The following is a 53,284-nucleotide window of genomic DNA, read 5'->3' as shown; positions in this document are numbered from 1 at the left end:
TGCAGTGTTTTTGTGTGGTGAGGAGGGGGTGGGGGGGGGGGGGGGGGGGAGGAAGAGAAGCAGACCCAGCACCCGGCCAATGGCCCAGCCAGTTGTTCCTGCACTCCTCCTGTTTGTGCGTGCCTGTGTAGATCTGTCTGTGAGTGTGACTGTATTTGTGCTTTGCAGCATGCCTCGGGTTTTCAGCCTCCTGTTTTCTGTGTGTCTGGTCCCATCCTCTATCTCTGATTGTGTGTGTATCCACTGGCTTTTTTGTGATAACTTGGGTTGGTCCCCCCCCCTGCCTCCACGCTGCTGACAGCTGTTTATTTGTCAGGGGGGGTTCTGTTCTGGAAAGTGTTGCCTCAGCAAACTTGGCTTGGAGGCTAAAGATGGTGGGTTTTGTCCCCTGCGGGAATCAATCCTTGTCTGGTGAGGAAACAGAAGACAGTAGCTGTGTTCACCGGAGCAAAGCAATCGTCTTCTGAGGAAAGTTTTGGCAGGTGCCGCTTCTGTGGGCAGGACTCAGGCAACGCAGCCAGTGGATAGGGACAGTTTCTGTGTGACACATCATGGAGCCAACTGATATAGGGGTATGTGCAGGGCTATTTTTGGGCAGGAACGCACAGGAACGGAGTTCCGGCTGGCTTCAGAGTTGGCCACGCCCACTACAGCCAAAACCTCTGCGTGCGTGGCTACAGAGGGAAGGCCTGAAGAGCGACACACACACACACACGCAACTCTGAGGCAGGTGGGCTGGGGGGGGGCTGGAAGGATTGGGGAGGCATTTAAATGCCTCCCCGTGCCTTCCCATGCCTGTCTAAGGGCCAGCTTGCCCGAGCACCCCGCAACTGCGGGGCGCCCCGGCAAACCAAGGGAAGGCATGGGGTGTGGCCTAATATGCTAATGTGTTTTGGCTGTTGGGTGTGGCCTATTATGCTAATGAGTTCCTGCTGGGCTTTTTCTACCAAAAAAGCCCTGGGTATGTGGAATGTTCAGAAAGTGCCACCCCACTACTCAATTATATATAAGGAAAGATAGTGCACCATTTAGTGGGATTCAATCTAATCAATACATTCAATAAACTATGCAACAGAATTCGGGTTCCAGGACTGACCGGAAATCTGAAAAGCAGTGTTGAAGGAAAGCAGAAATGTTAACATGACCCACAAAATGCTGCAAAATGGCCTTGTAGGATCCAACTTCCAGCAAACTAAGCACGATAACTTAGACCACGTGCCCTAATGATTTATCCAAGTAACTTTGTGAGGCCCTGTGTCCAGCTCTACCCTGTTGCTTGTTTAGAAAAGCCCTCTTGAACAATTCAGTGTTGCCTAGTTCGCGGAAAGCCAGGAGTGTGGGCACCTTCCTGACCCCCTGAGGCAGACTATTCCTGGGGGCCCTTACCGAGGAGGCCAGGCCAGCCAGTGGAGGGACCCCAGAAGGGCGGTAATATGCCTGCTCCATCTGGAGTCCTGGTGTTCTGCACTAGCTGGAGTTTCTGAGTTGGTTTTGTGGGGAGACCGAAGAACAGTTCTTTGATCTAGTCTAGTCTGGATGTCACCGTGGCATGAATCCTGGTGACCAGATCAGCTATATCAAGGGAAGGGACCATTTTTCAAGCTAGGCTGAGCTGGGGCTTCCGGTCTAGCTAAGATGGAGGACTGAAGCGTTTCGCAATCGTGCGAAGCGAGCGACGGCCACTTTTGACAGTTTGGGCAATATACAGCCCAACGCATCACTCCCCAGCGAGGGGGGGGGACAAGCAGGCAGCAGCGCCCTAGAGGGAGTGTGAGGTTGGCGTAATCCAGCTTCGGAAGAAGCTGAATTGGGCTTTGACCTCCTCCCACGAAGAAGGCAAGTGCCAAGCAACTCTATAGTGGCCGATCGAGCCGGGCTACCGGCATAAATTCTTCGTCAGCAGACTTCTTTGAAGAAGGACAACAACTGTGAGTTAAAAGAAACAATGCGAAACCCGTTTTGAACGTGCTAGATAACAAAAACGTGCCGCTTACCTGAACTGAGTTTGGAGTCAATTTGAATTAAGCGGTTGAGCGGAAAATGAATAGTAAATCCCAGAAATCCGATTCCGGAGAGAAAAAAGTTGATTGAAGCCTTTAAAAACTGTAAAAACGCTTATTGTTTAACATTCCTGTGGTGAAGATGGAGCCGTGTGCGCAACTGTAAAATCGAAACTCACGAACAATAGCGTGGGAAGAGCAGGCTGGTGTCACAAAGAAAGAGGTCCGTGTGAAACATCCAGGAAGTTGAATTCCTAGACGGGCATTAGCGAAAGGAAGACAGTGGAACTTTTAAAGGTGCCGGACCGGAAGTGAGTTGTATGCGGAAGGAAGGGCCTGCAAAGTATCAATTTGACCTACTCTACATGAAATTACCATAGAGAAGTTGCGCCCGACATTTTGAGGAGGACTTCAACTAAATTTGCTTTTTTAATATATTTCTAAGGGTCTTTGGAAAGCGTAAACAGAGAGGCATGGAGGACTAAATCTTATCATCTAGAAGAGTGCTTTATCTTGCGAATCTGTGAATTGAAAAGAAATCGCCAAGACGGAGACCAGGAGAGGCAAGAAAAGAGCCGACTCAGACCCAGAACTTAAACCGGTTGTGAGACCTAGGATTGGATCTACTTCAACCCCCAAAATGTCAAGCGAAAGAGAGAAAAAAGAGATGCAGGCCTCCATGGAAGCAATGGAGAAGAGAATGACAGAGGCAATACAAGCCATGGGGGAGCAGATAGAAAAAACATTGGGGGACCAACTGGAGAAGCAAACTCAGATTCATCTGAAACATCTAGAAGAAGTCCAAGAGAAGAACATAACAGCATTGAAGGAATTGGTTACTACAGAAATAACTTCAATCAAGCAAGAAATGGAAGGAGTTAAGAAGGATGTTCAAGCAAATGCAACCAAGACTACAGAGACAGAGGAGAAGATACAAAAAATAGAAGAGAAACAAGATTCTTTGACTCAACAAATTACAAGATCAGAGACAATGATGGAGTTCAGAAGGATGCAGACTCATCTGAGATTCAGAGGCATTAAGGAAACAGAGAATGAGAACTTAAAAGAAAAAATGATGGAAGTGATAACGGCTTTTCTGGGCGAGGAGGAAGGGTCAATGGACTCAGACTTTGATTTGATTTATAGAGTGAACTCCAGAATTGCAGAAAAGAAGAATTTACCAAGGGATGTAATTGTACAATTTGTAACAAGATCAATAACAGAGGAGATATTCAAGAAGCAATTCAACGTCCCTTTTGTAATAGAGGGAAACAAAATTATGGTGATGAGAGAACTCCCAAGAACAATACTGCAAGACAGGAAAAGGTATAAATCCTTGGCGGACAAACTCAGAGCTTTGAGCATCAGATATAGATGGGAGATTCCACAAGGTTTATCCTTTACGTATCAAGGTGGGAGGATTCAGATCAGATCGATGATGGACTTTTATAAATTTAAGGCGGACAATGCGGACGTCTTTGGAGAACTTTAAAATAAAACGCATAATGGAGTACAAATTGTTGTCATGGAATGTTAATGGATTAAATTCACCAAACAAGAGGAAAAGAATCAATCATTGGATACAGAAACAGAAATGCAACGTGATATGCTTGCAAGAAACACATATTAGAAAACAGGATATAAAATATTTAAAGAATGCTTTATTTGGAATTGAATTTTGTTCTGCGGCCTCAAACAAGAAAAAAGGAGTTGTGACATATGTGAAGAAGGAGTTACAACCTACAGAAATTTTTAAGGACATAGATGGCAGATACGTGGGTGTGGAATTAATGATTCAGCAGAAAAAAACATTGTTGATCAACGTGTACGCACCCAATGGAGCAAAGGAAAAATTTTTTAAGGATATAACTGACCAATTACAACAATTGACTTATGAGCAAGTTATTATGGCCGGAGACTTTAATGGGACAATAGATCGTCTAGACAGAAAACCACAAAAGGACAACGAATTCAGCGGAAAATTGCCAAAGAATTTTTTTGAATTAGTTAAGCAAGAAAAATTAGAAGATGTTTGGAGGAAATGGAACCCGATGCAGAAAGACTTTACTTTTTATTCCAATAGACATTGCTCTTTTTCCAGAATTGATATGATTTGGATGTCTGAAGAATTATCAATGAAAACACATAAGACTGAAATTTTGCCAAGATGTAATTCAGATCACAATCCGGTGGTATGGAGTTCCACAGAAAGGAAAAAACCCTTTCTGTGGAGGATTAATGAAGACTTGTTGGATAAGAAAACGGTAATTGAGATGTTAAAGGAAGAAACGAAACAATTCTTTCAACAAAATTTAAATAAAGAAACACCGATACAGATTGTATGGGATGCTTATAAAGCGGTGATGAGAGGAATTCTCATCTCGCAAAACGTGAAGCAAAAAAAGGAAAAACTTCAAAAACAAACAGAAGTGTTAGAAAAAATTGCTCAGAAAGAAAAGGAATTAAAAAAGAAGCCTGGAAAAAAGCAAATTATTAAAGAATTAAAGTTGCTGAAGGAACAACTGAATGAGACTTGGAATCAGGAAATGTATTGGAATTTAAAGAAGTTACAACAGAAATCTTTTGAAGGGGCGAACAAACCGGGAAAATACTTAGCTTGGCAACTTAAGGCTAGAAGAGAGAGAAGAATGATAACCAAAATAATAGAAGATGGAAAAGAGTTCGTTGATCCTAATGGAATAAAGAGATGTTTCTTCAAGTATTATGCTAAACTATTCCAAACAACTAGAGTTGATCTTGAGAAGATTAAAACATATTTAAAGGAGATTCCACTACCAAAAATAAGTAAGGAATACAAAGATTTATTAAATGGTCCAATTCAAAAAGAAGAAGTGATGAAGGCAATAGAAGAGACAAAGTTGGGGAAGGCGCCTGGGCCGGACGGATTTACAGCGAAATTCTACAAAAAGATGAAAGAAGAAATTTCCCCGGTCCTGGAAGCTTTAACCAACGAAATAAGAGAAAACAAAAAGGTGCCGGACTCATGGAAAGAAGCAATTATTTCTTTGATTCCAAAGGAAGGACAAGATTCAACAAATGTAAAGAACTACAGGCCAATATCTCTTTTGAACAACGATTATAAAATCTTTGCAAAAATTATTGCAGAAAGGGTGAAAAACTATTTACAAACGGTAATTTCTGAAGATCAAGCGGGCTTTTTACCCAAAAGGCAGATTAGAGACAATGTAAGAATAGTAATGGACGCAATTGAATATTATGAAAAGCACCCAGAAAAAGAAGTAGCTTTTCTGTTTGTTGATGCAGAAAAAGCTTTTGACAATCTTAATTGGAATTTTATGCACCAGATGATGGAAAAGATTGAAGCGGGACAACATTTTAGAAATTGTATTGAAGCTATCTATTCTGAACAAAGAGCTAAAATAAATGTGAATAAAGAACTGACAGATAACTTCAAAGTACAGAAAGGAACAAGGCAAGGTTGTCCGTTATCACCGTTATTATTTATCTGGGTATTGGAAATACTTTTACAAAAAATACAGTACGATCAAGAAATAAAGGGCTTGACACATAAAGGACACCAATACAAATATCGAGCATTTGCAGACGATGTAATGTTTATGGTGGAAAACCCAACAGAAAAATTGACATTGCTTTTTCAAAAAATAAAGGAGTTTGGAGAATTGGCCGGCTTTTACGTAAATAAGAATAAAACAAAACTTATATGTAAAAACATGATCAAACAAAAACAAGTGGAACTACAAGAACTGGTACAATGTGAAGTAGTTAAAAAAACAAAATACCTTGGAATTGAATTAACGGCAAAAAATATAGACCTATATAAGAATAATTATGAGAAATTATGGACTAAGCTGACTCAAGATTTTAAGAAATGGGATAAAATGAACTTATCACTGATGGGAAGAATATCAGTTATAAAAATGAATGTCCTACCACGTTTGATGTTCCTGTTCCAAACAATACCAATTCTGCATAAAACGGATTTGTTGGCCAAGTGGCAACAAGAGTTGTCAAAATTTGTTTGGGCAGGCAAGAAACCAAGGATCAAAATGAAAATACTTTGTGATGCCAAAGAAAGAGGAGGTCTACAAATGCCAAATCTTAGACTATATTATGAAGCGGTTTGTCTAACATGGATGGATCAATGGGTGAAGCTTGAAAATGACAGATTGTTGGGGTTGGAAGGGCATGATTGTAGATTTGGCTGGCATGCATATTTATGGTATGACAAGATAAAAATGGACAGTTTTTTTAAACTTCACTTGGTGAGAAAAGCTTTGTATATGGTATGGACAAGATATAAGAAGTACCAGAGTGACTTAAGACCATTGTGGATTGTACCAGTAGAAGTGTTGATATCTTACTCAAGACAGCGAGGTAGAGACTGGTTGCCATATAGAGATTTAATTAAAAAAGAGGGAACAGAGTGGGTAATGAAAAAGCAGAATGAAATTGAATATGAATATGAGTGGTTGAAATATATGCAGATTTATGATCTTTTTAGATCTGACAAAAAAAACTATGGTTTTAGAGAGGAAAAAAATGAAATTGAAAAGGTTTGGGAGAGTGGAGGAGGAAAAAATATTTCTAAAATGTATAAGGTGTTGTTAAAATGGTATACTGAAGATGAAACTGTTAAAGAACAAATGTTAAAATGGGCTATTAATATGAATAAGGAAGTGGATATGGAAACTTGGGAATATTTGTGGAAAAACTCTATTAAGATCTCGACATGTACTAATGTTAAAGAAAACTGTTATAAGATGATGTATAGGTGGTACATGACACCTAAGAAGATTGCAAATATGAATCAAAATATGTCAAACAAATGCTGGAAATGTAAGAGGCATGAGGGCTCATTTTATCATATGTGGTGGACTTGTGAGAAAGCTGTAGACTTTTGGACAAAAGTCCACAATGAAATGCAAAAAATATTGAAATGTTCTTTTAAAAAAGCACCGGAAATTCTGCTTTTGGGACTTAAAATGGAAGAAGTCAATACGACTAAAAAGACTTTACTCTGGTACCTGATAGTGACAGCGAGAATGATTTATGCTCAGTTTTGGAAGACAGAAAAGGTACCAGAGGTTGAAGAATGGATACAAAAAGTTCTGTTCATGGCACAAATGGATAAGATTACAAAAAAACTGAATAACAAAGAAGACGATGAGTTTTTTGGAGAATGGAATGACTTTAAAATTTATCTGGAAAAGAACTGGGATGTGAAACAAAACTTAATATGTTTAGATCAATATTAAGTCAAACGATGTTATCTTTAGATTGTAATGATGAGAAACTGATATTGTTGATGATATGAAGTAATTTGGAGCAGGGGTGGAAGCATTGTGGGAAGCCATTGGAGGGAGGGGAGGAACTGGGAATGGGGTAGACAATTGATAGAATGAAAAGTTTTATATGTTGTATTCCTGAGAAAATAAAAAATTTGTTTACCAAAAAAAAAAAAGCTAGGCTGAGCTGGGAGAAATCCTTTTTTGCAACTGCATTACCTTGCTTCTCTAGCAATAATGATCGGTCCAGAATAACGTGAAGCCAGTTTGGTGTAGTGGTTAAGAATGGCAGACTCTAATCTGGAGAACTGGGTTTGATTCCCCATTACTTCACATGCAGCCAGCAGGGTGACCTTGGGTCAGTCACAAGTTTTCTCAAAGCTGTTCTCTCAAGGGCAATTCTCTCAGAGCTCTCTCAGCTCCACCTACCATACAGGGTGTCAGTTATGGGGAGAGGAAGGGAAGGCGATTGTAAGCTGCTCTGAGACTTCTTTAGGTAGTAAAAAGCAGGGTATGAAAAGCAACTCTCCTCCTTCTCCTTCAGGGTTAGCAGAATCCCATCGAAAACAAATGAACATAATGTCCTTCCAGACTTCTGCTTTCTCAGCCTGTACTGCTTCTGTCTCTCCAGGGTTCATTTTCAATTGGTTCACTCTTAGCCATTTAACCACATCAGCCAGGAAGCAGGTGTGGGCCTCTGCCTCCTCCTGCTCACCCAGCATCCCTGTTGCCTTGACCTGGAGTGGATGGAGGCCCCTCTGCCCCTTCCCCGCTGCTGGCTGCTTGGGCAGAGCTATTGGCCAGCCCTTCCGGCCTATGGAGGAGCTGCCTGCAGTGGTGAAGCCCTTAGACCAGCCGCTTTGTCCCGGGCTCTACTTTACCTTAAGATACACCCACTACACAGACTGGCCCCCAGAAATCAGAGGCCAAGCACATAACATCCACAGCAGATCTTGGCTGAGGGCACTATGACCCCAGATGCATGCAGGCGATGCTTCCGGCAGTTCTGTTACCACGAGGCTGATGGGCCTCGAGAGTTTTGCAGCCAGCTCCACGAACTTTGCACGCATTGGCTGAAGCCGGAGAAGAACACCAAGAAGGAGATCCTGGACCTGGTGATCCTGGAGAAGTTCCTGGCTGCCTGTCACCAGGAAATGCAATGCTGGGTCAGAGGATGCGAGCCAGAGACCACTTCCCAGGCGGTGGCGCTGGCTGAAGGTTTCCTCCTGAGTCAGGCACAAGAGAAGAGGCAGGCGGAGCAAGTGAGGGTCAGGATCTATGTCCTCAGCTGGTTCCAGTCCTTCTCTTGCCTGTGTCTCTTGCTGTTGTTTCAGATGTGGGGATAATCTGTGAAGGTGGAAGTGTTCAAGCACTGACCTCATCCTAAGGCTTCCTGCTGGAAATTTCTGTATGTGTGCATGTCAGCCATCATCAAGTTGCATCTGACTTATGGTGACCCTATGAATGAATGTTGTCCAAAACTTCCTTAGGTTTTACAAACGGAGGGCCATGGCTTCCTTGATTGAGTCAATCCATCCCATGTTTGGTCTTCTTCTTTTCCTGCTGCCTTGTCAACTTTTCCTAGCATGGTTGTCTTTTCTAGTGACTCTTGTCTTCTTGTAATGTCACCAAAGTACGATAGCCTCATTTTAGTCATTTTAACTTCTAGGGAGAGGTCAGGTTTGATTTTGATCTAGAACACACTAATTTGACTTTTTGGCGGTCGACAGGATCTGTAAAAACTCTCCTCCAACACCACATTTCAAAAGAATCAACCTTCTCCATGCCAGCTTTCGTCACTGCTGTCCAACTTTCACACCGACACATAGTAATGGGGAATACTATGGCCTGAATTAACTGGATCTTGGTCACCAGTGACACATTCTAGCTCCCTTCTTGGCTCTCCTTCCCAGCCTCAGTCTCCTTCTAATTTCTTCTTTGCAGTTTCCCTTTTGATTAACAATGGAGGCAAGGAACAGAAGACCCTGAACAATCTCAAGTTCTTCATCATAAACCCTAAATTTGTGTAGTTCCACACTATTCATTACGTTTGTTCTCTTGATGTTCAGTCATAATCCCTCTTTCGCCCTTCCTCCTTTAACCTTCATGAGTAGTTTTTTCAAGCCTTCACTATTTCCTGCCAGTAATGTGGTGTCATCTGCATTTCTCAAATTGTTACTGTTCCTTCCACCAGTATTCACTCCACCTTCACCTAAATCTAATCCAGCTTTCCTGATTATATGTTCTGTGTATAGATTGGAGAGATAGGGAGATAAAATATGTTGTGGTTTGACCCCTTTGTCAATTTGGAAACCATTCTGTTTCTCCATGTTCTATCTGAACAGTGGCCTCTTGTCCAGAGTACAGGTTGCACATCAAAGTAATCAGACATTGTGGCACGTGCATTTCTTTTAAAACCAACCATAGCTTTTTATGATCCACACTGTCAAAAGCTCTATGAAACACAAGCTGATTTTCTTCTAAAATTATCTCGCATGCTCCCCTAACCAACCTAAATTTATAATGTGATCTCAAGTATGTTTTCCTTTTCTGAATCCGGCTTGAATATCTGGCATTTCTTGTTCCACATGTGGTAACAGTCTTCATTGTAGGGTTTTGTGCTTCACTTTATTCCCATGAGAAATTAATGTGAAGGTCCAGTAGTTGCTGCAGTCTTTGATGTCTCCTTTATTCGGAATTGGAATGTATATGTTTCCAGTCTGTGGGCCATTGTTTTATTGGCCATATTTGTTAGCATATTCTTGTTAAGATTTTCAGGAACTCCTTTTTCTGTGCCTTAGAATAGTTCTTTTGATATCCCGTCTACTCCTGGTGATTTGTTTCTCCCAGTTGCTATCAGTGCAGCTTTCCCTTCACTTTCTAAAACTGTTGGTTCTTCTTCTTGAAAGGAATCTGTGATCCTTTCATCTCTTTTGTATAATTCCTCAGTGTATTGTTCCCATCTTTTCTTAGATACTTCTACCTCTTTATGTTTCTCTAGGCTGGGAAGAAAACCCGACCCTGTGGCTGAAGCAGCTCTGATGGTGGATGCAGGGATGAGGAGACTGGGAGTAGACCTCAGGATCTGTTTCCTCAGCTCGTTCCATTCCTTCTCTTAACTGTGTCCCGTGCTGTTGTTTCAGATGTGGGGACGATCCATGAAGATGGAAGCGAAGTTCTCTGAGGCAGAAGGATCTCCGTCAGAGGAAAGTCAGAGGGTGCATGCCCAGGAGCATGCCCAAGATGCCCCGTCAAGTGGTAAGGATGCCTCCTGCCCAGAAGGGATCAGGGTACCTAGTCAGGCTGTTGGGCATAAGGTCCAGGACAGGAGTGAAGGGGAATACTTTTGCAGATGACATAGAATTGAGTTCTGGGACATAGCACCATAGGATGTAGTGATGGCCACTCCACTTTAAGGGGGAGTAGACAGTATCATGGAAGGCCATTCAGTTCTTATTTACATTAAGTAAAATATGCATATCTCACCTTCCATTGGGTCTCAAGGTGGCTCAAAAAAGGAAAGGAAGAGAAATCCGGGTACAGCTGTTAGCCATGGTGAATAAATGGAACATCCACATTCTCCAGACCTGGATGGCTGAGGGTAAGCAGGGTCAGCCCGGTTTAATTCTTGCATGGGAGACCACCAAAGAAGTCCAGGGTTGCCATGCAGAGGCAGGCAATGGGACATCACCATCTGGCGAACCACAGTGAGAAAGAGGATATTGGACTAGGGATGCTGGAGTAAGAATGAGGGTGGAGAATGGGGTACACGTCATGTGTTCTCAGTGTCTTGTGTTGCCTAATACCTGGCTGTGAAGAGCTCAGGGTGTTCATTCATACACTGTGACTGTGATCTGTATAGGATCCATCCCCCTTATAGTGGTCAGGATTCTGGGCTTTGATCTTGACCATGTTTCCGTCCTTTCAGAAGAATTTTTCCTCTTGGATTTCTTTCCTTCCTCATATAGGAATGTTTCTCTCTCTCTCTCTCTCTTTCTCTCTCTCTCTCTCTCTCTCTCTCTCTCTCTCTCACACTCACACTCACACTCACACTCACACACACCACACTCACACACCCTGCTGTTTCTGGTTATCATCTGTTTGGGTTCAACGCGGGTGGGGGTGGAAAACAACATAGGTAATATCGGAACTGGAGATTGATGTGCCCTAAACTGTGAGAATCCTGTCAGACACCATCCATCTCCTTTCCAGCTTGTCACTCTTTTGATCTGGCCATGCTGAAGACATGCATATCTGCACCCTTGCTGTGTATTCACAGCATATTGCAGGTGTTGGGGGGGATGGGATAGGACACTCTTCTGGGGTCTTATCTGGACTTTTTGACACTGCGTGTTCCTCTGGGATGGGCTTCCAGAGGGCCTTACTTTCCTGTAAAAAGTTAATGACCGTGAGGCTCAATCATCAGTCTTCTGGCTCTCTCTTGCTGACAATAAGACACCCTTCTTTCCAGAGAGATAGGCTGACTCTGTGCTGTTAGGAAAGGCAGAAATGCCTGCCTGGATGATCCAGTCACGGCTGCGCATTAGACAATAGACAGGCCTGGCTGAGATGCAGAGATCAGCTCAGAAATAGCAAGAAAATGGCTCTGACCTTGAGAGAGGTAGCCCTACACTGCAGGGTTGGTTTTGTCATTGGTCATTACATGCCCTCTAAGAACTGTCACCTTTTTGAAAAACCATGGGTGTCCCCTTTGAACTATGGGGTTCACTTGGTGAGCTCCTGGCTACTCCCCCTCCCCCGGAAAAATGTATTTTGGGGAGACTGGAAACCACCACCTCCTGGCTCTGTTCACAACTGGAAGAAAACTCAGTGCAGTTGAAGGAGCGGACATCTTAACAGCTTCTTGTATTTAATCATCAAGTGCAGACAATCAAAAGAGCTGTACAACAAGTCAAATGGAAACAGTGGGGTAAGGATCCTTTGCCACCTTTTCCCTTGAACTACATCTGGGGAGTCGGGGGAGAGGAGGGAGAGGCAGAATATAAAAACAGCTGTACGGGGAGGCCTGACAGGGATCAGATGCGACCAGCGTCTCAGTCTGGGAGGAAAGAAGATCTGACACAAGAACTGCACACCTCTTCATGAGCCTGTGCCTGACTGGTGCTGTGGCTTCTTGCGTGGGGGCTGATTGAAACTCTTCCTTGATTCCAGCAGCAGATGTAGAGGAGACAGTTGGGGAATTCCAGGGGTTCTCTTTGGAAAAAGTCAAGAATGAAGATGCCGAAGGACACTGTGGAGACGGACCACAGAGGCAGGAGGGAAGCCAAGCAGGTAAGAGGAGGGATAAGCCCAGTCCTTGCCACGAAGGGGATTTCCGTGAAATCCCAGACCAAGAGGAGAGGTTAGTCAAAAAGAGAAGGGACAAAGGTCTCCATCCTAACCAGAGAATCCACTCCAGGGAAAAAGAAAGTGTGGCCTTTGCGCAGACCTTCAGTCAGAGAATGAACGTCATTTTGCAGACACAAATTCCCGTAGGAGAGAAACTGTATAATTGCTTGCAGGGCAGAAAGCGCTTCTGTCAGAAAAGAGCCCTTACTTCACATCAAAAATGTCACACATGTGAGGAGCCATGTAAATGGTCAGAGTCCAAACCAAGTGTCTCTCGTGCAGGAGTCTTCATGTATTTATTTATTTATTTATTGGACTTTTACCCCGCCCTCCCGCCAAGGCGGCTCAGGGCGGCTTACAGCAGTTAAAAACCAGTATACAATTAATACCAATTATCACGTCTAAAACAATACAATACAATATCATAAATACAGCTTATTAAAATTAGAATGTGGCGGCCATCTGTTATAAAGTGCTAGTGCTTATGTGGAACGGTCAGTGTGGTCAGAACTGTTAAAACGCTTGTCGGAACAGCTCGGTCTTTACCGCTCTATGGAATTGTTGAAGATCCCGCAGAGCTCGAATTTCGTTTGGGAGCTGGTTCCATAGCGTCGATGCAGCTAAGGAAAACGCCCTGGTTCTTGTTGCTGTTAGCTTAGCGTCCCTAGGGCCAGGGGGGACCAAGCGATTTTGTGTCTCGGATCTCAGTGTCCTCAAGGGAACATACGGGGAAAGGCGGTCCCTCAGGTAGACAGGCCCCAGACCATTAAGGGCTTTAAAGGTCAAAACCAGCACCTTGAAGCGTATCTGGAACGCTATTGGCAGCCAGTGCAGCGACCTCAGCATAGGCTGGATGTGTTCCCTCATGAGGAGGCCCATCAACAACCTGGCCGCGGCATTCTGCACCAGCTGCAACTTCCGGAGTTGCCCCAAGGGCAGCCCCAGGTAGAGAGCATTGCAGTAATCCAGCCTCGAGGTGACCATAGCATGGATCACTGATGGCAGATCGTTGCGTTCAAGGAAGGGGAGCAACTGCCTAATCAGCCGCAGGTGGTAAAAGGCTGCCTTGGCAATGGCTGCTACCTGGGCCTCCATTGTCAAGGAAGCATCCAGGAGCACTCCCAAACTCCTGACCCTCTGAGCTGGTACCAATGGCGCCCCCCCGAAGGCCGGAAGAGGGACCCCTACCCCCGTACCACTCCGATTCAGTCATAGAACCTCCGTCTTCGTCGGATTCAGTTTCAGTCGACTCAGCCTAAGCCAGCCCGCTACGTCCTGCACCGCTCTGTCCAGATCTTCCAGGGTAGAGCCAGACTGACCGCCCAACAGCAGACAGAGCTGGGTGTCATCCGCATATTGATGGCACCCTAGCCCATGTCTCCGGGCAATCTGGGCAAGGGGGCGCATATAGATGTTAAATAACATTGGGGAGAGAACTGCCCCTTGAGGCAGCCCACAGACTAGTGGGTGTCTTCGGGACAGCTCCTCCCCGAGCGCCACCCTTTGTCCTCGACCTTAAAGAAAGGAGACAAGCCATTGCAAGGCAAGCCCCCGAATCCCCACGTCGGTGAGGCGGTGGGCAAGCAACTGGTGATCGACCATATCGAACGCCACCGACAGGTCCAACAACAGGTCCACTGTAATATCAAGGAATGTTGCCAAATTTCTCTTTATTGCATTTACAAAGCGTAAGCACCTCCTCAATGTTCCTTATGATGTCTCTTCTCTGTAATGCTTTTTGCTTTTGATTCTGTATGCTGTTTAATGGGTCTCTGACCGTAATAATAAAATGAATGAATGAGGTCCAACAACAGGAGCACCGCCATCCCGCCCCGATCCAGGTGCCTTCGGAGATCATCCTTGAGGGCGACCAGTGCTGTCTCAGTCCCATGGCCTGGGCGGAAGCCGGACTGGAACGGATCTAGCGTAGAAGTGTCATCCAGGAAGGCCTGCAACTGTATCGCCACCGCCCTCTCTATTAATTTGCCCAAATAGGGCAAATTGGAAACCGTACATTGGACTCTTCAGTGTACAGCAGGAAGAAGCCACTGAAATATTTAGAGTGCAGATGGAAATTCAGTTGCAGATCAGACCCCTTTCTGTGAGTTCTAACGAAATATCTTTCTTTATTCCAGCAGGTGTTGATCAGAGGAATGAGGATGAGGAGGAACTGCACCCACAATTGCCACGTGAAGTCAAGAATGAAGACTTGAGAAGAAACTTCAGAAATCAAGTAGGGCCTAAGAGGGAGAAAAGAAGCTACGTTGTCAAGAAGAGGGGTAAATCCGTTCCTTGCCAAGGGGGGGATTTCCTAGAAGTAATTCACATGGTGAAGGAAACATACAAGTGCTTAGTGTGTGGAATGAACTTCTCAGATCAATCCCAGTATAAGGTCCATTTACGAATGCACAGTAGAAAGAAGACCCATCAAGGGCTGGAGTCTGGAAAGACCATGATTCACAGAGCAGAGCTCCTTAGATATCAAAGAACTGATACGGGAGAGAAACCTTATAGCTGCTCAGATTGTGGCAAGAAATTCTCAGAGAAATCAGACGTTGTTCGACACCAAAGGCTTTGCTCAGGAGAGAAGCTGTTTATTTGCTTAGAGACTGGCATGACGTTCTCTGAAGGAGGAAAAGGTAATATACATTTTCCAAAGCACAGTTTAGTAAATGACTATAAATGCTTTTGGTGCAGTAAGTACTTCAGATACAGATCACAACTCATTGGGCACCAAAGAATCCACAGAGGGGAGAAGCCTGTTGAATGCTCAGAGTGTGGGAAGAAATTCAATCACATTAGAGGTCTTCAACAGCATCTAAGAACCCATACAGAGGAGAGGCCATTTGAATGCTCAGAATGTGGGAAGAGGTTCAGTTACAATGGCGATCTTCAAAAACATTTAAGAATCCACACAGGAGAGAAACCTTTTGAGTGCTCCAAGTGTGGGAAGAGATTCATTCGGAGTGGCCACCTTCAACAGCATCTAAGAACCCACACAGGGGAGAAGCCTTTTGAATGCTTAGAGTGTGGGAAGGGATTTAGTCATTGTGGCACTCTTCAGAATCATCTAAGAACCCACACAGGGGAGAAGCCTTTTGAATGCACAGAATGTGGGAAGAGATTCAGTCGGAGTGACCACCTTCAGCGGCATCTAAGAATCCACACAGGGGAGAAGCCTTTTGTATGCTTAGAGTGTGGGAAGGGATTCAGTTGCAGTGACGATCTTCAAAAACATCTAAGAACCCACACAGGGGAGAAGCCTTTTGACTGCTCACAGTGTGGGAAGAGATTCAGTCGGAGTGATGATCTTAAAAAACATTTGAGAATCCACACAGGAGAGAAGCCTTTTGAGTGCTCCGAGTGTGGGAAGAGATTCAGTCGGAGTGACACTCTTCAGAATCATCTAAGAACCCACCTGGGAGAAGACTTTTGAATACTCTGAGTGTGGGAAGGGATTCAATGGTGCTCTTCAAAATCAACTAAGAACCCACACAGGGGAGAAGCCTTTTGACTGCATGGGAGACCACCAAAGAAGTCCAGGGCACTCTTCAAAAGTATCTAAGAAGCACAAATAGAGAAACCATGTAACTGCTTCGCTCAGAGGTGTCGAATTCATTTGTTATGAGGGCCAGATGTGACATTGTCGTCTGGGCCATATGTGCCATACAATGTAATGCCTGGTCCTGGAGATAATAAACTTCAGAAAGGACACAGGCAACCCCAATTGACAATGTAATTTCCCCCTCAAAATATAAACATGCTTAAAACATCTGGAGTCAGTGTCTGAGCTGCAGCAATCTTGAGTATGCTGTTGAGGTGTGTATCTGTAAGCTGAGAATGTACTTTTTTAATAATCTTTTTATTAATTTTCAAAGTAGACATAACAAAATAATCACATATTTTAACACATCCATAATAATTAGCATACTGTCGATATTATATCATTCATTTTATCCCTCTATTAATTTAACATCACGTATTTCCTATATTTCCACATAGCTCCCACAAAATAAATTATTCTATTAACTTTATTAAGTTGTCAACTGTCTTCCTATGGAGCTATATTTAAAATACAAAGTACCTAGACATTTATAAGCCATTTCATTGAAAATAGATTGACAGATTAAAACCAGACTAGATCTAACTATTCTCACCTGGTCTATATCTCCTTGTCAGTATTGACATGATCTCATTTGTTATCAAATCTATTCATATTCCGCAATCCCTTCAAGAGACAAAGAAGACCCTTATTTACTCCCTCTTTTATGTTTCCAATTTTTAGTCTTTCTTGATCGTTTCCATCCTCCATTTAGCAGAAAAAAAGAATAAAGCAGACAAGACACACAAATAAATTCATATCCAACATCAAGATAAAAAGAAGAAAAAAAGTATATCATGAGAAATCTCTTCAAGTATTTAATTATATTCGTCCCATATTGATATTCATTATCTTATTTTTGAATTATTTTAGCATACTTTTAAGAGCCAATATCTTTACACTTTCTTCTTCTAAGACCAATTTAAGAGGGAGGGGGGAAATATCCTATTTCTATTTAATTTATTGCCCAACACAAAACCCATTATTTCATTCAAACACACCCTTTATCTTCATAATTATCAAACTCTCTAGCACCATATAATAGTGAAACCTTATTACCAATCCACCCATTGTATCTAAACAAATTACAAATCTTCAACCTCCTCTTTCAGCCTTCCACCACAGACTAAGTTTATACATAATTTCTCATTGTTACCCATTCCTATCTCAAAAAAACATCATTTATCAGCTTGGAGAAATTTTATATTACACTATATACGGTATTGTTCTTGTCTCAAATTTTTTCCCCATCTTTCTATTATCTCTTCCTTTATTACAATCTTTTCACGATGTCTATAATTTTTGTATTCCTGGAGTCTTGATTTCAGTCGTAGCCTTCTCTTCTCCCATATGGCATTTGTCAGTCTTTTTGGACATTCAAAATTTTTTCCATCATCTCTTCCTTTCCTCTTGTTGGTTACTTTTTTTCTCTTTTGTAGAAAGATGCTTAAAGATTGTCCTTTCTTTGCTCTTTTTTTAAATTTCCGTTTTATTTGATCATTCTTCAAGTATTTTCTGTAAACATCTGAATCATGAGCCTTCTTTTGCAAATTCACTTCTTTCTTATTTACTGGCTCCCTCTCCTGGCCATATTCCTGCAGTTCAGGTGAAACTAGCCTAGATATACTGGGTTCTCTAATATTTTCTATGCCTACTAATTCTCCTTGAGGCTGTTCCAATAAGTTCTTACACGCTGTTTCAAATGCTTGCTTAACTGTTTGTGACAAAAATCTTTTAAGTTGTTCATATGAGAGCTCTTCCACTAACATATTTAAGTCCCAGTCTTGCTCTTCCTCAGAAGTCGCCATTTTTCCCCTTCACGATAGTACTGTTTTTAGCTTGTAATTTTTTTTTACATATTGTTCGTTAAGTATTTAGCACCCTTAAAGTATACCATTCAAGTTATCCTGTTACCGATACTCCATTGAAACAGCTTAATTTTTCAGTTCTTACACCCTCTTCTTCCAAATGTTTTATTTTCCCCCAGTCCTTCCGTAGCCGCTCTCTCCGGCGGTTTTTGGGGTAATTGCAGGGGGTTTATTCCAGGTTCCATAAAGGTCTTACTTTACTTGAAGTACGTGAGTAAATCCTCAGCTTTTCTTCTTGTGATGTGTTACTTGTAATCCTGCTGGAAGATCCGGTGTGGCGTGCGAGCGGACGTGTCTCGGCTTGCTCCGAGCCCTCCGATTCCCTCGGCGTTCTTTAGGAGCCCCTCAGGGATGAGGGTGCTCCGCCTCGTCTTCTGGAGGGAGACGGGGTTGCAGGGGGCTTCTTTCCCACCCCCGGTGATGGCAAATCGCAGGTGTGTTGGCTTTGTGCCCCGACGCGAGAGCGTTGAAGCGGAGGAAACATGGCTGCAACCATGATTTCCCTAGCAGAGACCAGCCGATTTTAAGCTGAGAATGTACTTTTGATTTATGGGCTTTTATCACAAAAAAGAGCTGTTCACAGACATACATTGACACAAACATAGACAGAATTTTAGAATCAAAAGCCTTAAGTTGGGGGTAGTTCAGATCCCAAAACTGGTAAAATTTCGTAATGCCAACTAAAGAAGGATTATCCTTCAACACAGCATCACATTGCTCCCACACCTACCTGCGATTTATGGCATCCTTTCATTGATAGGTGGGGGAGACAAAAGAAAAGGGCTGTTCAGCAAAGAAGACGATGAAGGAAATCTTGAGGGTGGGTGAAATTGTCATAGCACATCATAGACTTTTTCCCATGGGGCACCTGTATTAAGTAGAAACTTAAATTTCTCTTTAAAACGATGGGTATGGACTTCACCTGCACACTGTCTGACTCCCCAACAGGAACTCAGAGTGGCTTATGACATTTTATAAGGCTTGAAAGAATGAAATGGGCTCAAGGTCACAAGGAAGTTTCCCGGCAGAATGGCATTTGAACTTGGGACTCCCAGATCCCAGCCTAACGTGGTAAGTGCTGTCGGTACAAATGGTGTCATATAAGAATGACTCCAGAGACAGTCTGAACCCAGTTGGAAAAAAGTTCAGGTTTATCACTGATACTGAAAAACAGAAGCTCCAAACAATTCCTGATGGATCACAAGGCTCTCTTCCATTTGCATCATCTGTAGGAACTGCAGCGCTTTCTGCTTCTTAACCCTTTACTAGCTGCTGTACAGAGAAGGAAATAAAATAACTTATTTTAATGACTATTTTTTCAAACTAAGGAAGAGATTACATGTGCCTTTTAACTGCCAGTTCCAGGAATATAAAGCCTCCCTGTGGTTGCTCAGTGGGACTGGCAAGGCACTCATTTCATGCTCAGATGCACTGTCAGCAAATGGAAAGCTAGGCAGAAAACAATAAAGAGTGAAAAATTAGCCCAGTAGAGTCAGGGAATGTTTCCCAATGCTTAGAAAAGAAGTTGTCCAGAAAATAATGGAACATTTGGTAACTAAGGCACGGATGTCTTGGCAACCCCAAAATAGCAGCCAACATCTTACCTGAACAATATTCATTATAGTTTGGAAACTGCCACACTGACAATATTGTATTGGCAATGGCACCCATTCACTGTTAATTTTAGGAAACAAGAAATCTTTGGAAATGCTTTGCAGAAAAAGAAAGTACTGGAAATTTTTCCCACCCCACATCTCTGTCATCCTTCTTTAACAGAACAGTCCAAAGGAAAGTTTACTTTGAAAGGCTTAGGAAAAGTATGGCTCCACTCAGCCATGCTTGCTAACTAGAGGGGTAATGATCTTGGGCTTGGTTCTGAGTGGGTCTCAAGACTTGGTGAGAGATGTAGAGGTGGTTGCATTGGTTGGGAACAGTGGCCACAATGCTATTAAGTTCAGCATTCATGTCAGTGGAAAGTTGCCCCTAAAGTCCAAAACAGTAACATATCAAAAGAGGGAGCTTTACAAAACTGAAGGGAATACATAAAAGGAAGCTAAAAGGAAAACAGCAGAGGGTCAGATCCCTAGAGGATGCTTTGAAACTATTTAAACGCACACTAAGAAGCCCAGATCAAATGCATTCCACAGTTTAGGAAAGGCACTGCTAAATCTAAAAGAAGGCCTGCGTGGTTAACAATGTAAGTCAAAGAAGGTATAAAATGTAATGAGGTTTCTTTAAAAAGTAGGTCTGCCCAAATGAAATGAACAGAAGGGACCACAGGCTCTGGCAAAAGTAATGTAAGTCTATAATCAGACATGCAAGGAGAGATTCTGAGGAGCAGGTTGCTAAAAGCATCAAGACAAACGTTACATGTGTATTTAAATCTGGAGCAGGGAATTAGCCAGATAAGCAGTTGTGCCTTTGGATGGAATAAAAGGATTGCTAAAGGAAGATGGGACGGTGGCAGAGAAGTTCAATGAATCTTTTGCCTCTGAAGTTAATTGTGGAAAGTGTGGTATCTAAAGAACTTGAGTCTAAAGAGATGAGCCAAATTGAGGCAATGAGAAATGAAGGTCTAGAGCTATTGGGGGAAATTAAAAACAGATAAGTCTCCAGGTCCTGATGTTATATACCCAGGAGTTCTTATGGACCTCAAAGGTGAGATACTTGGAACTACTAACCCTTATATGTAATTTATCTTCAGCCACTCTACCAGAACACTGGAGAGTAGTAAATATTACACCAATTTTTAAAAAGTGGCCCAGAGAAAAACCAGGAAGTTACAGGCCAGTCAGCCTAATATCTGTCCCAGGCAAATTAACAGAATCTGTAATCAAAGCTAGAGGAACACATAGAAGAATGAAGCCTGCTGAGGAAAAGGGAAGTCCTGCCTCATCAACTTTATGGAGCTTTTTGAGAAAGTGAACAAGTATGCAGATAATGGTGACCTGACAGACATTATATACCGGGACTTTCAAAACCTTCGAACAAGGTACCTCACTAGAGACTCCTGAGTAAACTTAGCAGTCATGGGGAAATTGGACCAGTTCACTTATGAATTAAAATGACAGGAAACGTAGAGTAGGAATAAATCGACAGCTCTCACAATGGAGGGAAGTAACTAGTGGAGTTTACACAAGGATCAGTATTGAGGCAGGTACTATTTAATTTGTTCATACATTGATCTACTGGGGTGAGTAGTGTAATGGCCAAGTTTGCAGATGACACAACATTATTCAGGGTGGTGAAAGCCAGGGCTGACTGGAAACCTCCAAGATGATCTCCACAAACTGAGTGAGTAGGTGACAATGTGGCAAATGAAGTTCAGTGTTGGTGAGTGTATGGTGATGCACAGTGAGTATGAGAAGGAAAAAGATCTTGGGGTTGTAGTGGATAGCTCAATGGAAGTGTCAACCCAGTGTGCTACAGTGGTGAAAAAGGTAAACTCTGTGTTAGGGATTATTAGGAATGGGACTAAAAATAGAGCGGCTGATATTATAATGCCCCTATATAGATCTATGGTGTGGCCTCATTTGGAATACGGTGTACATTTCCAGTCACCATATCTTTAAAAGGACAGTGCAGACCTGGATAAAGTACAACAAAGGGCAACCAAGATGATGAGAGGATCAGAACACCTTCCCTATGAGGAAAGGCTGAGGAGTTTGGGACTTTTCAATTTAGAAGAGAGACAAGGGGGGGACGACGACATGATAGTGGTTTATACAATTATGCATGGGGTATAGAGAGTTGACAAAAAGAATATTTCCCCCTCTCCCAAAATACTACAACTTGAGGGTATGCTAGGAAGCTGATGGGCAGTAGATACAGGGCAAACAAAAGAAGATACTTCTTTACATAGAGAGTGATTAAAATGTGGAATTCACTGTGGGAAGTTGTAGCTATGGCCACAGGAATAGGCAGCTTTAAAAGGGGATTAGACATTCATGGAGGATAGGTTTCTCAATGGCTCCTAGCCACTGTGACTGAAGAAAACCTCCACATTCAAATGCGTCCCAATGCCAGAGGGCTGCAGCAGCAGATGGTCTCAGCCTCTATGCCCTGTTGTTGGCCATCCAGAGGGACTGATTAGCCACTGGGTGAGACAGGATGCTGGACTAGATGGACCACAATCTGTCTGCATAACTGGTGTATCTACTTGGTTATGTATTTTATATTATTATATGTTTCCTGTGTGTAACTCTGCCATAGGATAAATACGCATCTCAGTGTGTAAAGTGGAGCCGGGGACAAAGTGACTGGTAATGCCCTAACAACTGGTTTTATTTTATTTCTATCCCGCCCTCTCCACGAGCGGGCTCAGGCTGGATGGGTTTGCCAATAGCTCTGTCTGAGCAGCCAGCAGCATGGAAGAAGGGGTGTCTGTCTCTCCAGGTCAGGGCAGAGGGGCTGCCTGGGTGGACGGGAGCAGGGGGAGGTAGTGAATCCCCATGGAAACGGCAGATAGAGATCCCTCTCTTTTGCTGGTTGCAGTACTGCTATTTGTAAACCTTTGCGGGGGGGGGGGGATTACTGATAAGTGGCGTAAAAGAGCGTTTCAATCAATGCAAAGTCTCTGAAATACTGGCAGGAAGACGGGGCAATGCCAAATTCCTTCACTAACAGCAGGCACCGGTTCCTCTGGCTGTCTCGGGGAAGGAGCTTGTTTAACACAGCTGAAGAAGTATGCGTGCATGTGAAAGCTTCTACCCAGAATTAAACTGGACTCAAAATTTTGTTCCATAGCTGTGGCTAGGATATTAAAGAGCCAAAGGTACACATGATGCAAGAGGACATGTTTGTCCTTGGTTATCCCAAATGCTGACCATTTCTTCTGGCTGGAATCAGGATTGGTTGCTTTTAGGATGAGCCTTGCAAAAAGATACCTGGAAACCTTGTTTCACATTTTGACAAATGTTGGCAATGATTTCCTCAGAGTCTGATCAAGCTACTTCTTCCCCTTGGCCTTTTGGGATCTCTTCTCTGGGTATGAATGGGAGGTGGGGGGCTTTTAGCTGGCCCCTTTTTTATTTACTGGGGTGAACTGAAGCCCTAGACAAGCATAGGGGTGCTGGTGTAACAAGATGCCTTGGAGGGCTAATAAAGACTGCATAAAGGCCAAGGTTTTCCCTGCTGTTTCTTCCTAGGACTGATACTCAGAGGTTTACTGCCTCTGAATTTGGAGGGGATGTTATATAGGAAATGGGTACAGCAGCATAAGAGATCCCAGCCGGCTTTTATGCATAAAAGGCTCCATTCTCTTAAGTAGATTTAAGATGGTGGGACTGGAAAGGATTCCCACCAGAGACGAGAGGGCAGCTGCGGCTTGCTTTATTTTATTTTTTAAAAAACACTAAAGAATTTGAGGGGTTTAAACCTGCCAGGACACTGTCAACTAACAATCCCGAGCAACCAGGAGATGTGTCAATCAAAATGATCGCTCTCCCAAGGGAACTTCATACACCACTAACGTTGTACTTAGTCCTGAAGAAACGACCGCTCTCCAGTACCGCCACTTAGCCCGAGAAAATTATTCTTTCTTATCTTAAATAGCGCGCGCGGGGGGGGCGCGGGGGGTAGGTAAAAACTAAGCTAGAAGTATTTTATCCTCGCCCACTCAATTTTTTCCCTTTAAAAAGGGGAGGGCAGGACTCGTGGAGAAAGCTGCAGGTTTCCCACCAATTCCCCCGCAGGACTGGGCGGAACACCTTCCCCCCTACAAGGTGCTTCAATTTGCTTCTCTTTTTTTCCTCCTAATTTTTAAAAAGCGTTTGCTGGGATGCCCGCCCAGCCTGGGATTCTGCGGGAGCGCAACCCTGTGCGGAGTGACTCTAGAGCAATCCCAGTGGGCTGCATAGGGCAGCCCTGACGGCAGCCCGGCTCAAGTCCCGCCCGGCGGGGGGTCTGGGCGCCGCTCTCTGTGGCAAGGGCAGGGAGCTTCTTCCATTCCTCTGCAGCTCTGAGAAGGTTAAAACAGCCGAGCGCTGTGGGGGGGGGGGTGGAGGGGAACAGTCCAGAGAAGCCTTGCAACGGACGGATCCTGGGAAGGTTTACTCTCAAGTAAGTCATTACAGTCTTGGAAAACAGACATTTGGCTGTGATGTGTCTTGGGGAGGTGTTCAATCGTTTAAAAACATACTTATCTGATGTATGTTTTCATTTGTTCTTCCACGTGGTGCCCTTGGCAGGGGCTGAAAGGCGGGATCTGAATTTTTTAGATCGAAATAAATTCTCAGCCAGGGAGGGAAGAGGGAGGCCCAGGAAGAAGGGCCCGGTATGGTCACAGGGGAGGAATCCTTCATGCCGAGTGGATGCCCAAATACCACGCCTTTTGGCCAGTGCTCCCCCCATCTGTAGTTTCCCGGGGTGGGTGGGTGTTATTTACGTTATTTTATTCTTTTATAGTAATTATAGTGCGTCATTTAGTGGGACTCAATCCAATCAATACATTCTATAAACTATGCAACAGAATTTGGATTCTAGGACAAACCAGAAATTTGAAAAACAGTGTTGAAGGAAAGCAAAAATATTAACATGACCCACGAAATGCTGCAAAATGTCACAGTAGGATCCAACAGTTCATTGATGTAGTCTAGTGTGTATGTCACTGTGGCATGATCCGGCTCCGTGGCCAGATCAGCTATATCAAGGGAAGGGCCATTTTTCAAGGTAGGCTGAGCTGGGTGAAAGCCTTTTTTGCAACTGCATTACCTTGCTTCTACAGCAATAATGTTGAGTCCAGTATAACATTGAGCCAGTTTGGTGTAGTGGTTAAGAGTGGCGGACTCTAATCTGGAGAACCGGATTTAACATAAGAACATAAGAGATGCCAATGTTGGATCAGGCCAAAGGCCAAAGGCCCAACACTTTGTGTCACACAGTGGCCAGAAATACCAGGTGCCATCAGGAGGTCCACCATTGGGCCAGGACATTAGAAGCCCTCCCACTGTTGACCCACCCCCCCAAGCACCAAGATGACAGAGCATCACTTGCCCCAGAGTCCCTATCTGTACCTTGTGGCTAATAGCCACTGATGGACCTCTGCTCCATATGCTTATCTAATTCCCTTTTGATTCCCCACTGCTTCACATGCAGCCAGCGGGGTGACCTTGGGTCATTCACTAGTACTTTCAAAGCTGTTCTCTCAAGGGCACTTCTCTCAGAGCTCTCTCAACTCCACCTACCTCACAGTGTGTCAGTTGTGGGGAAAGGAATGGAAAGAGGTTGTAAGCTGCTCTGAGACTCCTTTGGGTAGTAAAAAGCAGGGTATAAAAACCAACTCCTCTTCATCTTCTTCTTAATTGGGTTGGCGAGGGTTAGCAGAATCCCATCGAAAACAAATGAACATAATGTCCTTCCAGACTGCTGCTTTCTCAGCCTGTACTGCATCTGTCTCTCCAGGGCTCAGTTCCAGTTCGTTCACTCTTAGCCATTTAACCATAGCAACCAGGAAGCAGATGAGGGCCTTTGCTTCCTCCTGCTCACCCCAGCAGCCCCTGTTGCCTTGACCTGGAGAGGATGGAGGCCCCTCTGCTGGCTGCTTGGCCGGAGCTATCGGCCAGCCCTTCCGGCCTATGGAGGAGCTGCCTGCAGTGGTGAAGCCCTTAGACCAGCCGCTTTGTCCCGGGCTCCACTTTACCTTGAGGTGCGCCCACTAGACAGACTGGCCCCCAAAAACCAGAGACCAAGCTCATAACATCCACAGCAGGTTTTTAAAGAGCCAAATAGGAATGTTTTTCTTTCCTGAAGAACCAAACAAGCATATCTTTAAAAGCGTGATACTTAATATAGCACAATGTTGTAGTCTGTGGTCATCCTGATCCACAGACTACAACATGGACGCTCCTTCTGATCCACTTAGATGTCACTTGACCAGGGTCAGTGATATATAACTCCATTCTCTTTTGGTTTCTTTCTGCCTTTTGGTATCTTTCCCTCTCCCTCTTCACAGGCAAGAGAAGAAGAGTCCGTTTCCACAGTCAGGGGCACCCCAAGAGAAAGAGGAAGGAGATGGAAGAGAAGGACCCAGAAGGCCCTGGAACTGGCAAGAGATCAAGGAAAGGTCTCAATCCCATCCAAGCAGGGAGTGGCGTTGAATTCTGGGAGAGAGCTGTGCCAGAGATCCTGGCTGAGGTCACTATGACCCCAGATGCACGTAGCCGATGCTTCCGGCAGTTCTGTTACCACGAGGCCGATGGGCCCCGAGAATTTTGCAGTCAGCTCCATGGACTTTGCAACCACTGGCTGAAGCCGGAGAGGAACACCAAGAAGGAGATCCTGGACCTGGTGATCCTGGAGCAGTTCCTGGCCGCCTTGCCCCAGGAAGTGCAACGCTGGGTCAGAGGATGCGATCCAGAGACCAGTTCCCAGGCGGTGGCCCTGGCCGAAGGTTTCCTCCTGAGTCAGGCAGAAGAGAAGAGGCAGGCGGAGCAGGTGAGGGTCAGTATCCACGTCCTCAGCTGGTTCCATTCCTTCTCTTACCTGTGTCCTTTTGCTGTTTTTTTCAGATGTGGGGATAATCCGTGCAAGATGGAAGTGTTCATGCATTGGCCTTAGCCTTAGGCTTCCTGTTGGATATTTCTGTGTGTGTGTGTGTGTGTGCATGTCAACCATCATCAAGTTGCTTCTGACTTATGGCGGGCGACCCTTTAAATTAATGTCCTCCAAAACGTCCTTCCTTAGGTTTTACAAACTGAGGGCCACAGCTTCCTTGGTTCAGTCAATCCATCCCATGTTTGGTCTTCTTTTCCTGCTGCCTTCAACTTTTCCTAGCATTATTGTATTTCCAGTTTGGTGTAGTGCGCGGACTCTAATCTGGGAGAACCAGGTTTGATTCCCCACTCCTCCACTTGCACCTGGCTGGATGACCTTGGGCAAGCCGTAGCTCTGATAAGAGCTGTTCTTGAAAAAGAGCAGTTTCCGTCAAGAGCTCTCTCAGCCCCACCCACCTCACAGGGTGTCTGTTGAGGGGAGGGGAAGGGAAAGGAGATTGTAAGCTGCTCTGAGACACCTTTGGGTAGTGAAGGGCGGGGTATCAATCCAATCTCCTCCTCCTCCTCCTCCTCCTCCTCTTCCTCCTCCTCTTCTTCTGTCTTCTCGTAATGTCACCAAAGTACAATAGCCTCATTTTAGTAATTTTAGTTTCTGGGGAGAGTTCAGGTTTGATTTTGGACTAGCCCCCACTGATTTGACTTTTTGGCGGTCCATGGGATCTGTAAAAACTCTCCTCCAACACCACATTTCAAAAGCATCAACTTTCTCCATGCCAGCTTTCTTCACTGTCCAACTTTCACACCCACACATAGTAATGGGGAATACTATGGCCTGAATGAACTTGATCTTGGTCACCAGTGACACATTCTAGCTCCTTCTTGGCTCTCCTTCCCAGCCTCAGTCTCCTTCTGATTCCTTGTTTGCAGTCTCCCTTTTGCTTGAAAATGGACTCAAAGAACAGAAAATCTTAACAATTTTAAGTTCCTCATGACGAACCCTTAATTTTTGTCGTTTCACACTAGTCATTACTTTTGTGTCTTCTTGATGTTCAGCTGTAATCCTGCTTTCGCACTTCCTGCTTTAACTTTCATTAGTGGTTTTTCAAATCTTCACTATTTTCTGCCAGTAATGTGGTGTCAGCTTCATATCTCAAATTATTACAATTCCTTCCACCAATTTTCATTCCACCTTCGTCTAACTGCAATCCAGCTTTCCTTATGATATGTTCTGCATAGAGATTGGAGAAACAGGGAGATAAAATATGTCGTGGTCTGACACCTTTGTCAGTTTGGAAACCATTCTGTTTCTCCATACTCTGTACAAACAGTGGCTCCAGAGTATCGGTTGTGCACCAAAGCAATCAGACGTTGTGGCACACCCATGATCCACACAGTCAAAAGCTTTGGTGTAATGTAATCTACGAAACACAAGCTGATTTTCTTCTGAAATTCACTCATATGCTCCGATAACCGACCTAAATTTGCAGTATAATCTCAAGTAACGTGTCCTTTTCTGAATCCAGCTTGAACATCTGGCATTTCTCGTTCCATCTCTCTCTCTCTTTTGTATAATTCTTCAGCGTATTGTTGCCATCTTTTCTTAGACTTTTCTGCCACTAAATGTTTCACTAGGCTGGGAAAAACCCCAATCCTGATTCTTGCCCGTGTGGCTGAAGCAGCTCTGATGGTGGAGGCAGGGATGAGGAGACTGGGGGTCAGGATCCATCTCCTCAGCCGGTTCAATTACTTCTCTTACCCGTGTCCCTTGCTGTTGTTTCAGATGGGGGGACAATCCCTGAAGATGGAAGCAAAGTCCTCTGAGGCAGAAGGATCTCCGTCGGAGGAAAGTCAGAGGGCACAGGCCCAGGAGCATGCCCAAGATGCCCTGTCAAGTGGTAAGGGTGCCTCATGCCCAGAAGGGATCGGGGTACCTACTCAGGTTGTTGGGTGGAAGGTTCGGGACAGGAGAAAAGGGGAATACTTTTGCAGACGACATAGCATTGAGTTCTGGGACATAGCGCCATAGGATGTAGTGATGGCCACACCACTTTAAGGGGGAGTAAACGGAATGATGGAAGGCCATTCCATTCTTATTTACATGAATAAAAATATGCACATCTCAGCTTCCTTCCATTAGAGGGTTTCAAGTTGGCTCAAAAAAGGAAAGGAGGAGAAATATGGGTGTCGCTGTTAGCCATGGTGAATAACTGGAACGTCCACGTTCCCCAGACCTGGATGGCCGAGGCTGGCCCAGTCTCATCAGATCTCAGAAACTAAGCAGGGGCAGCCCGGTTAGTTCTTGCATGGGAGACCGACAAAGAAATCCAGGGTTGCTATGCAGAGGCAGGCAGTGACATGCCACCTTTGAATGTTTCTTGCCTTAAATAACTCTGCGTTCACTATAAGTCAGCTGTGACTTAACACCACTTTACAAACAGATGCACACCCTATTCTGTGGCAGCATACCTCTGAAACCCCATTGCTGGGGGCCAATGATTTGGGTTCTGTGCCCCTGCTTAAAGGCTTTCCATTGGGCATCTCGTGAGCCACAGTGAGAAAGAGGATACTCGACTAAGGATGCTAGAATACAGGTGAGGGTGGAGCATGGGGTGGACATCATGTCATGTCAGTGTTTCATCTGGCCTAATACCAGATGCTCTGGAAACACATTGATAGTACTCTAAAACCTGCAGAACCTTGGCTGATGCACTAAAATCACATCTGGGTTTTGGATGTGATTGCAACGTGTCGTGCAACATGATTTCCAGTCCCCTCTGTTTCTCCTGCCAGCCCAGACTCCAGGACAGGTGGGAAGGCCCGGCAGGCAGGAGAATGGCATGCCTGGGCCTTTGGTCTCATCCAGCAAGGATGCTGCAACCTTTGGAGCTCCAGGGTTCACAGGGGACATTTCAAACCTCACAGAAGCATGGGCAATATTTATAACACCCCGAGGGTCATGGGTAACTGATGCTTCTCTCCCACACTTTACTAAAAGTCATTACAAATTTTCTTGAATGTAAAGACAACAAGGTTTCACAACCCTGGGAACAGGGATGCGTGAAGCAGAATTCAGAGAAGCAAATAAAATAGGAACTTGAGGTGAACATTCATCCTTCCAGTTTTCTCTCCCTTGCAGGCAGTGAAGAGATGTTGTCAAGCCTTCGTCTTTGCAGAGGAGTGGAAACAGCTGCTCCACGTCTGGTCCAGGTAGGGGGGGAAGGATGGGGGATAGTCGGGTCCCTCCTTTTTTTGTCAAGGAGGCTTTTGGTCCTGCTGACCGAGGAGAGGGAGGCTGTGAACCCCACTGCCTTTACACACAGCAAACTCTACCTCCTGTGCCCTCTCAGAATGCCCCCGTAGAGAGTGTGGTCTCTGCCTGGAGTGATCTCTGACGGGGGAACCTGCCTTTTCTTTCAGGCACCATTTTCCTTTGAGGAGGTGGCCGTGTATTTCACCGAGGCGGAGTGGGCCCTGCTGGCTCCTGGCCAAAGAGCTCTCTACAGGGACGTCATGCAGGAGACCTATGGGAGTGTGGCCTCTCTGGGTAAGGAGCTTTCAGAGGTGCCAGAGGCCATTGGGGTGATGCATGAATCAAAATATTGAAGAGCAACGTGTGGTTGTGAGGACTGCCCAGCTACCTCCCCCCTGCTGGGGGCCTCAAGGAGGTGGGGTGGGAAAGGAATCAATGGTTCCGCTTGGCCAGTGTCGTGACCGTCACCCAAGCCAGAGAGTGTGCCCTGGCGTGAGGCCAAGGTGGGGCTGAGAGGCCCTTGGAAAGCAGTTCCTGAGGCTCTGGCAGGGTAGAATTCCAAGTGTTGCCAGGATTTGGGCTCATTTGGCGCTCTTGCCCTGTTAACTAACAACACCTGTCAGAAGGCTTGTATTGCATGGAGGGTGGGCTTGGGAGATGGCTGTCTAAGGTTTTTTCTTCTTTTCTTGATGTCCTGTGCACTGGGTGTTAATTAGCTTTTTAGCCCTTAATTGGGCTGGGAGAAAAGGAGAAATAGAAAAACACACAGCAGCTTTACTTATCGACTGGAAGTGTGCTTAAGACGATGAATTGTGTCTCCAGGTGCTTGGATACTGCTGCAGGCCATGCCGTCCCAGTGGAAGGACTTAGATGATTTCTTGGATGGGCAAGAGGCACCCAAGGGAAGCTGTCTGAGGGTATTACGAGGCAGTAAGATTGATAGTTTTAGCCAGAAGATCCTGAGTCTTCTCACATTCATAGACATGCCCTTCCCTGAGATGGGATTATGACCTTCAGCTCTGACTGTGATCCGTATAGGATCCATCCTCCTTGTAGTCGTCAGGATTCTGGGCGTTGATTTTGACCATGTTTCCATCCTTCCAGAAGAATTTTTCCTCTTTTCCCCATTTTTCCCCATATAGGAATAATCTCTCTCTCTCTCTGTGTCTCTCTCTGCCTCTCTCTTTCTGCCCAAGAAGGCAGGAATGTAAGAGAGTCTATGGTGGAGACAGACAATGGCCTTGTGTCTGAGAATGGCTGGAGGGTTTCTCAGGAAGATCTCAAGAGACTATTTCCTTCCCAAAAGAACTGGCTGCAAGTGAGTGTCCTCCACAGTTATGTCAAGGGAACAGGCAAGGAATACTCATGGGAACTTTCCGCTTCTAAGCAACTCTTGGTTTGGTAGAATGATCAAGCCTGCTGGGTACGGAGGGAGGGAGGCCTTCTGGGTCCTCGAATCTGGAGGCTCGGAAGCTCCTTCTGGGACTGAGCTCAGCTGCAGCTCTTGAGGGGTTGCACTGTCCTCAAATACTGGATATGCCAGGAAAGGGGGGGGGGTTACCTAAGAACAGTCCTGCTGGACGAGGCCAAAGGCACATCAAAACATTCCTACAGCAGTCCCCTGGATGCCTTCAGGCCTTTCTGGTAGGTGGAGATGGGTCTGAGTGCTTTAAGAACATAAGAGAAGCTAATGTTGGATCAGGCCAATGGCCCATCCAGTCCAACACTCTTGTCACACAGTGACCAAAAAATACCAGGTGTCATCAGGAGGTCCAGCAGTGGGGCCAGGACACTAGGAGCCCTCCCACTATTGACCCCCCCAAGCACCAAGAATACAGAACATCACTTGCCCCATACTGAGAGTCCCTATCTATACCTTGTGGCTAATAGCCACCGATGGACCTCTGCTCCATACACTTATCTAATTCCCTCTTGAAGCCGTCCATGCTTGTAGCCGCCACCACCTCTAGTGGCAGTGAATTCCGTGTGTTAATCACTCTTTGGGTGAAGAAGTACTTCATTTTATCTGTTTTAACCCAACTGCTCAGCTGTACTACCTTGCAGGGGTGGCTTGTAGCGGGTAGTCCCACCAGTTAACACTGAAACCCAAGGGTAAGTGGCTTAAGCCAAATCACACAGCACCCTCTGTGGTGTTGAGTGGAATCAGTCTTCACACCTAGAGGGCGGAGCCATGTGTTAGTGAAGGGATCCCCACTGAAACTTTCAGCCCAGTACACACAGAGTCAGGGTCTCAGTTGAAAAGCAGTTTGTTTGAGCCACAACAGGATAGAGAAAGCACTGTAGCCACCTTCCATCTCCCCAAGAGGGAAGCAACCAACTCCTTCCAAACGGCGAAGTCCCTTCCAGCCTCTTGAAGCAGGAAAGCGTCTGCCACAGAAGCACACACATACGCAGAAAAGCCAGGTATACCAGTCCACTCAGTGCACCCCGATGCCTGGCTTTCTCCAATGCTGGCCGGCACCATCTCCTCCTGTCCCCACTATGAGGGATTATTTGTTTTATTTGATTAATTTATACTCCGCCCTCTCCACCAAGGCGGGCTCAGGGTGGCTTACAATGATCATAAATACAATTAAATACTTTGTAAGTGTATATTATTGTACACTTCAGTATACACCAGGAAGAAGCCACTGAAATATTCAAAGTGCAGGAGGAAATTCGGTTGAAGATCAGACCCCATTGTGTGGGTTAAACCTGGATCTCTTTCTCTATTCCAGCAGGTGATGCTCAGAGGAATGAGGAGGATGAAGAACTGCACCCTCAATTGCCAGGTGAAGTCAGGAATGAAAACTTGAGAGGAAACTTCAGCAATCAAGTAGGGCCCAAGAGGGGAAAAAGAAGCCACATGGTCAAGAAGAGGAGTAAATCTGTTCCTTGCCAAGGGGGGAAGTTCCAAGTGTGTGGAATGAACTTCTCAGATCAATCCCAGTATAAGGTCCATTTACAAATGCAGAGTGGAAAGAAGTCTGGAAAAACCATGATTTACAGAGCAGATCTCCTTAGATATCAAAGAACGCATAAAGGAGAGAAACCTTATAGCTGCTCAGACTGTGGCAAGAGGTTCTCAGAGAAATCAGACCTTGTTAGACACCAAAGGATTTGCTCAGGAGAGAAGCTATTTATTCGGTCAGGGATTGGAATGGCATTCTCTGAAGGAGGAAAAGGTAATGTATATTTTCCAAAGCACAGGATAGTAAATGCACGTAAATGCTTTTGGTGCAAAAAGTCCTTCAGAACCAGATCACAGCTCCTTTCAAAGTCATCTAAGAACCCACACAGGGGAGAGGCCTTTTGAATGCTCCAAGTGTGGGAAAAGATTCAGTCAAAGTGGTGGTCTTCAAAGTCATCTAAGAACCCACACAGGGGAGAAGCCTTTTGAATGCTCAGAGTGTGGAAGGAGATTCAGTCAGAGTGGTGCTCTTCAACAGCATCAAAGAATCCACACAGGTGAGAAGCCTTTTGACTGTTCAGAGTGTGGGAAGAGATTCATTAAAATCAGAGATGTTCAAAAACATCTAAGAACCCACAGAGGGGAGAAACTTTTTGAATGCCCAAAGTGTGGGAAGGGATTCAGTCAGTGTGGCACTCTTCAGAATCATCTAAGAACCCACACCGGGGATAAGCCTTTTGAATGCTCCGAGTGTGGGAAGAGATTCAGTCAGAGTGTCCATCTTCAACAGCTGCTCAGAGTGTGGGAAGGGATTCAGTCAGAATGGTGGTCTTCAAAGTCATCTAAGAACCCACACAGGGGAGAAGCCTTTTGAATGCTCCGAGTGTGGGAAGAGATTCAGTCAGAGTGGTGGTCTTCAAAGTCATCTAAGAACCCACACAGGGGAGAAGCCTTTTGAATGTTCAGAGTGTGGGAAGAGATTCACTTGCAGTTCCACTCTTCAAAGTCATCTAAGAACCCACACAGGGGAGAAGCCTTTTGAATGCTCCGACTGTGAGAAGAGGTTCAGTTGCAGTGGCCATCTTGAGCAGCATCTAAGAACCCACACAGGGGAAAAACATTTTGAATGCTCAGAGTGTGGGAAGAGATTCAGTCGCACTGGCAGTCTTCAAAGTCATCTAAGAACCCACACAGGGGAGAAGCCTTTTGAATGCTCAGAGTGTGGGAAGAGATTCAGTCATAGTAGCACTCTTCAAAAGCATCTAAGAACCCACACAGGGGAGAAGCCTTTTGAATGCTCTGAATGTGGGAAGAGGTTCAGTTGCAGTGGTAATCTTGAGCAGCATCTAAGAACCCACACAGCAGAGAAGCCTTTTGAATGCTCAGAGTGTGGGAAGGGATTCAGTCAGAATGGTGGTCTTCAAAGTCATCTAAGAACCCACACAGGGGAGAAACCTTTTGAATGCTCCGAGTGTGGGAAGAGATTCAGTCGGAGTGGTGGTCTTCAAACGCATCTAAGAACCCACACAGGGGAGAAGCCTTTTGAATGCTCCGAGTGTGGGAAGAGATTCAGTCGAATTGGTGGTCTTCAAAGTCATCTAAGAACCCACACAGGGGAGAAGCCTTTTGAATGCTCCGAGTGTGGGAAGAGATTCAGTCAGAGTGGTGGTCTTCAAAGTCATCTAAGAACCCACACAGGGGAGAAGCCTTTTGAATGTTCAGAGTGTGGGAAGAGATTCACTTGCAGTTCCACTCTTCAAAGTCATCTAAGAACCCACACAGGGGAGAAACTTTTTGAATGCTCCGAGTGTGGTAAGAGATTCAGTCGGAGTGGGACTCTTCAAAAGCATCTAAGAAGCCACACAGAGAAGAAGCCTTTTGAATGCTTGGACTCTGGCTTGCCACTATAGAAAAAGACCTGAGTTCCTTGAATATCCCTCTTGAATCTATGCTGATGCTCTCGGAAATGGAGGTGTTTCACAAAATAAGGAGCAGATTACTGGAGACAGATTTGTGGAACTTGTACAATGCAGCTAATAAGACTTGTTCTCCTCTGAGCCATGGGATATTTCCCATTGTAGGACGCTTGCCCATTATTTTTTTCAACAGCAATCTCCAAAATTGTGCAGAATTTTTACACTGGCCAGGCTTAATGTTTTACCGTCTGCAATTTTATTTGGAAGCTTCAAGGGTATCCCCTTTGCAAATAGACTTTGCCCTTGTACATATGAAAAATATTGAAACAGTGTACCATGTGCTGTTTGAATGTTGTTATTATTTTGGTATTAGGCAACGTATTTTATCACCAATTTTGGGTAGTGTTTCAGACTTTCCTAGGCCGAATAAACTATTATTTCTTTTAAATAGTACAGAGGAAAACATAATTGAATTTGTGGCAAAGTTTTCACTGGCTGCTGCTTCTCTACGTTGTAGAATTCTGTAAGTGCTGAACGCAGGGTATCTTTTAACAGAAATTGTATTTTATGAAGAATCTGAATTTTATTTCCCAGACACTATGTTTTTATTTCTGTGAAATGCCAAGGAATTGCTGTGTGTGAGAGAGAGAATGCTTGGACTGTGGGAAGTGATTCTGTCAGTGTGGGTTAGATTATAAATTGTTTTTATAATCTAAATCCTACATTCTAAAGGTGAGGGGACAGGGGAAAACACTACTACTAACTTAAGAGAAGAGCTTTATGTTATGTTACAGATACATAAATCACTCCTGCAATAATATGATATATTAATAAGTATAAAAACAGAGTTCAAACTTTTGTCAAGATTTAGTTACACTAAAGTCAAAAATTTTGAAATCCAGAATAAATCGTTTATTTCTTGCGCTTCTTCTTCACTTTTGGTGTTTTGGGTGCTGCTACTCCTTTCTCAGACTCTGAAGTTGAACTGCTGGAATCACTTGAAATATTATCCAATTCTTCCTCGCTGGGTTCCTCTCCTTCCTCCAAATTTGGATCATTGTCTTTATCTGCACCCAGTTGTCGTTTCAAAAAGTTTTTGGCCTTTTGGACAGTTTTAATTTTCTTGTCATTCTATTTGAACACAAGTCCTTCTGGAAAGCTCCATCTGTAAGTTATTAGTTTATTTTGCAGGAAAAGAATTAAGTCTTTATATTGACGTCTTCGTTTCCAGATCTCAAATGGAATGTCTTTTAAAATTTTAATTTCTTCCTCATTAACTTTTAGTGTTTTTCCCATTGTAGCTTTTAAAACGTCTCTTATTGTTCTCTTTGAGAATTTGACGTAGATAACGCCAGGTAATTTGTTTTTTCTTATAAAATCAGAATATGTACGGTATGCCAAGTCCATGTCGCTCTGAAGATCCTCTTATTTTAAGTTCGAGATTGAGGCAATTGCTCCACTTAACATTGTTTTTAAATCTTCTCCCTGCTGTTCAGGAATTCCTTGGAAGCATAGAACATGCATAGATTTTTCCAGTTGAAGTTGGAGTAGTTGGTTTTTATCCGTGATTCTTTCTTTTTTAACTTCTTCCAGTTTTTGCTTAACGTCTATTATCCTTATTTCAACTTTCTCAATCCTTTTGTCTGTCTTATTGGCTCTCTTTTCCATGTGGGCAAGTTGTTTTTGTACAGAATCCAGCTTGGTGTTGATAGTTGACATCTGCTCTAGCAGAGGGTGCAATGCTGCTGCTAACATATTGGGAAAGCCTGCAGCCGCTTCCTGTGTCTGGGTGGGAGTCGTTGGTACAGTACTTCCTGAAGGAAGTTTCTTTTCGGCTGCCATTCTCCTCCCTCTCCCAGCCATTTGTTTATAAAGAAGAAAAGAAGAAAAGTTTATCTGAATTCAACGTTTCTTAGCTTAAAATGTAGCTTTCAAGCTCAAAAGAAGTCTCTTACGGTTAGTTCTGTTCTTTCTCTCTTTTTTATAACATTTGGGAACCACTCCGTTTTAAGGGGGGTGGATCTGCAACCCTTCCCCACCCGCTGCTCCCTCTCAAATCGATCTGGCAGACCGAGACATCTTCACTTATACAGAGGTTTGATTGACTCACTGTGTAGATGAGTTGGATTATTGCTGGGGGTTACTTTTGCTTATTTTCTTGTCCGCTCGTCTGGAGGTCGGCTCTGGATGCCATACTGGCTTGGCAGCATCAGGACCTCTTGGGGACAGGCAAGCCTCGATCCCTCAGCTTGGGAAAGGCTTATCCTGGTTTCCCAGGCTAAGAGTCTCCTACAGAGACTCCGTGGGGGTCTGGAGCCAGCCACGACCCCTCCTGATTGCCTCGGCTTGGCGCATCTCCATTGGAGGATCGATGGGACACGTCCAAGAGCAGGTTGCCAAAAACCGGAACGCAGTGGCACTCTTCAACAGCATCAAAGAACCCACACGGGAGAAGCCTTTTGAGTGCTCAGTGTGGCAAGAGATGTAGGTGCAGTTCCAATCTTCAAAAAATCTAAGAGTTCACACTGGAGAGAAACCTTTGGAATGCTCCAAGTGTGGGAAGAAATTCAGTTGCAGTTCCAGTCTTCAGAAACCTGTAAATTGTCAAAAGAGATTGTAAAAAGAGATTCCCTTTGTTATGAGGGCTAGATATGACATAAATGTCACTTTGTCGGCTGGGCCATGTGTGCCATAAAATCTAATGCCTGGTACTGGAGATAATAAACTTCCGAAAAGACACAGGCGGGGCAACTTCCAGCAGACGTTGATTTGAACGCCCGCTCCAGACGCTGTCTCCATGTTGTTTCAAACTAAAAGAATTTAAAATGCCTATTATAAAGATAACAGAACTTCTAATCTTGAAGGCTGAGATGGGTCGACCCAAGGGTCAAAAGAAGAAAACACACAGACCTCCACCAGCCAAGGAGGAATCAGAATTATCTAACAAAGACTCCCCCCCCACACACACACCGCTTGAATCAGAAGGAGTGGAGGCTTGGGCCAGCAAAAGGAAATGCGAAGGCTCAATTACAAAAAAAACACATGCAAGAATTTTTTACAGAACTGAAACAAGAAATAAAAGAAGAAATTAAGAGTCTTATTACTCCAATGACAACAAAAATAGACAATCTAACTAAGCATGGATGAAATTAAAACAGTTGCAGACTCCACTGCAGCAGAAGTGAAAAATAATAAACAAGCTATCTTCAAGCTACGCAATTATGAAACCTGGTCCAAAAGTAAATTAATGTTATTAGAACTCAGAGTGCATGAACAGAAAATTAAAATCCGTGGGATTCCACCAAACTTTGAACTGAATACTAATATGACTACAGCTTTAAATTCATGGCTGAGTGGGGAGTTGAAACTTCTGGGTACAGTGGTCATGACAGCATACAGACTAAATACTAGGAGATCCGGGTCACCATCTTTAATCCTGGATGTCGTTGCAGAGATTGTGGATGTTCAAACAAAGAAGTTAATTTTAGAAACTGCTGATAGCCAAAAGGTTTGAAATTAGTTGATGTTACCACTCAAATATTTCCAGATCTCTCATATGAAATCTTGACTGTTCGAAGAAATATGCACCTAGTGGTACAGAGATTAATAGAACTAAAAATACCATGTTGGTGGTTACCTCTGGGTCACCTCACAGTTACTCAAGGGGGAAAGACTTGGACAGCGTGTGATGTACCTTCAGGAGAGGAAATGATTACGGCTATTATGCAGGCTGCTGGGAGCTCATAGAACTATATTTGATAAGGATGTGAAATGGGCAGCGCTGGAATAGAAACTTTTGTTTACATTTAATTTGGGATACTGAACAACTCGGGTAAGACTGTATGGGGAAGATCCCCAGCCCGCCAATGGTGAGTCTCTTTAAGAAACTCCTTTGGGAAACCAAAGCAGCACATCCCGAAGATCAATACCAGAAGATAAAAATTTTGGTGTTCAGCATTAATTCTTGCTTTCCTTTTATTGTAATAGCTAAATAACAAAATTATATATTAGAAGTGTAAAGAAATAAATTGATAAATAATAATTAATAAATATCTAAATAAAATCATTTTGGGGCTAAGAGGGGTAAAAATACCAAAAGATGTATGAACTGTGTATCTATTTATTTATAGTACGTAGAACTAAGGTGTGGGAACGGTCCCAAGTGGATTGTTAAGATACGACAATAGATATACTATAAATTAATCCAATTTGGGCATATTGTCGGTATCTCTGATAAATTAAAATGTAATTCCTTCTTTTGTTATGAGGTTTTGTATAAACGTATTATGGGAATTATAAGCAAAATAAAAAATATATAAAAAAATAAAAAAAGACACAGGCAAACCCGATTAACAATGTCGTTTTTTACTCAAAATACAAACATGGTTAAAACATCAAGAGCATTTCCTTTATTCAACCGTCTTTGATCTGACCACTCTTGCTCTAAATCATTACATCAAAATCTGGAGTCAGTGTCTGAGCTGCAGCAATCTTGAGTATGTTGTTTAGGTTTGTATCTCTAAGCTGAGAAGGTACTTTTGATTTATGGACTTTTATTACAGAAAAGAGGTGTTCACAAACATACATTGTTCCAAACACAGACAGAATATTAGAAGCAAAACCCTTAAGTGGGGGATAATGGCTTATGCTATTTTATAAGGTTGAGAGAATGAAATGGGCGCAAGGTCAGAAGCAAATTTTCCGGCAGAATGGCATTTGAACTTGGAGCTCCCAGATGATCCTAGCTTAATGTGGTAACTGCTGTCGGCGCAAATGGTGTCACATAAGAATGACTCCAGAGACAGTCTGAACCCAGTTGAAAAAAAGGACTTTACTAAAAAATAGAAGCTTCAAACAATTCCTAATTGTTCTGAAGGCTACCATAGAACCAAAAGGAGATGCAGAGTACTCAGGCTGGCCTCCAAAAAGCAACCCACAGAGGCATTCCAGGTACTGGAGATACCGGATAAGGCTTTTGACTGGTGCCATTATTTAAATTCCTGTTATCCTGTTAAGGAACTTTTCTAAACAACTATTTTGGTGAGTGATCCAGCTATATTCTATGAACTATGAACTATTCCTTTTGTGCTTTTGGCTTATATTCAGTTGCTCACTCTATTTATGTATTGTTTTTCCAACTCTCTTTCTAGATAACCTTTGTATAGGATCTTATAGTGAGTACTAAAAAAGACAAGAAATAAGACAACCATTTTGTGGTATTTCAAAAAACATTTTTTATTATATAAAAATCTTATATAATTTCATCCAGTCTATCATGAAAAGGTTGTTTAAATAACATAGCAAAACCCTCACCCAGACTCCCTTCCCAAGGATATTCAACCTTTTGAGACTCTACATGGATCACATGGGGCTGCTGCCTCCGGCACATGGCTGTATTGTCTAGTCATTGTAGCTTCTCTGTCCAAATTTACGTGGGCCATTGTCCAGAAGAAATCGACAGCTATGGTTTTAATGCCTCATGGAACGATTGATAGTGAAGGCAGGAACTCTTGTCAGTTCCTTTCCTAAAAATTTTCATTACTAATTTGTTGTTAACAGTTTGGTAAACTGACATGTCCAAAAAGGAAACAACATTCCTATCCACCTTGCCAGAAAACTTACTATCATCATGGATGCTATTCATTCATTTCAAAAATTGTTCTGTCAGGGCATTATTTCTAAGGCTCAGGAACAAATCATCTACATATCTCTTACAAATGATTATGAGGCCAAAAAATAGATTTCTATCTTCATGGTAAATCATATCACTCTTGAGTCTTGCCATAAAAAGATTTGCTGCACTGGCAGCTTCCCCGGCTTTCTGTGTCCGCGCCCATAAGTCCATTTGTTTTGCCATCTTAGTGGGCTTTGGCACGAAATAGCTATTCAACACTTTAAAGAGTTCATCGTATGTCTCGTCTGCCAACGTCGCTGGAGCAATGAGGCCTTTGACCGGACGGATGGTGGCCACCCCACATGAGCTTACTAGTAGGCACCTTTTCTTTGCAGCTTCGGTGATGTCGTGGAAGTCGAGGTGGTTGGTCAGCTTGTCTACTCATGCTTCCCAGAACTCTGAGTGTGTGTGGTCGAAATCCTCGATGGCTCCAGACGCTGTGGCCATGACTCCTGGACGGTTCGGGGAGTGGTGATCAGAGGGATGGGGCACGGTGCTGCTCTGCTGCTGGGCAGCGGTGCGGGGCACGTCTGGTTGATCAATGCTCGTTGCGGGTCCTGGGGTAGAGTCTGGCTCGCTCATCTGGATCTCACCTTTGTCGCCAGTGGAAAGTACTGGAGTTCCAGGCGTAGCATGGTGAAATCAGTACACGTTTATTGATTGCATTAGGAAATGAAAAGATGAACTAGCTGGTCTGCAGCTGCCTTATATTCTTGTCTACACACACACCCAACTCACCTCCGATTCCCATGATAGGTTCTATGTACATGCCCTCAGTAACTAAAGGTTCCTTGCAGGATCCTGGTGCTCCCATTGGTCCGTGCCTAGGATCCACGGTGTCTATTGTTCTCGGACCCAAAGGTCCATGTTTGGTTCGACCACATGGCCAGGCGCACGCAGTCGCAGCCACCTTAATACATAACATGGCTCTTCAATGTCTGAAGAGCACCAGATCTTCCTTTTCCTCAACATCCAAATTCAGATGTTATGTTTAATTCTGAAGATGTGCACATGCACAAGAAAGCTTATACCCAGGATAAAACTTTGTTGATCTCAAAGGTGCCACTGGATCCAAACTTTGTTCTACTGCTTCAGACCAACATGGCTACCCACCTGTTCCTATAGGTTTAAGATGCCTTCTTTGACGTGATGTGTAAACTGCTCCAAACATTGCCTGCCATGCTGGTCACATGAAGAGGGAGAACAGAAGAAGAGCCCTGCTGGATCAGACCGGTGGTCCGTTCAGTCCTGTATGAGCTTTTATGAGTCAACACTCCGTCAGATATATAAACCAAACTGAGAATACTTTTTATGGGGCAGATTATGGGAGCAAAGATTAATTCAGTAGTATTTCAAGAAGCTCTCTGCCTCCCCCCTCCCTGTTACCTGCCCCATAAGGATTTTCAGTTTGATTTCCATATGTACATGAAGAAGTGAATGGGGACTCATGAATGTTCATGTTAAATTAAATATTGTCAGTCTTTAAGATGCTGCTGGACCTTTGTTTTATTTTCCTGCAACAGACGAACATGGTTACCCCTGTTCAACCAAGTAGTCCAACACAGCGGCCAACCAGTTTGTAATCTCGAGACACATGTATGTGGATCACTAGTATGTGGCCATTTGTACAACTACCCCTGACTCTTGGGACCTGAGCCTTTGTGTACACAGACTGCAGACTGGTGCAGTATTTTCCTGTAAAATAATGAGGCCATACTTTTAAAAGGGTTGACTTATTATCTCCTCTGCTTCTCCTCCCCCCCGCCCAAAGTGATTGACTGAAGGCATGACAGAAAGGAAATCTGAAAGGCAATCGGCAATCAAAACACCCAGCAAGTAAAAATACTTCATATATCTACTTTGGTAAGTTCTAATTCAACAATTACTAAAATGTTTGGTGATTAAGAGACCCAGTTATGTTTCCTTCATGGGAGAGTTGGGTGGATGTGTGCATGTCTCTGAGGAGCATGAGACGAAGGAAGGAGGGATCCCAGCCTCCAAGCGGGACCTGGGAATTGCCTGGAATTACACCTCATCTCCAGACTACAGAGATCAGTTCCCCTGGAGAAACTGGATGCTTTGGAGAGTGGACTCAATGGCACTGTACTCCCTTGAGGTCCCTGTCCTCCCCAGGCTCCATTCCCAAATATCCAGGAGTTTCCTAACCTGGATCTGGCAACCCTCTACCCCCCTATCCAGGCCCGTAGCCAGGATTTTGTGGTTTGTGGGGCAGTTTTTTTTCTGGTGGGGCTGAAGTTCTCAGTGCAGAAAGAAGAGAAGAGATTGGATTTATACCCCACCCTTCACTACCCAAAGGTGTTTCAGAGCGGCTTACAAACTCCTTTCCCTTCCCCTCCCCACAACAGACAGCCTGTGAGGTGGGTGGGGCTGCCTGAGAGAGCTCTGACAGAAACTGCTCTTTCTCAGGAACAGCTCTTATCAGAAATACGGCTTGCCCAAGGTCATCCAGCCAGGTGCAAGTGGAGGAGTGGAGAATCAAACCCGGTTCTCTCAGATTAGAGTCTGCGCACTTAACCACTACACCAAACTGGATGAAACCCCATTTAGCCAATAGAAAGCTGTTACCAGGATAGATCTCTAAACTGAAAGCTGTCGACCACTTTAGATGACAGTTCTCAGCTGCTGCAAGTTAATCACTCCTACCAGCTTAAGCAACAATTCTGATAACAAGCTGGCAGGTAGGGGTGATGACTTCTATAGTCAAGAAAGCTAACCGGCAGAAAAACTCTCTTAAAGGACACCAGTTTCTTGACAGAGTTAGAAGCTATCCTAGAAGTCACCTACTCCAACCCCCTTGCTCAGTGCGGGAATTAGTCAACTACAGCACTTCACTCTGCTTAAAGGAGCACAGACCTTTTAAAAATGGTTTTTAATTAATTGAAAAAAGCACTTAAGGAGAATTTTTCTGGGGCTGTGCCTTTAAGAAAGGGGGCAGAGCCCCCCAAACCCCATTTTAGTTACAGGCCTGTCCCTATCCCTCACCAGTGGCGGGGGGGGGGGCAGATGGGAGAGTTTTTTGGAAAGAGAATGAAAGATAATGCAAGAAGTAAGCTTGAGGAAAGAAAGGGAGAGTTATGCTGGACACATGAAATGGGTGTGTCTGGAGCATCTGGAGAGAGGCTTTGGGGATGCTCCATGGCAGGAACTGTGGCATAGCAATGGAGAGAAAGATTGGGGGGGGGGGAACGACACAAAGCTAACTGTTAACCTGAGATTATGCTGATCATCTAAAAAACAATATTTAAATACTTGCTTACAGATGTGTTGAGATTTAGGAGATGAGTTTTTGCTCTAATAATTATAATTCCTCAGGAAGAAGTCTGCGTTGCTCTCTTGGATTTGTTAGACATTCAGCTTAGGAAAATCTCTTTATGTCTTCTGTCATGTTTGTCCTTGGGTGTCCCAAACGCAGACTGTTTCTTGTGGCTGGAATCAGGATTTTTGCTTTTAGGATGAGCCTTGCAAAAGGATAGCTGGAAACCTTGTTTCACATTTTGACAAAAGTTGGCAATTATTTCCTCCGAGATTGATGAAGCTACTTCTTCCCCTTGGCCTTGGGGGATCTCTTCTCTGGGTATGAACGGGAGGTGGGGGACTTTTAGCTGGCCCCTCTTCTATTTCCTGGGGTGAACTGAAGCCCTAGATAACCATAGGGGTGCTGGTGTAACAAGATGCCCTCAAGGGCTCATAAACAGGGTGTAGAGGCCAAGGTTTTCCCTGCTGTATCTTCTTAGGACTGGTACTCAGAGTTTTACTGCCTCTGAATATGGAGGTGTTATATAGGAAATGGCCACAACAGCGTAAGAGTAAAGGTAAAGGTAAAGGTTCCCTTGCTCGAAAGCCAGTCGAATCCGACTCTAGGGTTGCGGTGCTCATCTCCGTTTCAAAGCCGAAGAGCCAGCGCTGTCCGATGACGTTTCCGTGGTCATGTGGCCGGCATGACTAAACACCAAGGCGCACGGAATGCTGTTACCTTCCCACCGAAGTGGTCCCTATTTATCTACTTGCAATTTCTTGCTTTCAAACTGCTAGGTTGGCAGGAGCTGGAACTATAGACGGGAGCTCACTCCGTCATGCGGCAATCCAGGTCTCGAACCGCTGAACTACCGACCTTCCACAGCCTGCAGTTCAATGTCTTAACCACTTGAGCCACCGCAGCTCTAGCGTAAGAGTACACACAGTCAATTCCCAGCCAGCTTCTACACATATACACTGTCTCCTTTCCCTTAAGTATACCTCAGGGGAGGATGGGAAGGGTGGATGCCAGCCAAGTGTGTATAGTTCAGCTTAGGTTGGTTTGTAGTGTTCATTGTTTAAAACATTTTTAAATCTAAGGATTAAGCTAACTCTGTGGTTTAGGTGTGAAGATGGGTGAGGAAGGAAGTCTCGCCTTATTGACGAGCAAATGTGTTAGCTTTTTGAGATTTACTTAGTGAGACAGTGTAAATCCTAGTTTTGAGCATGAGCTTTTGAGAGTCAAAACTCCCTTCTCAGATAAGATTTGACTCTTGAAAGCTTATGCTTTGGAAATCTTGTTGGTTTCTAAGGTGCTGCTGGACTCGAATCTAGTTGCTTTCCTGCAGGCCAACACAACTACCCTCTGAAATTTTAAATTCTGAATTCTTTCTTATTTCCTTCCCTGATGTAACATTGCTGACTATTGTAGGATATTCACCATCTGCATTATCTCCTCCACTTTTTGTTCCCCAAATTTCTTCTCTTTGAGTCTTCAGTAATCTGTCACCAGGTGTCAGAATAACAAAAGGATCAGAATAGTAGGGAATTCCTTCATAAGGAACATGCCACAGATATTTTGAATAGATTGTTGTTATAACGCTAATGAAAATAGGAAGAAAGTCATGGGCTTAAGCTCCTGATAGGATCTTATTCAGACAACCAACTCAGTCCCTATGCAAAACAATACATGGAAATAAATCTGACATTAAAAACTACAGCACTCAAAAACCAGTGGGAGAACAGTTTAATCTTCCAGGTCATTCTGTTGCTACCCCAAGAGTGACAGTCTCTAATTGATCTAGCTTATTTTGCAACAGAGAATCATGATCAGACTCTCTCCTTTTAGCACTCTTCAAGTGCTTTTATCCTGTCCTTGAGTGATCAGACCAGCAAGCAGGGAGAGAAGCCTTCAACCATTTTTTCTTTCTCCTTTGAGCATGCCCACAAGTACGACTGAGCCTGTTGGGATATGTAGTTCATGGGACTGTCGGCCATTTTTTAAAAAGGTTTATCCTCTGAGCATGTGCACAAGTGCTGATGAGCCTGCTGGGATATGTAGTTCATGGCTGTCCTCCCTCTCTACACTGTTCATTTAACCCCTTCCCCAAAGCACAGCAAAAAGCTGAAGTACAGAGGCGTCTTCCTTTGAAAGTTTTTATAAAGAAAACAAAGTTTTAAGCAGCCCCTGTGTGTGAATGTGAGTGTGTGAGAGAGGTGCAAATATGCAGTTATGCACACTAACTAGAAAAAAAATGGTGGCCAGAAAACAAGAGACCACTCAGACCTGCCTGATGGCTTGGGTGTGCAACAGAGTGATCAGACAACAGGAAATCTGTTTTGGGACCAGCTCAGACCAATAAGAATGGACTTTCACAGGTATCAAAGAAACATGCAGTAAGGGTGGGGGAGTCAGACAACTGAAGCATGACAGACAGATGTTGCTGTCTGATTGTGCATTTTAAATCTGTGAGGGAACAGCAGTGGCAATGGATGAAACTGCATGTCTGATCACAGCCCTACACATCAAAGGAACAACAGCAGAGCAACAGAAGGGAAGGATGCACAGGTCCTGGCCTATCTCTCTCTCTGGCTCTATAGTCTCCCCCTCTGAAGTCTGAGGCAAGAAGAAGAAGAGGAAGAGATTGGATTTATACCCCGCCCTTCACTACCCGAAGGAGTCTCAGAGCGGCTTACAAACTCCTTTCCCTTCCCCTCCCCACAACAGACACCCTGTGAGGTAGGTGGGGCTGAGAGAGCTCTGAGAGAAAGTGCTCTTTTTCAAGGACAGCTGTGCCAGAACTATGGCTTGCCCAAGGTCATCCAGCCAGGTGCAAGTGGAGGAGAGGGGAATCAAACCCGGTTCTCCCAGATTAGAGTCCGCACACTTAAGCACTATACTGAAAGACACCACTGACTCCTTCTCTTCTAACCCAGCCCTAAGTCTCAAGGAGCGAAGAATGTTTACAATAACTTTGCCTCCATCAGTCCATTTGTAGCCCTTCCTACCCCCCACAACATTCATTCACAAACCAGGCATTTTTCACAGGCAGTAAGAAATATTCACAAAATGTGACCTCTCCTTTTAGCTTAGCCCTCCATACCTCTAAACACAGTACATAACCATGGCAGGATAGTGCTCCCCCCCCCCGCCCCTTCTGAGACCAGGCTCAGTTTTTTTTTTCCTCCTCACAGCTTATTTTTGTACTGTTTACACCAGAAGTGCTTCTGTCTCACAGATCCATTTGGTTACAGCGCTACAAGCTTCAGAAACCACTCTGTTTCCTTTCAGCATCCCACAGCTGTTGGCTTGAACTGTACCCGTCACTTGCAACCTGTAAAATGAAGGCAAACGTCAACTGCATATTGGCCATAAGGTGGCCATAGTCACTCCCTCCCTTCGACAGGACATCAGTATAGAGATCTGGATGGATCAGGTCTTGCCAGATCTCAGACATTAAGTCCTGGCCCTTGTCGGTATTTGGAGGGGAGGCCACCAAGGAAGTCCAGAGTCCCTATGCAGAGGCAGGCAATGGCAAACCACCCCTGAACATCCCTTGCCTTGGAAACTCTAGCACGGGTGTCAAACTCATGTGTTATGAGGGCCAGATCTGATATAAATGGCACTTCGTCAAGTCGGGCCATGTGTGTCTTTTTCCCCCCCTCTCCCCACGTTTATTTTACATATTTTCAATCAATTACAAACATTTCAGTATCTTCAATTACACAAACGTTTTAGAGTCATTGCTATAAGTTACATGTCTTATTACAACTAATCACTCATTCCATTTTTGCTTTTCTTATCCTACTTTTACATGCTTTATCCAATTATAAACCCTTAGCCATCTTTTATTCTGTATTTTTTGGTCTTTATCCTGCAGTATTAAACTCAAATTGTCCATTTGTGCTAGTTTAAGAAGTTTAATTATTAGATCCTCTTTCGAGGGAGTTTTATCCGTCTTCCAGTTTTTTTGCCACTAGTATTTTCGCAGCGGTTATAATGTATACTAGTAGATATACATCTTGTTTAACGTAATCCTTCGGAATTATATTCAATAAATAAGTTTCAGCTGCTAATGCGACATCTAAATTTAATATTTCTAAGATAATATCATGTACCATTTCCCAATATTTTTGCATTTTCCCACAGCTCCACCACAAGTCGGGCCATGTGTGTCATAATATATAATGCCAGGTAGCGGAGATATTGCATTGGAGCCCCACATTAGGAGTGTGTGTGCTAAAACTAATATTTATCTATTCAATTAATGAGTAAGGGGGGGAAAAGGGGAATATAAGATGTGGGCTGGAGGTTGGAGCACTGCGGGAAGTCAGAAGGGGTGAGTAATTAGGAGAAAAGGATATATGACAGTTGGTAAAGTGACGTATGTTTGACATTAATATATCCTAATAAAATTGTTAAAAACAAACAAACAAACTAATATTTATCTGCAAAACTGGAGTTCCTTGAGTTTGTAGAACTCTGTATTTTAACTGTGGTTGGTCCCAAACCTCCATCCCAACCTTAAAAGATACCTACCTAAAATGGAAAAGTGGGGAAATACTGGGATTTGGCAATGCAATTTTAAAGAATAAAATGTCAAGAAGAAGCACAAGAGATCACAGTAGAAGGATGCCTCACAGCCCCTAACTGTGAGGATGACAGAGGCCAGGACTGGTGGCTGGGAGGCAGAGACGAACATACTGAAAGGCCGAGCAAGCTGGGTAGTTTGGCAGCCCCATCCTCTGCTCCCTGCACTCAGAGGCCGCCCGAGCTCAGAAGGGTGAATATGGGCAGGGGAGGGCACAGAGGGGGTGGAGAGAAGAAAGCCCCACTCATGGGCCAGGTTAAAGCCCTGGGTGGGCCAGTTCTGGCCCATGGGCAACAGGTTTGACAACCCTGCCCTACGGGGTCGCCATAAGTCTCTTGCCTTGAAGGCCTTGCAGGGTCACCATAAGTCAGCTGTGACATGACAGCAAAAAATACAATAAAATTGTTGTCGCAAACTAGTGGCTTAAAGAAAAGGAACTGGCAAAAAGCCTGCCAGCGTCACAGCAGGGTAAAATGGTGGATTCAAGGGGATGATGGCAGTAAAATGGCTCTGATGGGCGCGGGAGATTAAAAACAATGCACAATGTTCTATCCAGACTGTGTGATAACCTGATTGGAATGCCGTCTTTCTGGAAAGATCATAAGGACGCAAGGGAAAATCTGGGAAGTGGTCCATTGGAGGAGGAAGTGGTACAGATGCCCAGTTGGGAAGCCCATGGACAAAAGAACCGTATGGAAGTCACCTGCCTTGGGTTCCTCAAGGCAGGGAATGGTCTTGTACTCTGCAAAGCTCTGTGTACACTGATAGCTGAATTATTACAACAGTATAGTTTATAGTTCCCATAGCAAAGCTGCCACCTCAGAACAGTGTTTCTTAAATGAGGGCCATTTCAAACATTACTCTCTTAAAAAGTTCCCATGTGCGGAGTGCAGTATGCATGCCATACTTTGTAATATGTGAGGCATTTCATTGCATCTGTTTCACAGCATATAGATGTGGTGTTTGTGTGTGTGGGGGAACCCTAACATATTTCCAACCTAAATGCTTGTGAACACCAAGAAATACTCACAGGGTACTATTTAATGGGGAACCATCTATCCAGATCCATTCTCCTGCTGGGGAAGTGGTGGTTATTCCAATCCACAGTAGCTGAGCTCCATCGGTAATACTCTGTATGAAGTCCTGCCAGTGATACAAGAGATCTGCAGATTCTATAATATTTCATTTTAAAATGTGTACCATGCCTTTCTACCCACCGCACACACCCCAAAGCAGCTGGTTTTGAAGTCATGTAGACACTAGTTAAGTTACTGCTCCATAAAATACAGTCAGATACCTGACAGCAGGTGCAACTCTGCACCATGTACAAACCTAGATCAGGAAGACAGTACCTGTGGCTCTGTATTTGGTGTGCTTCTGCCATGCTTTGCATGAGCCTCACTATGCCCGTCCTTCTAAGCAGTAGCCCTTCCACAGCTCCCCTTAAGACACATGACAGCGTGCTCCTCCCATGAGTACACAACTACTGTCCATGTATCATTGACTGCTGGTAGCTGGCACACAGCAGGAGACTAGGGGGTGGGGACATACAGGGGTGCCATTGCATCAACAGCATGATGTCGTTTCTAGGGTGAACCCAGAAGGGATGTGATGCTGCTCTAAGATACAGTAGAAACTCTATGGCTTTACCACAGAGTTTCTGCTGAATCTTAGAGCAAAGTGATGTCACTTCCTGGTTCACCTGGGAAATAACATCATGCTGCCAACATGACTGTGATTTTTTATTATTTTTTTCTTCTGCTGCCCTACTAGGTGGTGGCTGATTGGGGGGGGGGGGGGTAGCAGGAGACCTGGGAACCCAATTCCTGCAAGAAACAGCAACAGAACCACACATGGTAATCTTTGGCTTACTATGGAGTTTTCTGGGATGGCCAGAGCATCGCCCAAGGGCATTGGCATCAAATCTAGGCTTTTGGGCAGATGTAACATCACCTGTTTTTGGACCTCATTCTAGCCTGTGCCTTTTCCCTTTGCCAGTTTGAGGAGCAAGGGCAGGAGGCCTCCCACTACAAGTCGGCAATGATATCCCTCATCCCCTCGCAGAATTGCAAAGGTGCCTGCAGACTTGAAAAGGCTGGGGACCCCTTCCCTAAAGTGAGCTGTGGAGTAGTTTCTATTTAGAGGGATGCCCACCAAGATACAGTGCATGTGGCTGGGCAGCAGCGCAACCAGTGTGGAGGCACCAGACTCAGGAGTGGTGGTGGTAGGGAATGTACTGTCTTCCCAAGAAATGCCACCAAGCACACGCTGCTGCTCTCAGACGCAATGCAGGACTACCTTTATTGATCCTACTTTAGCTTAAAGAAAAAAGGACATCACTGACATCAGTTTTAGAAACTATACAATAATACCAGGTGGGCAGCCATGTTGATCTGAACCCACAGAACACAGTTTGAATTCAGTGACTCCTTTAAGACCTACAAAGTTTTATTCAAGGTATAAGTGCTTGCACACAAAAGCTTATACCTTGGATAAAACTTTGTTGGTCTTAAAGGTACCACTGAATTCAAACTTTGTTGTACACAATAATACGAAAGTTTAAAAGTTGCAAAACTGCTCAAATGCAATCCAAATAATTAAGGCCCCCAAATGTAGATTTTCATGATGCACAGTTTCCCCCCCTGATGATGGCTGTGTGTTACAAGCCTCCAGGTGGTGGCTGGAGATCTCCTGGAATTACAGTTGATCCCCACATGACAGTGATTGGTTCACCTGGGGAAAATGGCAGCTTTTAAGAGTGGACCCTATGGCATTATACCCTGCTGACATCCCTCCCCTCCCCAAGCCTGCCACCCTCAAATCTCCAGGTATCTCTCAGCTCTGGCGCTGGCACCCCTAATTGTAGCCCAGAGGTGCTGCCTTACTCTAGGGTAGCTCCAACAGCAGGGGCACCCCACTTCTAACCTGAACCAGAGACCCACAAACTCAGGCCAAGGAGGGCACTCCTGGGTCTGAAGCACAGAGCAAGCCATAGCTCCAGAAGAGGGCTCTCCATTTTCAGGTTGCATAAGGCAGCCCTCAGAGCAAACCTCCAGTTCTTCCCCCCACCCAGCAAAGGTACTCATATGAAACAGTGGCACTTCCACCAGGTAAAGTATCTACATTTCTAAAGGCCATTCAAAGGCTACCTGGCGCATAACCCTTCTGTCTCCAGAACTGCACCCAGTCCTTTTGTGTCCACCCACGTCTATGTGAGAATCTTTTGTCTTCACACTTGTCCTTCCTGCTCCATCCCTCAGGATACCGAGATAACCAATCATATATTCAAATGTTTAGCAATCCTTCCTGACGCTAATCAGAGACCTATCTCCCACCTTTAGTATAAACCTGGGAACCTTTTCAAACTGCCTTGACTGGACCATTAGTGGTTAGAAAACCTATTCAAGTAGCCACCCAGCACCTGGCAAAACCCATCAGTGCATTAATCCATTAATCCAGACTCTGCCCCTCTGGAACCTCATTGGTCACACCTAAGTCTGGCCCTTCCTGATGCCGCACCCCCTGGGACCCATGATTGGCCCAGGTAATCTTTTGTCTTCACCTGAGAAAAGCCCCTCAAGACCTCCTTTTGGTCGCCATTGTATTCCAAGGTCTATATCCATCCACGCACATGGCCATCCAGGTCTGCACTCAGGACACCGCCTATACTTTGAGTACACCCCCACTCTCTCTCTCTCTCTCTCTCTCTCTCTCTCTGCCCCCCCCCCATAGTGCATAACGCTGACAGTTGGCGCTATTCTCTCTTCAAGGACTTCTGCACATCTGGACAGGTAGTATTACCCCATGACTGACCCCTCGATTCATTATCAATCACCTCTGCTTTCTTAGTTCTGTATTGCTTGCTCTTATTGAATGCTTAGTGTGCTTGTAATTAGGGAAACTTTTAAATAAAACTATTTAATTTACTCTTCAAATCTGGAGTCTTCCTACTGTACTGGACTTTGGTATACAATTGGTGTGTGATCCCTGTACCCCTCTGGTCATCCCTGCTGCATAGCTAATTCCCCCAAACAACGAGGCAGGCCATAGGCAGTAACACCTAAGGATGAAGGCGTCAGTTTGTATTTACCAGTTCCTCCTGTTCCTGTATCACCACAATTTGCGAGTCTTTTGCTGTGCAGTCCTGCCGACTCTGGTTCCAGTTTTGTTTTTCTTTGGAGGCCCAGTAGCATTTGTCCTCGTGAAGCAGCCAGTTTTCTTGGCAAAGTTTGCACTGGGAATTCTCTAAAAGAAGAACAAACAGCCAGTGTAAGGAACCAGTTGCTCTCCAGGATCAGTTCTCTACGCTGCAGCTTTTCCTGACCTTGTAGCTGGCCATTTGTTAACACAGAGAACAAACTACTCATAAGCCAGCTCATGAAACTGAAGGCTTGTCTGGGCTATCCAGGTCAGGGCTAGCCCAGGAACCAAGAACCACGTACATTGTCCTAAGTTTCCCAGAGGAAGCATGGGATAAAAATAAATCAATATGCTAATTATTATTTTCAGTCCTACAAAGCTGGAAACTGTCATTGTGCAAGCAATGTCCTCCCATCCCAGGCTTGGGAATAAGAAGGCGAAGAAGGGAAAGAAGGAGGCGGCGGAGGAGATTGGATTTACACCCACCCTTCACTTGGAGTCTCAGAGTGGCTTACAAACTCCTTTCCCTTCCCTTCCCCTCCCCACAACAAACACCCTGTTAGGTAGGTGGGGCTGAGAGAGCTCTGACAGAAACTGCTCTTTTCAAGAACACCTCTGACAGAACTATGGCTTGCCCAAGGTCATCCAACAGCCACAAGTGGAGGAGTCAGGAATCAAACCCAGTTCTCCCAGATTAGAGTCCGCACACTTAACCACTACTCTAAACTGGCTCTCTTGGCAACAAGACTTGGCCTATGATCAATCCACAGTCTATCACTTCTCATTCCCATTTAAAAGTAAAATTAAGCACATTTACACCTCTTTGGATGAGAATCAATGGGACTTTAAAAATGCTTACCATTTAGTAGGATTATATCCACACATTTCTGAAATGTCATTTTAAGGTGACTGTCTCCATGTTTAGGGACTGGATTTCTAAGTAGCCAG

At 44.3% G+C, this 53,284-nt stretch overlaps 2 protein-coding genes across 2 annotated transcripts in view; one reads left to right on the top strand and one right to left on the bottom strand.

Annotated features, from left to right (window-relative positions):
- The first annotated feature begins 8,256 nt into the window (after positions 1 to 8,256).
- LOC107118558 (zinc finger protein 24-like) lies at positions 8,257 to 40,655 on the top strand. Its single transcript, XM_015420923.1, has 8 exons — positions 8,257 to 8,550; positions 10,432 to 10,546; positions 12,461 to 12,580; positions 14,776 to 14,870; positions 28,379 to 28,493; positions 32,590 to 32,684; positions 33,298 to 33,425; positions 40,538 to 40,655. Exons 1-8 carry the CDS (start codon positions 8,257 to 8,259, stop codon positions 40,653 to 40,655), a joined length of 1,080 nt encoding a protein of 359 aa, XP_015276409.1.
- A 6,160-nt stretch (positions 40,656 to 46,815) lies between these two features.
- Positions 46,816 to 53,284, bottom strand: part of LOC107118557 (killer cell lectin-like receptor subfamily F member 1) — a 13,160-nt gene continuing 6,691 nt past the window's right edge. The window contains exons 3-5 of the mRNA XM_015420922.1: positions 52,287 to 52,441; positions 49,227 to 49,339; positions 46,816 to 46,939 (exon numbers count right to left, since the gene is read on the bottom strand). Coding sequence (XP_015276408.1) covers positions 46,816 to 46,939; positions 49,227 to 49,339; positions 52,287 to 52,441 — 392 coding nt within the window. The remainder of the gene's footprint in view (positions 46,940 to 49,226; positions 49,340 to 52,286; positions 52,442 to 53,284) is intronic.

This window comes from Gekko japonicus, unplaced genomic scaffold (genome assembly GCF_001447785.1).
Source record: "Gekko japonicus isolate JY-2015 unplaced genomic scaffold, Gekko_japonicus_V1.1 scaffold2720, whole genome shotgun sequence".
Lineage (NCBI taxonomy): Eukaryota > Metazoa > Chordata > Lepidosauria > Squamata > Gekkonidae > Gekko > Gekko japonicus.
This window is presented reverse-complemented; position numbering and strand designations above follow the sequence as displayed.

Bases quoted from the DNA above. Each gene is read 5' to 3' on its own strand.
- LOC107118558 (XM_015420923.1), top strand. From the start codon at position 8,257: ATGACCCCAGATGCATGCAGGCGATGCTTCCGGCAGTTCTGTTACCAC. The intron at 10,547-12,460 runs GTAAGGATGCCT...CCTTGATTCCAG, and splicing joins CCAAGATGCCCCGTCAAGTG to CAGCAGATGTAGAGGAGACA. The intron at 14,871-28,378 runs GTAGGGCCTAAG...CTGTTGTTTCAG, and splicing joins GAAGAAACTTCAGAAATCAA to ATGGGGGGACAATCCCTGAA.